Genomic DNA, 72,089 nt, shown 5'->3' with positions numbered 1-72,089 from the left:
TATGTGCATTGTTCCTGAGTGATGATGTTGTGTACTCCTGTTCTGTCTGGGCTCCCATTGCCTTTCCACTGTTTTACTGCACAAGTCTGGTCTTGTTGTCCTTCTATGTTTTTATTGAGTTTTGTGTTTGGCTATTGTTTTTGTGCCAGCATTGGTTCAGGCATCCATGAGTGTATGTGTGATGTTTGTGGATGCCCCCCAGGGAGTGTTATTGTTTGTCAGTGTATTGACTGGACATTGTCGGCACCCTTCTGTATGTTTGACACTGGTGTTGTGTGCTGCAGTGTGAGGTTGGGGGGGATGTGTGAAGGATCCTACTTGTGTTTGACAGTCATGGCGTGTAACAATGGGCCCTGTGTGTTGTGCTGCTGACACACACCTGTCAAGTAGTTGGATAAAGATGTGTGGCTGTTCACGGTTTGACTTCAGAGACTTCCTTTCATTCTTGGGCCTAGACATGGTTTGCCTTGCTGTCTCTTTGAGTTGTTGCACAGAAGTGACTATGGTTTGATTTCACTCACTCTGCCAGCCATGTGTGATTTGATGGGCTAAGGGTGCTGTTCTATGTTCCTTATCTTGCATGTGATATACAAGTGCTTAGTGATTGTCTCCTTGGCCTTCCATTTGTGTGTACCTCACTTTGGCTTTCCTATTTGTTGTCCTCCATTGCTCCTGACATCTGGTAGTGGCTGTGACTGTGTGTCAATGTGGGGTATGTCTGTGTGACCTGACAGGTTGTGTGTCCATTTGAGTGTTTGTTCCTGTGATGTATGTGCACTCATTTTGTGCTTGGACTCAGTTTTGTTGCAATGAGTGTAGTGTAGGTGTGGTGTGAGGGTTGCCCTGGCCCTGTGCTTCTGTGCTGTGTGTTCCTCTGCAGCCCCACCTGCTGAGGATGTCTCCCTAGTTGTTTGGTGTGTGGTGCAGGGTGTGAGTTCACCTGGGTGGTTGTTGTACATGGGGGAGCACAAGAGAGGCACATGGCATGTCCCTTCATGTGTGTGGGGGGGCCTGGTGTGTGGAGGGTGGAGGTGTGGCCCTATGATCTTTGTGCACTGCTCATGCCTGGTGCTGGCCCTGCCTTCTGCATTGTGCGCATATTTTCTGTGTCTTTACTGCTGCGGTGATGTGACAATGCATCAATATCGCGGTTGGTGGGTGACCTGGATGTGGAGATGTGATTTTGTATCAGGTAAGACATGTGCGGGTACACTTGTGGATGTGTTCCTGTCCCCACCAGGGAGTCTGGTGTGGACAGGAACCGTATATCAGTCCTGGAGTTGTGGTTATGTGCGGAGTTGTGTGTTAGCATACCTGCGGCGGCGTCCACGACGGTATGAGTTGCTGGTAGTGTATCAGGTTCAACACTGGGAAGACGTGTAGAGCTGGATCCATTGTGGTCGGGACCGGGTGGAATGGACTGGGACTCTGGTTTTGCGCTCCGCTGTCGTGCTTCCACCATCTCTGGTTGGGCAGTTTCTCCGCTGCAGTGCGACTGGCTGTTTGGGGCATCCTGATTTGTACAGCGGACGGGACGTCATTCCGCTTGGCGTGAGTCTCCATTGGCTCCCACCACCGCGGTGGCGGGTGCACTTTGATGGCGGTTCACGGCGTACCGCGGCGGACGGGAAATGGGCCATGTTTGGTCATACTAATATGGCGGGTGTAAGGACCGCTGCTGGCTTGCGGAAAAGAGCATTTTCCGCCAGCAGCACGGTGGTGCCTCCGCCCGCCATCATAATGGGCATCTATGTTTTTGTGGTTCCTTGATGGCCTTTATACGGTAACTCTACTACCTTCTGGTGTAACACTTTTGGCATCGTGATTCAATGGCACCTCAGTAGCAGGTCATCTGCTGTAAAAACTCTGTTCATCTCATACTCATCTGCAACAGCTGTTCCTTGTCTGTTTCTACCCACTGATTCACATCACAAAGAAACTTCCCCAACACCCCAACCTGGAATGGTGGTGATGGTCTTTTGGAAGACTTCATCATCTTGTGTTATTCGGCTGATCTCGGCTGTGGTGAACACTTTTGGAAATGCACCGTGGCTAATTGTCTGCATATAGTCCTCTACAGCGGGGTCTTTGTCTCTTTGATCAACACTCTGTAGGGTGGGGTGCCTTGGCAGGAAGTCTGCTGGGTTCTTTGCACCTAGTCTGTACTGCTGTAGCTGTACTGCCCTGCTCTCAATGTGATGTAGAGGCTGTTTCTTTGAACAACGTGACAAGTGGCTTGTGATCCATGATCACCTTGAAGTTCCTTCCACTTAGGTACAGATGGAAATGGGTGCAGTCCCAAATTATAGCCAGATAGTCCCTCTCAATTTGGGTGTATCTGGTTTTAGCAGCTGTAAGAGTTCTGGGGACCAGAGGGGGGCAACACAAGCCTGGTGCTTTTTCGTGTGTTGCCACTGCTCTGAAGCCAACTTGACGTACCTCCACTATCTAGTTCTGTGGCTTGGTGGGTGTCAAAGTAGGCCAATTTGGTTTTGGTAAGAAGTGCCTGCTTGATGCTCTCAAACGTTTCCTCTTCCTTATATCCCCACGCCTATTGGACTTGGGACTTTATCAGGGCTCTCAGCGGCTCCGAGAGCTAGGTTTGGCAGGAAATGTCCACAGTAAGTGGCCATACCTTGGATACTACGGATCTGCAGTGCAGTGGCTTGCTGGATGGCTTCAGACTTCTGGTGATCCATTTTCAGTCTGTCTTTCGTGAACATGTATCTGAAGAAAAAGGAGTATTTGTTGCATACAGGGTCAAACCATGATAAATCAGATGCTGCAGGATGGCCCGCAGATGCTGGTGGTGTTCCTCCAGGGTTGCTGAGTAGATGAGTATATCAACACTAATGTTCATTACCCCCTGAAGCCATGGGAGTGTCTCCCATATGGTGTTCTGAAAGACTTCTGCGGCCAATAAAACCCAGAACCTGAGCCTCTTGTATCTCCAGAGGCCTAGATGTGTTGAGAAGATAGTGAGTTACCAACTCTCTGGGTCTGACATCAGTTAGTGGTATTTTGGTCCAGTTTGGAAAAACATTGAGCTCCACTGAGGTCTGCTATGATATCATAAATTGTTGGGGTTATGGGGTTATGTGCCTTTCTCTTTCCTATTTCCACAACCGTATTGCTCCTGATTGCTTGTTTTTTGGGGTATAACCATTGGGTAAACCATTGGGTGGGGCCTGACACCCTTTCAATGACATTGAGAGATTCTAGCTCTTCCAGTTATTTCTCTACCATGGGGCTAGGATAGAAGGGCACCCCTCTGTGCCTGAGTGCTATTGGTTACACTGTTTTGTCTATGAATATTTTGATGCATTTCCCTTTCAGATATCCCAGCCCTTGGAACAGTTGTAAAAATTATTCCAGAATGTGGTCTACCTGCAAGGCTCGACAGTCCACACGAAGAAGGCTAGTTCAAGATCTTCTGCCATGTGGCATCCTAGCAGTGTTTTCTCCCTTTGACTAGTAATGTGAAATCTGACAGGGACTTCTCCTTTACCATGCTGCACTACTACATCAATTGCTCCTACTAATGAGAGCAGTCATTGACCTCCGTGGGTGTAGATTCTTGCTTTGGTGAATATTATTTATGGCTGTAGCTTCAGAGGCTAATATTGCTCCTCACTCGTGACATTCACCAATGCCCCATGTCGATCAGGCCTTTACTTCTGAGCCTGTCACTATTATCTCACACACAGCCTAGGGCCTTTTTCTTACACATGGTTATATGGTGTAGGAGATGGGGAAACCTTCTATCTATCTGCAGTGACAGCCTCTTTGTTGCCATAGGGCCATGTAGTATGGTGGTGTGTGCCTGTGTGGTTCTCCTTTCTCTAGGTGTTGACTGCAGGCCTCTAAGGAGGGTACTTTCTTTCCTGGTGTTCCATGCCCTCTGTCTGCGCCACGGCAGACACTACTGATATAGCTTGTCTTTCCATACCGCATGCAGGTTTTGCTGGGTGTGGGGCAAGACTCCAAAAGGAGGGCTTCCATGCCACAATTTCTACAGCGATGGCTGGAACTCCAGTCCATCGCGTTGGTGAAACATGGAGAAGGTCAGCCTCCCAGGATGTCCACGGGTTGACTTTAATGGCCAGGAGCCTCCCTGCTCCTGCATCTCTGGGACCTGCGTTAGCACTACTTCCATTTCTGCTGTGTGGGACTCTGACAGCGCATGAGAGTGAGTTATGATGAGGATGCTTTCTAGGTAGATACCAGGCTGGTGCAATATGAGGCCTCTTAGTGTGAAGGACCTGCACCCTTGAATGAGTTTCAAACTGACCTCCTTGACCTGGTGGCCTTTGGTGCAGGCGCTTGTCAACTCACATCGTCACATTTAGAAGGCTTCAATGGCCTCCACTTCTTGATGTAGGGCCTGATGCAGTTTAATTCGCTCAAAGTCTGGATTGAGTTGTGGCCCGAAGTGCACAAAGTAGAGATGTGGCGACCTCTTGATGATGCCATTATTGTCTTGTGTAGCCCTGAAGTAATTGTTTAGGTGCCCCACCCAAGTTTTCCATTTGGGTGCCACAGTCGCCGGGTCATAGAGCTCAGTAAATAGCTAGAGAACAGGCAGTGTGAAGTGAATACCTATAGGTGCAGCAGACCTAGCAGCCAGTGCATCGTCTGCCATGGAGGTGATGCGGCAAATGAGGCTGCAGCATTCTGGTCCATTTTGCAGCTACTCCTTTCTGCCCGCCATGCTCTGTTGTGCTACAACTGTTCGTCCTACCTGCCCTGCATGGTCTGTTATGTAGCCCCTGCCTCTTTCCCCTGCCTTCTCTTGTCTGTGTCCAGCCCCTACCTCCCCCTGGTCCTTATGACATGGCCCTGCCCACTCCCTCTTGCCGACCATGGCTGTTGTGCTGCCAGCAACCCTCCGGCTTGCCATGCATGGTATTTTGTGCTGCCGCTGCCCCTTCTTCCTTCCATGTGTAATCAGCTTGCTGCTCCTGAGCCCTTCCCACCTTCCCTTTCTTGTATGTGTGTATGCAATTATATTCTCCCTGTTGCCCTCCATGGTGTGTTGTGCTTCCAGTGCCCATTCCTCCTACTCTGCTTGTTCAGCTTGCTGCTCCTGCCCAGCCCCCTGCCCTCTGTTTTCCATTTGTGGGCCCCATCCCCTCCCACCTGCCTTCCATGGTACTTTGGTGTGCCACTGCCTCCTCCCTCCTGGCCTTCATGGTCTGTTGTGATGCAACTGCCCCTCCTGTCTTTCTGGTATGGTCAGCTTACTACTGTACTCTTTTGTCCATGTGCATGACCCTGTCCACTCCCTATTGCTTTCCATGATCTGTTGTGCTTCACTACCCTCCCTCTTGCCCTGTGTAGTGTGTTGTGCTGCTGCACACCCTGGTGCCAGCCTGGAAGGTCAGTTTGGTGCCCCCGCCCACCTTCCTCCTGCCCTCTATTGTCCAGGTCTATGTCCTTACCTAATTCCTCATTCCCTCATTGGAACAATATACCATGCATGTCAACATTTTGAACTTGGTAAGAGGGAGTTTCATACCTGCCAACCCTCCCAATCAGGTGGGAGACTACCGGTTTCAAGGCTTGTCTGCCTCCTCCCAATTCCTCCATGCAAAAACCCAATTCTTCAGCGGGCTTCAGATAGCAAAGACTGGTCTTGTGTGACTCGAATTATGTACTGCCAGTAACCTCCTCCTGCAAACGAGTGCACAACATTTTTGTCACACTTTCTCTGCCCACAATAGCGATTTCTCTGTGCTCCTGGCAGGTATGGAAAAAAACGATCCTACAGCAGCACACTTGCAAGTCCCATACACACCGATAGATCCGATGTAGGCCGTAATAGAAGTCTATGGAAGAACTACGGTCTACCAATTAATTTTTAAAAGTCTCTCACTTTCCTCTTCTAAAATGTTGGCAGGTATGCTCTGGAAAACAAATATGTGGAACTAATTTTCCCCATTGACTTTCATCAAATAAGAGGAAATTTTAGGCAGGAAATAGATAAAATAAAGTCCCTTAGGGCTTAAAAACATCAGGAGTCTCCTGACTGAACGGGTATGTTGGCATGCATGGTTGTGCTGCCACTGCCTCTCCCTTCTGCCCTCAAAGGTCTGTTGTATTGCAACAGCCTCTCTTTTTTGTCTTGCATCGCTGCTTTGTTGCCCCTGCCCACCTTTCCCCTGCCCTCCATGGTCCGTTGTGTTGCCACTGCCATTCCCGCCTACCCAGCGTGGTCAACTTGCTGCCTCTGTCCCCTCCTCCCTCAATTGTCCATGTCCGTGCCCCTGAACTCCGCCTCCCTACAGTGCTCTAATGAACAACTAGATTGCTAACAGTCTGTATTTATTACAACAGTGTGGCACACCTGAAGTCATCTTGATGTAATCAAAACTGTAATACCTAAAGCATTTTCTTTAGAAATTATAAAAATGAAAAGGGTCTTTTTCCCATAGAAATTATGGTTAGAAACCCATGATTTACTAAAAAATAAAATAAGGACACATTTTCTGAGTTTTCAAATAGTGACAAAGCGCTTATAAATTATGTGCTATATTTATACTTTTTTATCCACTTGATCACTTGAGATTTGTTGCCGTAATGCCACTTGAGGATGTGGCATTACGGCCTGAGGTGCTGACTTTGCGACTGGGGAACTTGGTTTGAGTTTCGATGTCAGATCAACATCCTGTTATTCTGGGCAAATCACTTAATCTCCCCATGCATAAAACCAAAGTGTCCTTGTGTAATGTAACTGATGCTCATGTAAAGCACTCTAATATTTTTGGGTCAAGTCCTTGCTATATAAAGCAGCAAAAATAATTAATAATAATTAGATGTTTTGCACACTTGTATCATTGGGCTTTAATTGGGCTACATTTGGGTGACATTTGTGCAACATTTGGGCTCTTTTTTTCTGGTGGCAATGTTGGAAGGCTTTTTTCTTATGAAGCTCCCTAATTTTATGTCAAGACCGAAGGCTCCTATTATGTTTCTGATCTTGCTTAAATTTAATAGCAACGAAGATAAGCAACAAAACTACACCTCCCAAAATGACCAATGGGAGAGCATTGAATCCAGAACAAGAACCAATCAGTAAACAGTCCCATGTATAATGCTTAGCTTGACTGCGAACAGCCCTCTTTTCTTGCTGCTCGCAGTCAAGATAAGTACATGAGCTTAATATTGTATTCATTGTTATGGTTATATTATTATTGTTTTCTGTTTATTGTGATTTTCTTTGAGATCGCTATCCCTTTTAGCCTTTATTTCATGCTTTTTCCGCTCCTCGCGCTTAATGCTCGTTCCCTGCCGCTCGCGTTCGTTGTCTGTTGCTCTCAACGTGGCGTGAGTCGGCAATTTCCTAACCACTCTCACCTCAGCTGTGGCTTTGTCGGCACTTCTTGCTACCTCTGAGTTGTCCATTTCTAGTTTTGCTGTCTTCCCTGGATGGAGATTCATTTTTCCTCAATATCCTCTTACAGTGACATTGCCTTCTCCGGGTGTGGTTTTTCTTTGTGGGTCCGGTCTCCACGTTGAACTCAAGCCCAGGAGTGGGCCTTTTTCCTCTCTTCCCATATTTACCATTTGGTTGCCTGTTTTGCCTATTTTGCCTGACTGAATATTTGTTGATATGGAGGTTGCTCTCCCTGTTTTGATATGGAAAATGAAGAAGGAGAGGCATTTAAAAATGACTTAAATATTTTTATTAATTCTTCTCTTGAACATTCTGTTGAAACTTCCATGAACATTTTTTCTAAAAATATGGAAAATTCTATTTTAACTCTGATGTCCAAAACTTTGGTCCATTCTGCGGGGGATAGCAGAAAGAGAAAATCGGTACCTTCCAACGCAAAAGACAATGTCCCAGATAATGATGCGTCACAAATGTTGAGTTTCCTCACATAAGGTTAACAACAAAGTTGCTCCCAGGCCTCCTTCTAAGGAGGGGATTTCTATTTCCGTTGGCAAATGCAAAACTAAAATAAAAATTGTGAGGTACCTAAGAAACTTGTGATTTCTCAGATTTTGGGCACAGATGATGATTTAGGTGACGCAGACGATAGGATTGATTTATTTGGTGCCAATGACCCTTCTCTTTCCCCTCCAGTTAAGAAGTCAATAATTGATTCATTTACTTCCCCCCTTCTGGATTTAGAGGGTTCTCCTATGTTTGGCCCATCTTCTATGCGCCATGCTAACTCCAAGGAGTGGTTCCGTGCTTCTCATGTTGGTAACTATATCTCCGCTAGACTTCTTCTTCCTTTGGATAAATCCACCAGATCTAAACTCAAGTCAGAATGTCCTAGACATTCCCTTTCTTCTAATATTACAGTTACGCCGGCTATTGATCAACCCTTGTTAACTTTCTTCTCCAAGTTCAGCATGGGGTTGATAAGGCATGGTCTAATTGCCAGGATAAGTTGTTGTATGTTGTAGAGCCTCTTGCATGGAAATTTGATATAGTGGAATCTGCTCGGTTGGACGGCACGGATTTAGATCGACAAGATATTTGTTTATGGATTCAATGAGCCTTTCGTCTACTTGGCAACGCCAACTCGGCGATTATCCATGAATGCCGTAAAGGTCTCCTTCTAAAGCTAGATCCCAAGTTGGCAAACTTGGCTGCCCTTGATCCTGGGATGAAGGCCAATGGTCTTCTGTTTGGTGATTCTTTTCTAAAGGACTTAAGTAAATATGTCACCACCTTTGCCTCAATTGATAAGGCCCAACAATCATTAAAGAAAGTTTTTTCTCAATGGGTTTTTGGATGGGCCAGCAGAAGCAGGAGACGCTTTGCCGGACGTTCAAACCACAACCAAGGCTCCAGAGGGTCATTTAATTCCAGCTCAAATTACCAAGAATTCAAACCCCAGTTCTGCCCTCAAAGAAGTCGAGGTTTCAGAGGACGTGGACAAAAGAACTACAGGAATAATTCTTAACAAGGTGAGGCTCTCAAATCCTCCTCCTGTAGGGGGTCGCTCAAGGTTGTTCCTTCCAAAATGGCAAACTCAAACTGCAGATCCTTAGGTTCTAAAATCTATCCAAGGTTATCTTATAGAATTTTAAGCTCCAACGTTCCAAACAGTTCTTCCTCCTCCTCTCATTTTCTCAACCAACATGTCAAATCTCATTTCAATATTAATTTAATCCCTTCTACAGAAACAAGCGATTCAAATTGCCCCTCTAAATCATCGGGGTTTCTAAGTTCTATTTTTCTGGTTCACAAGAAAAACAAAAAGATGCATCCTGTCATAAATCTGAAATAGTTCAACCAATTTGTAGTTTATCGTTACTTCAAAATGGAAACCATTTTTCACCTCAGAGACTCTACGTTTACACGACTGGATGGTCAGAATAGATTTACAGGACGCATATCTCACAATTCCGATTCATCATTCTCACAAGAAATTTCTCCAATTTCAATGGCTCAGAGTGACTTATCAATTTTACTCCCTCCCTTTCAGTATCTCTTCGGCACCTTGCTGCTTTACAAAGATGAGGAACCGGTTGTGACTTATCTGAGGTCTCTAGGTGTCAGGTTAATAATTTACTTGGACGATATCCTGCTAATGAATCAGGACAATCAAACACTGTTGTCACATTAACACCTCACTCGTTCACTCCTTTCAGATCTGGGTTTCCTCTTAAATCCCAAACAATCTATACTCATTCCCACTCAGCAAATCGATTTCCTAGGTTTCCTCATAAATTCTTCCACCGCTTCCCTTCATCTACCTCAATCAAAAGTATCGGCAATCAAATCCGAAATTTCTCAGTTGCTTCGAAAGTCCTTGATTTCTCTTAGATCCCTCGCAAGAATTGTAGCTCTGCTGTCTGCCTCCATCCAAGCAATCTTTCCATGGCCTCTTCGCTATATAGCCCTTCAGCACCTAAAGATTCGCCATCTGTGTCAAGGGCTGGCTTATTACCATGATCTGCTTGCCTTAGATCAGGAATCTTGTCTAGAGCTCCAATGGTGGATAGACCATTTAGATGCATGGAATGGCAGAACCATCTTTGCCTAAGTCCCTGATCTTCTGATAGACTCAGATGCAAGTCGGACGGGCTGGGGCACCCTTTGTGGTTCAATCTCGACTGGCAGTACATGGCCTCTCGAGGAGCCGAGATTGCACATAAACTGTTTAGAGATGCTGGCAGGTTCCTTTGCAATCAAGAGTCTCACAAAGGACAGAGTTTGCTGTTCTATCCTCCTTCGCATGGACAATGTTTCTGCGGTTTGTTACATAAGCCACACAGGAGGAACCAAATTCAAACCCCTTGCGAAGTTAGCAAAGAGGCTCTGGGAATTCTGCCTTCTCAACAAGATCTCGGTCAGAGCAGAATATCTCCGAGGCAATCTTAATTCCATCGCGGATTGGCACTCTCGTTATCTACGAGACTCCAGCTATTAGAAGCTGCTTACATCCGTCTTTCAATCTCTGTTTAAAAATTGGGGCCCTTTGCATATGGATCTTTATGCATCTCTTCTCAAAACCCAACTCCCACAGTTTTTCAGTTGGCATCCGGATCCTTTGGCTTTAGCGACAGATGCTTTCCTTCAAGATTGGTCTCTTCATCTCAATTACACCTTTCCTCCATTTATCATGATCAACAGGGTCCTTGCCCAGGTCCCGTGTCAACTAGACTCTCTAGTGATAGTGGTCCCCTTCTGGCGGTCACAGATTTGGTTCCCATCTCTATTAGAATTGGCTGTGGATTTTCCGGTGCTTCTTCCTTCTCTCGACAACCTTTTGTCAGATTCCCTGGGTCATCCGCACAATCTGATTCTAGACAACTCATTGATTCTGTCAGCTTAGGAAATATCAGATCTAACCACTCTGACCTCCACATTTCGCAGGAAGCCTCTCTCTTCATTAGCAGGGCCTGGGTTCCAGGAACAACTAAAGCTTACAAAGCCAGCTCAGGTTAGTCTTCCAGAGCAATTAATCTGTAAAGATCTGCGATTTCCATCAACCACAATACTTTTGAGGGCAAGCCAGTTGGTGAACACCCACTAATATGTTGTCTCCTAAGAGGAGTAAAGTTTTCTAAACCTCCTTTACCAAAGTACTCTAAGTTATGGGACATTAATTTAGTCCTCAAACTTTTTTCTTCTTGGCCAGATAATGCAGCTTTATCCTTAACAATGCTTTCAGCCAAGCTTACTATGCTTTTGTGTTTGGTTTCTATCAAACGTGTCTCTGATGTCAAAGCTATGGATGTTTCTTCTCGTCAATTTACTCCTTCTGGTGTAATGTTTCATATTAATAAGTGAACAAAAACTAATCTGAATTCTGTTTTTTATCCGTATTTTCCTTCTAAACCTAAATTGTGTGCAGGTTAAATGTCTCAAAGTGTACGAACAACGGACCTTTGATCTCAGAATGTCCTCCCAATCCCAGCTTCTCATTTCCTTTTGTAAACCTCACAAACCTGTTTCCTCTGCCACCTTAGCCCGTTGGTTCCGTTGGGTTATGTCCCTTGCCGGCATTGATGTTTCTGTTTTCGGGGCCTATTCAACCAGGGAGGCTCCAGGTTGGAGGACATTCTGAGATTGGCTGACCGGTCCAATGACAAAGTGTTTTGAATGTTTTAGCGCCAACCTGTTAGTACTGCTGCTTCTTTGGTTGTTGATATGCTGTGAACAAGCATAATAGGAGCCTCCGGTCTAGACATAAAATGTAGATTTTCCTAGTAATTTATGAAGGTAAGTCTTAATTTTATTAAAGACACGGAGGCGAGTATTATCCCACCCCAACACTTTTCACATGTATTCTTCTCCCTCCCGACAGCGGCTCCACCTTTACCACCTGCTTCTTCTTACTGATCAGGGTCGTCGTTCTTAGGAGGATTCTGTTCTGCTACGTCCTTTTTCATCGTTCGACAGTGGACCTTCGGCCTTCGTTCCTACTCCAAGGATGACTTTTATGGAACTTTGCCAAGAGATTTCTGTTTTGACTCTAGCCTGTTGTATTGTTCTTTCCATTTTCCCTTTGTTTACTGAACATTTCTAATCTGCTCGCTTAAGAAAAGAGGGCAGTTCGCAGTTAAGCTAAGCGTTATACATGGGACTGTTTAATGATTGGTTCTTTTTCTGGATTTCCATGTTCTCCCATTGGTCAGCTTGTCGCTTGGCCTTTTGGGAGATGTATTTTTGTTGTCTATTTTGGCTGCTATTAAATGTAAGCAAGATCAGAAAGTATAATACTTGCCTCCATGTCTTTAATAAAATTAAGACTTTCCTTCACAAATTACTAGGAAAATCTACATTTCCTCACATCCTGATCAGGGCTACGATTTCGTCTTTAAAATAGCTCTGCGTGTGCACTACATGGAGAATAAGAAACATGAAAGAGAGAACACAATAGATATGTGGGTGCCATGTTTGAATAGCCTATAAACCTCACTACAGTGTCTGGATGCCAAGTTTCTGCATAGCTGGAGAAGCCATCGGATCCTCGTCCTCTTATATCCTCGGCAATAAAATATCACATGATATTCTGTCTCCTCTGAGTTATTACAGGCTGGGCAGCCCAAAACGGGTGCGTCCACCCACTTGCTGGTAAACGCACGCAGAAGGAGCACCCCATGTCATCCAGAGCATGTTCTAGTTTGTATTGATCTTTTACTTCTAGAAACTCTAGGGTAAGTCAGCCATCTGTGCTTGTTTGTGCTCCCTATAACTCCCCATCAAGTCCTTCCTAGAAGTTATGGGGCAAGTTTCTTCTGCATTGGTCCACAAGTTAATCAACTGACAGGGGCTGCCAATGGAAATAAAAACTTTCCTAGTTAGCATGAAGGAAAGCTTCAATTCTATTAAGGACGCAGAAGCGAGGATTATTCATTACTTTCTTCATTCTTTATTCACAGCAAGTTCAAAGGTTAAAGTACAGCAACAATACTAAAACTCCCATGAAACACAGGGAGTAACCATGGCCACCAATAACCCAATCAAGTAACAGCCCGGGAGTCTATATAATACAGATCATGCCGTAGCCCTTCCTCTTCTTCACTGAAAGAAGTTAAGCGCGCTGGACCTCATTCCGTCTTTGAATCCGAACCTAAGAGGATATGGGAATAACGTTAATGCTTCCCACATAGGCATATCATCCACCAAGCATGGCATAACCAGTCAAAAGGCAAAAAACCATTATGATGAGAATAACAATAATAACCACAACATTAGTCTGTTATTATATGTGTTCGGCAGCCATTGTCGAAAAGCATCTTACACAACATGTCTGCTTGTCAGGGAGAAAAAACTATTCATTTGGCACAACAGTACATAACAGTATACTGAAATTTAGTCAGACCCAAAATACTTTCCTGTTAGACACGGAACTCAGTTCACTAATTTCCAGCATTAGTGTAGAGCTAGTTCCCTTATTCTCCAAGGGAGGGTAGCATGGAGATACATGCCGGGGGTAATCCTCGCCTCCACGTCCTTTATAGAATTGAAACTTTCCTTCATGCTACCTAGGACATTTTTTATTCTATGTCAGGACTGGTGGCGAGGATTTTGCATGTTTAAAACGTACTTACCACCAGTGTAGATGCGTCATAGATTGGTTTAAATAAGAACCTTTTGAAAGTGGAGTCTGAATACCAATCTGCCACATTCTTGACATCTTCGAGCCAGCCCCTAGCTGGACAGACTTGGGTCATAGTCCCCCTGGTGGAATGAGCCCCAAATTCAGTGATATCAATGCCGGCATCTACCATGATCAATCTCACCCATCTGGCAATGGTCAGAGAGGACACAGACGTGTAAGGCTTTTTGTTATGTTATGTTAATTTGACTTAATATAGCGCACAAATCAACCATGGGCATCTCAGCGCTGTCGCAGAAATAAGATCAAGGAACAGGAAAGATGTTCAGAATAGATATGCTTTGAGTTGTTTCCTGAATTTACAGTAGTTCGGAAAGGAGCGAACGTGAAGAGGAAGTTTGTTCTAGTACACGGGGCAAGATAGGAAAAAGCCTTTCCACCACTGAGCGTTTGACGAATGCGGGGAACACACAGTAAGGCTTTATCGCGAGATCTTAGATAATGGCAGGGTGTGAATACTTTTATTTTTTTCCGAAGAAGTTGCTTACCTTTATCTTTTAAGGCGTTATATGTAAGGCAGCAAATCTTTAAATAAGAATATTTCTTTACTTGCAGCCAGTGTAGTTCTTTCACCAGAGGGGCCGAGGAAGTGCCAGAAGGGCGATTAACAACAAGCCTGGCTGCAGTATTTTGAATGACCTGAAGTTTTTAAAATAACGTTTCACTAACATCTGCCAAAAGGGCATTGCCATAGTCTAGTCTGCTTATTACTATGGGTTCTATTGGCAGAGGTAGGGAGGTAGGGGAAAATTAAGTGCAAAAGGCGCAAGTTGTAATGACATGTATCAATCGTAGCCAAAATGATGTGCACCTTCATTGTTAAGGCTTGGTCTAGTTTTATCCCCAAATTCTTTACTGTTAGTTTAGACACGGGAGTGACACTCAGTTGGTGAGGCAGTTGATAGAGGAGGCTTTGCCAAACAGCATGAGCTATGTCTTATCTGCACTCAACTGGAGATAGTTCTCATTGATGGCAATCAAGAGTTGCCGTTTTCCTGGGGGGCGGACCTCCATTGTCATATCCTCATATGCCTTCAAGCACCTGACCACACACAGTTTGGGTTTATCTGGAAAAGCTGGATAAGATACCTACCTGGTACATGTCTTCGTCCTTCTGGAGATGTTGAAGGTGACTTCCTTGGCGGTAAAAATTCGAGCTGACAGATCTAGAGCCCTCACATCCGAAGGTCTCTTATAAGGAGTAACATTGCCAGCTTCACTGATAGTTCCTTCCTAGAAAGGTTCTGATTGTCCTGCCACAATCTCGTAAACGCAGGACTTGATTGAAGTCCTACAGGCCCGTGTATCAGGGATCCGGGGGACGGGACATCCTGATACCCTTTAGGAGTTTACTTACCCAGGGGTGTTCACCCACCGGCATATTGTTCAGTGGGACATGGCCCGCTGAGATAGCCGACCTGAAGGAGTTGATGGTGCAGTGTGCCAAACCCACCTTCTCCATGCTGAATTGTACCTCTTGGCAAACAAGGATAGACGTACTGGCACAGCCCATGCAAGCTCCAGGAGAGAAGGGAACCACCCTTGTGAGTGCCAGATCGGAGTGATCAACATCAGAGACAATCAATGATTAATAATGGCAAAAATATCCCATAAAGAGAAATAAATGCAATTTAGCACCTAAACTCTAAATCTGTTCTGATCCTTTCAGCTCTTTCCCTCTGCTTCGCTGTGCTAGTCTGTGTCTCTGTCTCAAGCTGCACCATAGCCCCCACAGAATGCAGCCCCCCCTGTCTCTGGGCCTGGAGAGAGACGAAAAGCAAGGCAAAAAGGAGGCCCTCCTCCCACTTGTAAGCCATATTTCAAGGAAAAGTTCACATGCTCAGTCCTCATAGCTGGTCCAATCAGAAAACTTCAAGACACATCATCTCCCCATGGGCTGCCTGGATACGTCATTAATCAGGCTTGTTCCTGTTCAAATTTCAGTCTTGTGATTTATGTAAAAAAAGTGTATTCTTCTCTCCACGTTTAAACAGGCTACAAAAATATGCAACATTTTGAAGGTCGAAGGAAGCGGTAGGCAGGATTTTTTTTATCAGGGCCCTTTCATTGAAAGTTGCTAGGGAAGGAAGTAGCACATTCCAAACTGTTTCAGTTTAGTCCTCTAAAGCAAACTAAAATCACGTGGTTTTCTACACTGTGAAACACAATTCAGCACATTTCTACTCTTGCAAAAATACATGATGCCATTTTAAAAGTACCAATACATTTTCTAAATTAATGTGCATGCTATAGTGAGATTACATATGGATTAATCACATATAAGCATGGCTGTTCAACTAATTAAGCATGTTTTCACATGAAAGCACCTCCAAACTGAAGCATTATGATCAGACCCTATGTTTTGATCTTGCTTGCGCCACAATCTGCGTGCCATTTTAAAACTCATGTCTGCAGCTTTTGTCATATAATAATGCATACATTTTATAGGTGAAATCTAAGCTCCATCACAAGCACCTGAGAGATGGCCTGGATAAGGAGCTTGCCCACCTCTACAGGAAGGCGTCACTGGTGGGGGGACAAACCTCCTCAGAGGTACATGAGGGTGAATAGTTGCGGGAGCACCGAATGAGCGCCGAAGGTGCGCCAAAGGTAAGCCCGTCTGCGCCCGTCCGCGCCTGGACCGCGCCCAGTGCCAGGGCCCCTGGCCCCCGCAGACCCCAGCCCACCCGCCGGACCTACGACGCCGCCACCCTCATCGCACTCAACGACGGACGAGTCCCGGGATGCTACCGTGCCACCCCGAGACGCCCCCACGGACCCTTCAGCTGCCGCACCTGCAAGTTCACCTGCATCCGGACCCGCCCCACACCAGCACCCGCCAAGCCGAACACCAGCAGCAACCACCTCAAGTGCATCCTGCTCAACACCCGCTCAGTCCACAGACACGCCATCGAACTCTGGAACCTCATCGACACCACTGCTCCTGACGTTGCCTTCCTCACGGAGACCTGGATGAACGCCTCTTCAGCGCCCGACATCGCCATCGCCATCCCAGAGGGCTACAAGATCACCCGGAGGGACCGCACCGCCAACCAGATAGGAGGAGGCATCGCCATCATCCACAGGAACACCATCCGCATCACAACCTACACCGACGACATCCTGACTACCGCCGAACACCTACACTTCCGGATCCACACCGACCCGAAGACCACCCTCAGAGGCACCCTGATCTACCGACCCCCGGGACCACGCACACAATTCAGCGAAGACATCGCCGACTTCGTCAGCCCACATGCCCTCCCCTCCGCTGACTACATCCTCCTGGGGGACCTCAACTTCCACCTGGAGAACAACAACGACCACAACACCACCACCCTGCTCGACAACCTCGCCAACCTCGGACTCAAGCAACTGGTGACCGCCCCCACCCACCTCGCCGGACACACACTCGACGCCGTCTTCTCCTCCAGCAAAGACATTGCCTTCAGCCACGCCACAGGACTCCACTGGACGGACCACAGCTGCGTCCACTTCACCTTCAAAAGAACGACGACCCACCACCACCAGCAACAGGTCGCCCGCAGAAGCTGGAGCAAAGTCACAGCCGACCAGCTCGCCGCTTTCCTGAGCCAGCACCCTCCCGCCAGCTCAGCGAACCCCAGCCAGGCCGCCGACAACCTCACGAAGTGGATCAGCAACTGCGCGGACGAACTCGCCCCACTGAGGACCCCGCCCAGCAGACCCGGCAGCAAGAAGGCCCCATGGTTCACCGACGAACTCAAGAGCTCCAAGAAGAACTGCCGAGCCCTCGAGAAAGCCTGGAGAAGGGAGCCAACTCCGGACAACATGACCACCCTCAAGCTTGCCACCCGGAAGCACCACCAACTGATCCGCGACACCAAGAAAACTGCATTCAAGGACCGGTTGGATAACAACGCACACAACAGCAAGGAACTCTTCAACATCGTGAAAGAGCTCTCCAACCCCAATGCCGGAAACAACGACACCACCCCATCGCAAGAACTCTGCAACTCCCTCGCCTCCTACTTCCACAACAAGATCGCGGACATACACAACAGCTTCAACACCCTACCGACGAACGCCACGTCCAACCCGACCGAACCACCGCCCCCCACCTCCACCCGCCGCGCCTGGACCCCGATCTGCACCGAAGAAACCGTCCGCATGATGAACTCCATCCACTCCGGATCTCCGACCGACCCCTGCCCTCACCACGTCTTCAACAAAGCCGACGCCGTCATCGCACCCCACCTGCGGGACATCATCAACACCTCCTTCACCACCGCCACCTTCCCTGAGAGCTGGAAGCATGCCGAACTCAGCGCTCTACTCAAGAAACCAACAGCGGACCCCACCGAACTCAAGAATTACCGCCCCATCTCGCTGCTCCCGTTCCCAGCCAAAGTCATCGAGAAGACCGTCAACAAGCAACTGGCCGCCTTCCTCGAGACGAACGGATCCCTCGACCCCTCATAGTCTGGCTTCCGAGCCAACCACAGCACCGAGACTGCCCTCATCGCTGCCACCGATGACATCCGAACCCTGATGGACAACGGAGAAACAGCGGCCCTCATCCTACTAGACCTCTCCGCGGCCTTCGACACCGTCTGCCACCGCACCCTAGTGCAGCGCCTCAGCAACGTCGGAATCCAGGAGAAGGCACTGGAATGGATCATCTCCTTCCTCGACGGAAGAACACAGAGAGTCCGTCTACCACCGTACAAGTCAGAGGCCACCAAAGTCATCTGCGGCGTCCCTCAAGGATCCTCGCTGAGCCCAACCCTCTTCAACGTCTACATGAGCCCCCTCGCGGCCATCGCACGCCAACACAACCTCAACATCATCTCCTACGCCGACGATACCCAGCTGATCCTCTCCCTGACCAACAACCCCGCCGCCGCCAGAGCCAACCTTCACGAAGGAATGAAAGAGGTAGCCGAGTGGATGTCGACCAGCCGCCTGAAGCTGAACTCGGACAAGACGGAAGTCCTCATCCTGGGATCCTCGCCCTCCGCCTGGGACGACTCCTGGTGGCCCCCCGCCCTGGGCACCGCACCCAAACCGACAGACCACGCACGCAACCTGGGCTTCATCCTGGACTCCTCCCTCTCCATGACCAAGCAAGTCAACGCCGTCTCCTCGTCATGCTTCAACACCCTGCGCATGCTACGGAAGATCTTCCGGTGGATCCTCACCGAGACCAGGAAGAATGTCACCCAGGCACTAGTCACCAGCCGACTGGACTACGGCAACGCCCTCTACGCCGGAACCACCGCCAAGCTCCAGAAGAGACTCCAACGGATCCAGAACGCCTCAGCCAGACTCATCCTCGACATCCCACGACACAGCCACATCTCCGGACACCTAAGAGACCTGCACTGGCTCCCGGTCAACAAGAGAATCACCTTCCGTCTCCTCACCCACGCACACAAAGCTCTTCACGACCAAGGCCCGAGCTACCTCAACAACCGCATCAACTTCTACGCTCCCAAACGACACCTCCGATCAGCCAGCCACGCCCTCGCCGCCGTCCCCGCATCCAAAGAACGACAACAGGAGCAATGTCCTTCTCCTACCAGGCCGCCAAGACCTGGAACTCCCTCCCTCCCGACCTGCGCCTGACCCAGGACCACCTCGCCTTCAGGAAGAAGCTCAAGACCTGGCTGTTCAGCAGTAGCAGCACCCCCCCCCCCCCCCCCAGCGCCTTGAGACCCTCCGGGTGAGTAGAGCGCTCTATAAATGCCTATGATTGATTGATTGATTGGTCCCTCTGGGACTGTATCTTTAAGGGTGAGAGCACCACTACGCCCTGCAAGTGTTATATAAGGGCAGCCCCCTGGCTGGTGCTCTGAGGTGGTGGTTGAGGTCTTATTTACCTTCAAGGTGACAAGCTTGCCACTCATGCCGCACTCGTGGTGTGTCACCACCAGAAAACCACATTTTTAGACTAAGCCCTTCAGTCGTACTGCCTCTGGAGTACGAGGCCTGGAGGGAAGAGGCAGGAAGTGGGAAGACTGTTCTACCTCCCTCAGCGCTTCGCAGCCGCTGGAGTGCTGACAGAGCTGCTCTGCGGCGAAAGGAATGCATTGGGAAGTGCAAAAGAGCACAATATAACGCACCGACGTGGTAAAAGAGAAACGCTCATCAGTTTGCCTGCCGCTGGGAATGAACCAATTTGCTATCAAGGTATCGCTTAAGATAAAGAACAAATGCTCGCTGTCAACACACTTAATTAAACAATGCTACACCAGAAAGCCCAATGATCCCACTAACTACACAGTCAAGAAGCAATGAAAAGGCACCTTAACTGACGTTGAGCATTGAAGAAGAGAAAGGACTACGGAATGATCTATATTATAAAGACTCTAGGACTATTACTTGATTGCGCTATTATTTGCCATAGTTACTCCCTGTGGTTCATGGGAGTTGTAGTATTTTTGCAGTGTTTTTACTTTTACCTTTGAACTTCCTGTAACTTAAGATTGAAGAAAGTAATGCATATTCCTCGCCTCCAGTCATGACATAGAATACATGATTTACTGTGAATGTCAGGTATTATTCTCATATGGCTGAGGAAGATTGTGTGAATTTATAGAAATATGCTCTAATTGTTGCTTCTAGAGCACCTTCCAGAACCTCTATGACAAAAACATCATTCATGAAATCCCAGCAGAAGGTCAACATTTTTCACAGAGTAAAATCACCTTGGAATACAGCACAATTACTAAAATAAGATACCACCAACACATGATTTATATTGTAATTAAAATCTGTTATCACCAGTTTAACATGCTCCTTTTGTGACATTCAAAACCTGCCATTCACTGCAATGCATTTCATTGGGGTCCATGTCCCAGAGTCCTGTAAGGGGTGCCACAGCATGTTGTCCATGTTGTGGCCAGCCAATCAGCTTTATCAGTAATGAGAACTTTTAATTTTCTAATAACTCTGTGCACATCATGACAAGTACCACCAGATGACTTCAAGTACTGTAGTCACTTGTCATGTTCCACAGACAGCATAAGCAATCTGTGCAATATGATTCCTTTTATGTTGTGAGAAATTGATTGGTGGGGCGTATATTTAGATCAGCTGTATAGCAAAAACATTTTTTGTGTACCAATAATTGGCTCCGTTTGATGAATCTCCATGAAGCGTTCCAAAATGGTGCTACTTTTTTACTAGTTTGTGCGTGGAAAGTTTCGGGATAGTCCATCAAGAGGAGGTTGAGAAAAAGAGGGTTCCAAAAATGCAAAGTTCCCATGCATTTTCCATAGACTTCTTTAGACACGGCTACAGCAAAAACTGCTCAACGGAATGACACCAAATTTGTCAGGAAGCTGGATCTTAGTCTACAGATTGTGCTATTTGTGATTTGGTGTAAATCTTTTCAGTAGTTTTTGAGAAGTTAAGGTTGAAAAATTAATGTATATCTGGATGGTTGGGTCTGCGAGAGTCTCGATCGATTCTTGCAGGAGCAGCAATTTAAAATAGAGATAGGTCAAGGGAGCTTTCTTTCCCATCATCCATCTTGTTCCCGCAGGAGTCAAACTACTGTGGGAGCTAGCGCTCTGATTGGCTGCCAACAACATCAGAAAACGTTTGCTGGCAGCCATACAGGACTCAGGGACTATGCCCCCTGTCCTGAACAAGTTAAAAAAAATATGTAAGGGGCAAGGTAGGGATACCCTGATCACCTAGGCCCCATGGAGGGGACACAGAGGGAACCCTTGTAGGAAACTAGGTTGTTGTTGCAATAGTCCCCCCACTTTTTGGCTGGTATTTGATGCAACTTTGACTGAAGCACACTGGGTTCCTACTAACTAGGTCTCCAGTGCCAGTGTTCTTTCCCTCAAAAAAGACAACTGGTCACTTGATCCCCAAGTGGCCAGGCCTTCAGAACCTCTGTAAGTCCCTAGTAAGTACTACCTTTGGTATCTAGGGCATAGGTACTAAAGAGGGTCCCTAAAAAGTACAGCATATCTTGTGCAACTCTAAGGTACCCCATAGGGAGCAGGGTCAAGACTGATTTGCATATGGCTAGGTCCAAACTGGAATGGCATGATGAGCAAAAAAATGATAGATTTAGGCCTAGATCTCTGTACTGGGGGTGAGTGTTTTGACATTGTTCAGCATTCCGTTCATCATTTGTTCCTTTTTGCAGTTGTCACCATAAGTGGGATGGGTAATCTCAGATGTATCAAGACTGATTTACATATGGCTGGTTCCAAACTGGAATGGACTGGCAAGCAAAAAAGCAACAATGGATTTAGGCCCATATCCCTCTACTGGGGTAAATATTTGAACATTTTTCAGCATTCCTTCCATCATTTTTTTTTTTTTGCATTTGTCACCCTAAGTGGACAGGAATGCACAGATGTGGGTCCCGTGCTCACAGTACCACCGGAGTCAGACTATTCTGGCTGATGAGAGGTGATACCCCAAAACCGGTCATAGGATGGTTACTTCCAGTGCAGGGAGGATCAGGCTCGGCAGTTCGGGATGGACTGTTCCCATGGGGAGCAGGGTCATGACTGATTTGCATATGACTGGTTTCAAAATGGAATGGTGTGGTGAGCAAGAAAACAATGGACTTAAGCCCAGATCTCTGTAGTGGAGGTGAGTGTTTGACATTGTTCAGCATTCTGTGCCATCATTTGCTCTTTTTGAGTTTGACATCTTAAGTGGGACAGGTATGAAGAGATGTGGGTCCCATGCTCACCATGCCACTGGAGTCGAGCTATCCTGGCTGATTGGGGTGATACCCCAAACCAGGTCCTAGGGTGCTTGTTTCTGGTCCAGAGAGGCCCTGGTCTGGCAAACTGGAATTGAGCGGTCAGCACAAAACTATGGATTTAGGCTGAGACTCTGTACTAGGGGTTGAGTGTTTGACATTGTTCAGCATTCCAGCCATCATTTATTCTTTTTGCACTGTAAGGGAGCCAGCACAAAACTCTCACAGACTGCCACTGGATTCTGTGTGACAAGGTGCACTAGAAAGTGAAAACATATCATATCACACTTTTGTGTCACCTCTACAGCAGGCCTTACATCCCTAAGGCAGGGTGCATTACATTACATGTGAGCACATATCTGCATGAGCAGGTATGCCCCTGTGCTTGTCAGTTCCATTACTTCCAATACAAGTGATCAGGGAAGCCATTTAAAAACATATGCGTGTCACTGTTAAAAACGAGTTCCCCATCTAAACGATGGCTTCACTGAAACCAGGCATAATAAATGTCATAGTAATAAACCTAAGCTGATTCCACTGATTGATTTATTAATACATGCACCCGGGGGACACCTTAGAGTGAGCCTGCTCCCACATTTGAGTTTCTGACTGCCCCCCCTTCTCCGGGGTGAGGACCTTTGCTCTCAGGAAGTCAGGAACAAAGCCTGCTCTGGCAGAGGGTGTTTACACCCTTTCCCACAGGATGACCTGTAAATTAGCATTACAAGGTGTGGAGCTTCAAAGAGCCCACCGCCTTTGAAAAGCGAATCTGACCTCCCTCACAGGAGAAAAAGCAGAGCCTTCTGACCGGAGCCCTTTTGGCACCTGGACGGTAGGGAAAATTAGTAGTCAGACAGATGTGTTCACCGTCAGGCTAGTGCCACACCTAAGGTGGCCTACCTGAAGTGGATACAACTTTGTTATGGCAAACCTAGGAACTCTGGGGCAGGGTCATGCCCACTTCCCACAGGAAGTGATCATGTAGGGGTATTAGTGACCCCGGGGGTAAGTAGCCTATTCCCTACTACCCTACGCTCCCCTAACACTGCTAAATCTCTTATTTAGGAGAGCTCCTGGTGCCAGAAATGCAGAACCTTCTGATCTTAAAGAAGAATACAGACACCAAGAGTCGCAAGAACAGAAGATCAGCAACTGACTTGGCACCAACCCTGCAGGCCTGTCAGCTGTCCTTGACAATTGAACCAAAAAACTCCTGTACCCCCTTAGGGTGCTCATCCTTCTTTTATGACCAGTTTCACTGCCCAAAGATCTGCTGCTGCCCCTTCCTTGCACCTTCTGGAGAGCAGGTGAGCGCTGTGTATGACTAACGGATATGTTTAATGATTCAACAGAGAGGCTTCCAGAGAACTTTGTCGGCTGTTACATATTTGCTAAACACTTTATATTCATTCTCAAGTACAGGGCTGGCCAGGAAGCCATTTCTTCATAAATCTCTGTGAATTGCAGGAAAGGCAGTTTGTGAGTCATTTTATGGAAACTGGCAGTGACTTGACATGTGAATTACTGTAAGAAAGATATTTCCAAAGATTTGACTGAAATGTTAAATATTAGTAAATCTTTCAGGGATTCAGTTTCAGGGCTGGCCACATGCCAGGTCAAAGGTTGTTATGACATTTAATTTGTTTTTCACTCAATCTGAACGTTCATATATTTCAGAGTGGCAAAATTACCTGGGACCTAAGGGAGTGCTCAACACTCCACGATCACCTGCTCATTAAAAGCCCTTTTTGAGCAAAATTACACCAAAGGGAGTGAAGTAATGAAGCAGGTGGCCCTAACCAAGCCCTCCACCTTCTCCCAAGTGTGCTGGTCAGTGTGGGTAGCCCCGATCTTCAGTCCTTGGTTCTGGTAGAGTCTAACTTTGACATTCTTGGCCAGGCTCTTTGCAGCCATGAAAACTGTTGCATTGCTGCATGAAAACAGCGATACAACAGTTTTTACTGCACCCTCCTTGCGACACTATGGATGCGCCATATTTAATGTACATGTCGCAAGGGGTGACAGATACGTCAGTATTTCTGACATATCTGACAGCGCAAAACTGATGCATTACTGAAGTTGTGTCAGAAGTGTGATGCAACTCCAGCAATGCGTGGGGGAGGCCTATCTTTAATGTAATGCATCACTTTTACGCCTCCCAAGAAGCAGGCGTAAGGTTTTGATGGAATGGAATTCTAGAAGTGTTGCAGTGATATCTCATAGATTTCACTGCACCACACTTACGAGCCTTTGTTGCGTGGGAACGTCCACACGCCATAGATTAGACCTGACACAGGTATATTGTGGTGCATTTGCCTAGATGCGTCACCTTGTAAATATACTGCAATGTGATGCCTTGTTCATGCCCCCGCAGTGTCACAACAAGTGAAGCAAAAGCGGCGCAAAAGTGTTGCAAGGGGCTCATAAATAAGCCCCCCTGTTCTTTATCTCAAAGTTGCCTTTGTCATGCAGTACTACGATGTGAGTTCATCTAAGGGCCACAGAAAGTTGACTCAGACTGTTTAGAACTATGGATGCTTCACTCCATGACCCTCACCAGATGATAGTGACAACATATATTTCACTGAATAGTATAGTATATTTCACTGAATAGTATTTTGGATCACACTTTGATATGTATTAGATGAGATATGGGGGTTTTGACTCCACCACTGACCATATGGCAAATACATATTATCAATATAGAACTCTAGGGGTAACAGAGAAACTCGGCTTCTTCCTCTTTCACTCTAAATGAGGGGTCATTGGTTTCTACTCAGACCTTGTGGGCACCAATCAACTCTTATGCTCAGGGACAGATGATGAAAGATACCGCACTCACTAAATGAAAATGACAGAGATGCAATGGCTGTAAAGGAGGCACAGCACTTAATTGCGGGATACAATGACCACCTCAAGCCAGAGGCCCTAAAGGAATTGTTTCAGTCAAAACAAACTCAATAGTTCATATAGTAGACAGGCACAAACCATACTCTTCCAGTTAAGGCAAACCACAACACATTACGAAAGAGGAGAGAAAGCTGAAGACCTAATGGCAGCCCAGCTACGATAACAAGAGTCAAAAAGAATAATGCCAGCAATCGTTAAGGGCAGGGGGAAATTGACTACTAACCTGCAGATACAGGGAAAATTGCCTCATTTTATAAAGCGCCCCATAGGTCACTCCTAATAACCCAGAAACTGCTATAAATTATTCCATGTGACCAATCTCTTTGCCTAAACTTAATGATGATCATAGAGGATCAGTAGGTAAAGACACAACATAAGAAGACATTAAACTGGTCATTTATAGTATTTCTACTCGTAAAGCACCTGGAGAAGATGTGCTCCCTTAAGAATTCTATAAACTCAATAAAGACCTAGTAACCCAAAATTGTGTAACATGTATAATGAAATTATATTAAAGAAACAGGATCCATTTGAGATGAATTTATCAGGGTGAGGATCTCCTTCATATCTAAAGATGGCAGAGACCCTCTATAATGTGCCAACTATAGGCCGATATCTCTACTGAAATGTGATATAAAATTCCACACAAAGATACTTGCAAACACATGAGGACCCTCATACCACACATGCATCCGGAGCAATTAGCCTTTCTACCAAACAGATCTCTCACAATCCCCTTAGAACACTTTTGCATCTCCTTTGGTGAACTAGAAATGATATATACAATGAATTGATCATTTCCCTAGATAATGAAAAAGCATGTGATCGCCTTGAATGTTCTAATCTATTCTATATAATGGAGAAAATGGGACTGGGATAACATTTTATCAGCAATGCTCAATGGCTGTATACTAATCACTTATGAACGTCATAGACTCCTTTGCTGTCTTCTTTGGGTATACAGTGAATTGACCCAAATTTGAAGCCTTGCCCATGAACCACAGCATGAATACACAAGTAATTGAAATTATGCTTTTTCAATTGAAGCAATCCATTTGAGAATATCTGGGCTTTTAAATCAAAAGAGACCTTTTGAATGTAGTGAATGACAAGTGACATCACTTCTGGGTAAAGTGAAATAGACCTTAAACAGTGGTCCTCTTCACAGCTATCTCTCTGGGGTAAGCACAAGTTTTAAAAATTAACATTGCACGAAGTTTTAAATATATGTTCAAGATGTTCCCTTTACACATGCCAAAAACCCTATTGCATACTTTGGAAACCACCATGCAGCCTTATCTCTGGAATCTGCAAAAATCAAGCAGTGAAACTCTATGCTTCTACAAAGATGGGAGGATTGAAATGACCACACATGGAATCATAGTGGCTCGCTCATCAGTTGGCCCCGGCAGTCTATCTACTAGCATCACACATGCAAACTCCTATCTGGGTTTAAATAGAAAGACATTTTACAAATGCACATAAGACCTAGGTATTTACAACATGGACCACTGCCGTACAGATCTGCATCACCCTGACACTTCAAACCCCCACTCCACAAACAAGTGTAATGCTATCAACCCCTTCTACAAAGAATCCGGCAGCACATCAATAAGACCAAGCTTACTTCTCCCCTAATGCTTATCTATCCATAGTGTATCCTTCAAGCACCTGTCTCTTCGAAAATTCTCAACTTCCTCCAAGACACCTCCTATGATGTTGATCATGTCTTACCCTCACACTTGATCAAAGCCCTGTATGGAAAGCTCTGTTGACCTACACATCATTCTTTACACAAGTCATCTTCCCAGAAGGCCTCCTGAAAAGACTGACACTTGACCCCGATAACATTGCTAGGTCTATCACTCACCTAACCTTCTGGCACAATACCATGAAAAAGGAGTCTGTGCACAGTTCAAGATGACATCCATGTCAACCATCTCCTGCATGACAGCCAATCCAGCTTCCGATCATTGCTGCAGCCCAGAGGCAGCTACACTACATATCAAAGGCTACTAAGCAATCTTTGGTATCATCAATCACCCGACAGACATCCTTACTTCTCAAATTGGATTAATTGTCCATGCCCTTCACTGGTTCTCCTGCTACCTTTGCCACCAATGCTTTGCTTCCCCATGTTCTTCTTCAGCTCTGTCATTCGTGGAGTCCACCAAGTTCCATACTGTTCCGTTATCTTTAAAATGGTACAAGAAGCCCCTTGGGAACGAGACGCAACAAAAATGCAGTAAGTGTCATGGAAACAAGCAGAAAAGTACTCGCTGGTGTGTGTCACCTTGAAAGAGCAGCTTAGAGAGCCCGCGTTGTGACCGAGCGGCAGCAAACAAAGAGAGATGACCGCGCCAGTTTGACGAAGGTCGTGTCCATGGCAGGATTATCCTGTTGGTAGCCGAGGTCCCCGCCTGGTCAGTAGGCACAACCAGTCTGCGTCAATAGTTTAATTGGAATAAAACAGAAATCCAGGATCAATGTGTAACCCTGACACCTCTCACCTCTTTCAAAGTCATGAGTATGTAAAATAGTCCTGCCGTAATCCCAGCGTGTTGCTCCTCACAATAGAAACAGTCACTTTCTGGCCCCGCAGTAAACTACAGTTTCACACAAAGTCTCTCCTGCTCATCGCCAATTCTGTAGTCTTCTCAACACAAATCACGTTGTGAAACAATGTGGTTTATTCAGCCAAGTAAAACACGTCTGCCTCAAAGGGGCATAGGAGTAACTGACACTCATGGAATGCAGCGCTGTGGCATAGTCACATTCCGTTGTTGCGTTAAACACTCTGCTTAACACATCACTACAAACACCTATTCCAAACTTGGCTCAACAACATGAACCTGGGCAGCTTTGAGCCTGATCATTTAACCAAAGCCAAGGTACTTGGATTCACCCAGTACACAAAACACACCTCCAGGAAGAATTGCAAAAAACAGGCATCCTTTATACCTACTCTCCCTACTGCAGAATCTGAAGCCATTCCTTCTTGAAAGTGACTTTAGAACATCTGTTCAAAGACTCTTTTTCTCACTTCGTAAAGGCAGAAGTTCCCTGCTCCACAGCTTCCCAGTCTCAACACTAGCCTCAGTTAAGGACATCCTAGAAGCCGCAACACACCTTGCCAAGAGCCGAAAGAAATATGGCCATATCACCCCCACCGTGATGGAGTTTTAGTGGCTCCTCTTGCCATCCCACACCATCTTTAAAACCAGTAACATTACCTACACAGCCATCGTGACTGCCTCCTCCACCTATTCGATTGACATGCTCACCACCTTGGGAGACTTTTGACATACTGACCACCAAGACACCATTAGAATGAAGATGAAGAAACACAAGAGTGAAAAAAAAAAGACAGCACTCCTTCTCCTTTTATGCACAAGTATTTGGAAAACACTTTCTGTTTCCAACAGGACTGTCCCAACCATGCTTCACTTTAGGAAAAAGCTGAACCCACACCTTGATACATAACACAATATTGCGATGAAGCCCAGCTAAAATCATTCATTTACTGTTTCTTTGTCTTTGACATAGCGCTCTGCTGCCTTATATATGAATAACACATACATACATACATGCTAATTCATGCCACTATATGTTAGGTTATGTGACCTTGTGTTATGTTTTGCCATGCTATGGCTTGCTAGGCTATAATGTGATCAAGGCTGCCTCTCTCTGAAACACCAGACAAGAAAGAAAAGCAGGCAATGTAAATTGTCATATTTTTTGCATGCACTAAACATAAATATGTTTTGCTTTATTCCATGCATTAATTCTGATGGCAATTCTTGTAAAGAGCTCAGTAGGATGGAAGACAAGCCAAAAACAGAAAATTGTCCATGTGTGCAGCAAAATATCATTATGACTCTAAGGTGTATAGGTTCAGTGCCACCTTGCAGTTAAACCTATACTTGGCAAAAGTCTATCCCTGAATGTCCCATAGGTTTTAAATGATCAACACAGCAAAAACATATTCTGTTGCGTCAGCGTGTGTTAGGGGCAGCCAATGCTGCATCATGGCCAAGAGCACTAGCTGAGGGTCAGCCTTTCCAGGAGCAGCACAAACCTTCCAAGCAAAGAGGACAGACAGCAGGAACAGCACAGGAAGCCCAGTAAAGGTTTCTCTGGCCCATGAATCAGATGCAAGCACATAGATCACCATAATTATCAACACAGACAAGTGGTAAAGTTTTCTGGCTCTTGTTATGTTATCCAAGGTAATTTCAAATGACATAATGTCATTTCATGCTATTCTGTACAGTTTTATGTTATGTTTCTGTTAGATGTAAGTGTTGCTTTCGATACCGTGTCAAACGCAAAGCTGGGCTTACAAGGTACGTACCTCTCATGCATGACATCTTTTTGAGTGATCGAACCTTCCAGGTTTCCTCTGGGAATGCTACTCGCCTCAGGGGTTCCCCTGGGCTCAGTCTATCTATGTCCACCCTCGGTTGGATTTGGTTGAAAGTTTTGGCCTGACTTTACTTTCCTATGCGGACAACACACAAATATTTTATTCTTTGTCGTCTGCTCAGGATTTTAATTCTGAGGCCCTAAACTCCTGCCTTAACCACGTAGCCATAGGGATGAAAAACAATTAATTAAACTTTGATAGCAAAAAACGGAGGTTTTGGTGCTGGGAAAAAAAATCAGACGTTATGGGGCCCTCAGCATTGACCTGGAAACCTGGGTATCCTCCCTTCCCAAAAGTTGAAGAATCTTGGCCACGAAGTCACAAGTTGTGAAATTGGCTGCAACCTTTTTTGCCGTGTTGAAATGGCTGCAAAAAATCCTCTGGCTTCTTCCATTTTCAGCCCAAAAGACAATTGTTTAGGCTCTCATCCTGTCTAGATTAGACCATGGCAATGTTCTTTATTTAGGAATTGACAAAGCTTCTATCAGAAGGATGCAAGTGGTCCAAAGCTCGGCAGCCAGGCTGCTTTACACGCTTCCCAAAACTACATCAGCCTCCTCTCCGTTGAGAGAGCTGCACTGGTTGAGGGTTGAGAAGAGGATTACATTCAAGGCTCTCTGCTTTGTGCACAGAGCCAGATCAGGAGCTGGCCCTCAAAATCTTCACAGTATGATGAGACTCCATCAACTGGCTCAATCCCTACGGTCTAGTGATTTTGAATGTTTGGTTCCGAGAGTGAAACGGACCCGTATGGGAGGGGTGTTCTTTTGCCTATATGCTGGTCACGTATGGGGGAGTGATTCTGTTTAGGACTAAAGAGGCTGGGATCCAAGACAAATTATAACAAAGAAAATACCTCTCAGACCACACCGGAGATCCTCTAACGTCATCTCCGTGGGTGTTCTTTTATCCGCGGTTTGATTTTGTCTCCAAACTATGTGTGGTAGATTGCATGAGAGAGTACGATCGGAGAATGGATGGTCTTTGTACCCAGGGTGTAATGGGACTTCTATTATTGCTCCTTTCTTAAGCATAGAGGATATTTCTTCCTCTACTACATTGTGTTGGTCTAGAGGGAGTGGTATGTCTTTGGGGAAAAAAGATTGAGTAGGTGTCTCTACAAAGTCTATCATGAAGCCCTTGACAGTGTTCAGAACTCACGGGTCTTGAGTGATTAACTTCCAAATCTGATAGAACAATCTGAGCCTGCCTCCCACCTATTGGGGGAAAGAAGGAGTAGAAAGAAGAGGTAAAGTACTCACTCTGGGACTTGATGCTGTTAGTTGATCCACGAGATCTGAAACCTCTGTTACGGGGGCTTCTCACTCTCTGGGGGTAGAATTGAGGATTGGAGGATTGGTAGCCTCTTCCGTAGCCACGAAATCTTGAGAAGTGCCTTTGGTTGAAGTGGCCAGAAGGAAGAAAGACCCCTTCTTTCGGCCCGTTCAAAAAGGTTAGGGTTGAAGACTCTCTTCATGTTCTGTTGTGCCTTATCCAGGGCTGTAAACGTGGACACATACTTCCCCAATGACTTAATAAGATATTCTCCGAAGAGTAACCCTTTGGGGTTCTTAGAGGGTTCTCTGTCGGCCATATCACTCAGCTTTGGGATGATTTTAGTTAGTACGACCCTGCTTCTTTCAGTGTTGAGGCTGGCATTGACATTGCCCAGGAGTATCAACGCTCTCTGGCTCCAACCCCTGACTAAATCCGTGTCTAGGGGTGTGCCACTATTGTGGCTTTCCTCAGCAGAGTCAATGATCCTGGCAAGGGGACCAAAGACATCAAGGTCTTGGCATCCTTTGAGGGATGTTTCCATTCCTTTTCTATGATATCTGCCGAGCTTAAAGAGGAATTTGATTAACTCTGGGTCTAGGTTAGGGGTTTGACATGTTTTGTCTTCTATTGAGGGTCTAGAACATTCAGCTTTGAGAACACTACATGTGTCGCTTTCCAAAAGATTCCTTATCTATGTCTTAATAAATTTGGCTACATGTTCCTGTGGCCACCACTCCGAGCTTCTCAGATGTTTTAATATTAAGAGGGGAGAACATTTCCTCTCCCAAAGGGTTGAGAATGCTGTCTTTAAAGGTGGATGGGAAATCCTCCTCGTTTGCTTGGGTGTAAAATTCTTGGTCGTCATCCTCGTCCAAGTCAAGGACATATTCATTAAGAATATCTGAAGCCTCATCATCTAGAAAAATATTATCTCCCGTTTCATTTTGAGCAGCAAGATGTTTTGTACCGCTAGAGACACCCAGATTTTTTGTGCCGTTAAGGACACCATGATAGGTCGTGCCGCTAAGGACACCCAGGGAGTTCAAGGCGCGGGTACCTCCATTAGTTCTTGAAGTGCTAAGACATCCTGAGTTAGATGAGGTGCTAGGACCTCCCTGTGAGAAGTTGGCCTGGTATATGCTGTCCACTAATTAAAGTGGGCACCTTGCACCAGTCCAAACAACCCTTTTTGATGATTAGGTTAAAGACAACCTTTATAGAAAGCTATCCTAGGGGTAGCTGTGGAGAGCAGCTGTGGAGAGCTGCCTTCAGGCTAAGTCTCGAAGGAATGGAAAGCTGCTTGTTTTACCCTTTTAAAGTTAGCATTTACCGCAAGGTTATAATGCACTTAAATATATATGGTTGGCTGCATCACAGACAACCCCGGAAAATAGGTTCCGAAGGCTGCAGAGGGGCTCTGCTCATGCAGGGGCACCCTCTCTCATAAAACCCAGCACCCTGCCTTCAGGATTGATAAGGCCTGCGATAGGGGTAACTGATAGGTTTATATGTGTAGTGATTTAGAATAGATACAGTGAATCTATATCTAAGTAAGGGGTGCATGCACCACCTTACACAGGCTGCAGTAGCAGACCTGTGGTGTCAGTTTGAATGGTCTCTCAGGGGTGGCACAATATGTGCTGCAGCCCCTGGGAGGCCTCTGGGGTACCTGTGCCCTGGGTACAGGGTGTACCATATACTAGGGACTGATAAGGGTACCCCAGTATCCAATCTGGAGTGTACCGACAGTACATGCAATCATTTTAGAGGAGAAAGCAGCTAGATTGGGGTCCTGGACAGCAAGATCCCAGTCAGTCTTTGTCGAAAACAGTGATACGTCAGCGAAAGGAGGGGGTAACCATAAGAAGCAGATCCTAATCTCCTACACAACCCCTTCCAAACGTAGTGACATTAAACTAACCTTGACCAGTTGAGTCTTCATGTACTAAGTGGAAATATCTTGAGAGTCCATCTGCATTGGCATGGTTACTCCCAGGTCAATGTTCCACTGTATAGTCCATCCCCTGTAGGGAAATGGACCACCTCAAAAGTTTGGGGTTTTCACCCTTCATCTGTTTTAGCCATAAGAGGGGCTTATGGTCTGTCTGAACAATGAAGTGAGTGCCAAACAAGTATGGCCTCAGCTTCTTCAAGGCCCAAACCACAGCAAAGGCTTCCCTCTCAATAGCTAACCAACGTTTCGCTCTGGGGGTCAGCCTTCTGCTAATAAAAGCTACTGGCTGATCCTGGCCCTCTTCATTCAGTTGTGATAACACAGCCCCTACCTCCAACTCAGATGCATCAGTTTGAACAATGAATTGTTTGGAATAGTAAAGACTTTGCAGAATGGGAGCAGTGCACAAGGCCTGCTTCAGGTCATCAAATGCCTTTTGACAGCTAACTGTCCACTGAACTTTCTTCAGCATTCTTTTGGAAGTTAAGTCATTCAAAGGGGTCACTATGGATCCACAACCTTTGACAATCCTCCTATTAGTACCCAGTCAGGCCCAAGAAAGCTCTGATCAGAGTCTGGGTAGTTGGAGCAACCCAGTCCATGATGGTCTGGATTTTGCCCTGCAATGGTTGAAACTGACCTCCACCCACAAGGTGGCCTAGGTATACAACCTGACTCTGCCCTATCTGGCACTTGGAGGCCTTGATAGTGAGGCCTGCTTTCTGCAGGGCCTCCAAAACATTTCTCAGGTGGACCAGGTGATCCTCCCAGGTGGAGCTAAAGACAGCAATATCATCTAGAAAAGCTGCACTGTAGGCTTCCAGGCCTGTAAGAACTTTGTTCACCAACCTTTAAAAAGTGGCAGTTGCATTCTTCAAGCCAAAGGGTATCACCACAAATTGCTAGTGCCCACTAGGGGTTGAGAATGCTGTTTTTGGATTTGCATCCTCAGCTAATCTGGTTTGCCAGTAGCCAGCTGTCAGGTCAAACTCAGAAACTTGGCTGAGGCCAAAGTATCTATAAGTTCATCTGCCCTGGGTATTGGATGGGCATCAGTCCTAGTGACTGCATTGAGATCCATGTAGTCAACACAGAACCTCATTTCTCTCTTACCATTCTGGCTGTGAGGTTTTGGTGCCAAGACTACTGGACTAGCCCAAGGGCTATCTGAAGGCTCAATTACTCCCAGGTCCAACATTTTCTGGACTTCAGTCCTGATGCAGTCCCTGACATGGTCAGGTTCCCTGTACATCTTATTTTGAACAGGCAGACTGTCACCTGTGTCCACTTCATGAGTGCACCAGGTAGTCTGACTTGGAGTCAGTAAGAACATATGTCTGAACAGATTCAGGACTCTCCTGCAATCAGTTTGCTGCTGATCAGTAAGGCTGCCTGCCAAGGCTTCCCCATCTGCTGAACCATCACAGAGTTCTGTGAGAGCAAGTCAGGGAGTGGATCACTCTCTTCTTCATGTCCCTCATCAGTAGCCATGCGCAAGCCCATGTCTGTCCTGTCAACATATGGGTTGAGCCTGTTCACATGGAGCACCCTATGTGGGGGTCCTGGGAGTTGCAAGGTCCACCAGGTAGGTAACCTCTCCCTTCTGCTCAATGATTATATGAGGGCCACTCCACTTGTCTTGGAGGGCTGCTGAGGCCACAGGATCCAACACCCATACTTTCTGTCCTGGCTGATAAACAGTCAACATATCCTTATGGTCATGCCAGGCCTTTTGCAATTCCTGGCTAGCCTCAAGGATGCCTTCTTCATGTACTCAGCCATCCGGGAGCGGAGACCAAGTACATAGTCCACAATATCCTTTTTAGGGGGTTTGAGAGGTAACTCCCATCCCTTCTTCACTATACATAAAAGACCCCTAACTGGATATCCAAACAGAAGTTCAAAAGGGCTGTAGCCAACCCCCTTCTGAGGAACCTCTCTGTAGGTAAAGAGAAGGCAGGGCAAAAGTATGTCCCATGTACGCCTGAGCTTTTCAGGGAGACCTTTAATCATGCCCTTGAGGGTTTTATTGAATCTCTCAACTAACCCATTGCATCGTGAGTGATAAGGGGTGGTAAATTTGTAATTTACTCCACACTCCTTCCACATAGCAGTCAAGTAACCAGACATAAAGTTTGCATCTCTGTCTGATACTACCTCCTCAGGAAAACCCACTCTGGAAAATATTCCCTGAAGTGCTCTAGCCACAACAGGAGCTGTGGTAGTCCTAAGTAGAATTGCTTCTGGATACCTAGTGGCATGGTCCACCACCACTAGAATGAATCTGTGCCCAGATGCAGTTTGAGGATCCATAGGACCAACAATGTCAATCTCAATCCTCTGAAAAGGACCCCCCACCACAGATAGTGGTATCAGGGGGGCCTTGTAGTACCACCTGCCTTGCCACTGGCTTGGCAAGTGATACATGAGCGACAAAACTCCCTTGTGTCCTCTGACATATGTGGCCAATGAAAGTGAGGGACAAGCCTGTCCCAAGTTTTGTTTTGGCCTAAGTGACCTGCTAATGGGATATCATGTGCCAGTGTCAATAGGAAGCCCCTAAACTTCAGAGGTACAACCAACCTCCTGGTAGCAGACTGGTAGAGACTGATCTGCACTCTGAGGGAGGGGGGAAGACACTGCCTTACCCCTACTGCTCCTTCTCTTGGAAGGCACCTGGTCCATTATTCCAGGATCCAGGGCCTGTTCAGTGGAAGGCATTTTTGCCTCTGACCTAGTCATGGCAAACACATCTGCAGGGATGCCCAACATTTCTGCATGTGTCCTGAGTTCCACCTCAGCCCAAGCTGAAGTTTCCAAATCACTGCATTCAACAGGGAGGTCTGCACTTCCCACAACCTTCTTAGGGCCAGTTACCCCTCCCCAGGTGAAATTCACAACTGCCAAGGAATGGTCTGTCCTGACATTGCTTGCATTGGTCACTTGGTACATCTCACCAAGTATGACTTATTCAGGGGCCACAAGATCTTTTGTCACCATTGTGACACTTGCACCTGTGTCCCTGAATGCCATGACCTTCTTAACATTGATCAAAGGCTGCTGTCTGTCTTTGTCCAGATTACTGGGACTGACAAATAAGGAGGCAATATCCATGCCTTCATCACAGACTAACAGAGCCTGAGTTGGAACTCTTGCTAGGCCAGAATCCATCTCAGATCTCAGGTTCAACCCTACTACATCCTTATTCTGTGTGCCACCATTTTGAGCTGCACTAGGGGGAACAGTTGTCTCAGGGGCAGTGGTGGCTGGAGTGGATTCCTTGGATTTTGAACAATCATTTGTCCAATGGGTCTTCTGTTCACAGATATGGCACCAAGGTTTCTTTTTGCCTTTACCCTTGTTATTTACTCCCCCCCAGATGAAGACTTTTGGGGCCCTTGTGAAGACTTCTGGTCTTTACCCTTCTCCCCACCCTTATCTGAGGTTTTAGAATCAGGCTTCTTAGAGTCACCACCTTGGTTCTGAGCTTTCTGCTTCACCCTGGTTCTGACCCATTTGTCTGCCTTCTTTCCCAATTCTTGGGGAGAGGTCAGATCAGAGTCTACCAGGTACTGATGCAACAACTGATTTTGACAATTAAGGATCTGCTCCCTCATAATTAAATTGAACAATACTTTAAAATCACACACTTTACTGCCAAGTAACCAGCCTTCCAGAGCCTTAGTAGCGCAATCTACAAAGTCAACCCAGTCCTGAGTTAGTGCCTTCTGGGTGTCTCTGAACTTAATCCTGTATTGCTCAGTGGTTTAGCCAAACCCATCAATGAGAGTACTCTTCAAGACTGTGTATTTATCAGCATCCTCTTCTCTTACAGTGAGGAGCTTATCTCTACCTTTTTCTGCAAAGGATAGCCACAAGATAGCTGCCCACTGCTCTTGAGGGACCCTATGCACTTTACAGACCCTCTCTAGTGCAGTTATCCATTTGTGGATGTCATCCCCACTCTGATAGGGAGGGACTGTCTTGTTCAGGTTCCTATGATCAGGATTATAAACTCTAGTTCTAGGGACACTGTTGCTACCATGGGACTCTAGTCCCAACCTTCTGGAAGCTCTCTGGAGCGCTAGGGATTCCCTGTCCAAGGCCAATTCTTCCCTCTTGAGTCTGAGTTTGGTTCTCTCATACTCAAGTAATTGACACTTATTCTCATAAGAGGTGTCCCTTTTATGAGAAGCAGAAGTCCCTACAGAAGTGCCTGAATGAGTAGATTCCACAGAGGCAGATCTTGATCTTCAAGGAAAACTTTGTACCCTTCCTGGGGGAGGAGGGGGGAGAGAGGGCCACTGGGGCCTTCTCCTCTACCTAAAGGCAAAGTTGGATTTCCCAGGTTAGAATCATCTTGATCCTCCTGGCCAGCATTTGAGTCCAGATCAAAGAAGTGTTCACTTCCTGCTCTATCCTCATCCACGGCCCCAGCCTCTCTACCTACCTCATCAGACCTTGGAGTCTTTCTGAGGTCATCTAGAATTAACAATTCTATGAGGCGTTGAGTACTGGGTCCTCTCCCTGTCCTCAGCTTCCTTGATGCACACATATTCTCAATTCTTGGAATGAGAGCTGGTCATACCTAGTTGGCAGAGAGCCACTGGCTTCTCCTTTAGAGGACATACTAGTGTTATGTGGTGTAGGCACCTACCTAACCTAGCGGGAACTAAACTCTCTTGAGCTGGAGAAAGGGTGTGCTAGACCCTTAGATGCCCAACTCCAAGTTCAGTAGAACTTACTTATTCTAGTCTTGATATTATTATATGCACCTAATACCTTTAGTGGTTTTCAGTTAACCACTCAATGAGATTTATCTGGTAAAACAATAGCAAGCTTGAATCCCAAACGCTGCACACCAATGTGAGAAGTTGGCCTGGTATATACTGTCCACTAATTAAAGTGGGCACCTTGCACCAGTCCAAACAACCCTTATTGATGATTAGCTTAAAGATAACCTTTATAGAAACCTCTCCTAGTGGTAGCTGTAGGGAGCAGCCTTCAGGCTAAGTCTGGAAGGAATGTAAAGCAGCTTGTTATACCAGATCAGAACCTCCTGAATGACCAAATGAAAGGAGAACCACACAAGAGATATATAAAATATATGTATTTATTCCTAAACACACTCTACTAACCTCTTTATGAGATTAGAGCACAAGATACACCATAGTGAATCACTAGAACGACAGTAAATAGCACAATACACAGCGGGCTCCAGGGGTAGACCGAACCATATACTAAAATAATGGTATAACAATCACGACTTCACTAGACACAGTGCCTAGAGCTCGTAGAATTGCTGGGACCCCAAGGAAACACCCAAAGTAGTGACACAGGGGACCCATGGAGGATGGGTGCAGTGTGAGAACACAGACGCGAGCTCCGTACAACTCTATAGGAAAGTCGCAGTTGGAAAATTACAGTTTAAGGACACTTCGGAGAGGACTTCAAGCACCCCCTTTGGAACATAGAAGATTCTAAGGCCAGTACCCTTGCGAGTACCAAGGTACCCATGTTACCTATCCCAGAGGAGGCTGGTGCATAGCGGTCTAGTGGTGTCGAAACCCCTCGTCGTTTTCAATGGAGTGATGCGAAGAAGTGCTGCTGCTGGGAAGATGAAAAGTGTCCGGTGGAATCCAGGCCTGGATCCAAGTTGAGGAGAACCTGAAAGCAGAGGGGACACAGTCTGGGTCACTTCAGGGTGACCAGGGGCTCGGTAGACGAATGCCCACCGATGTCGGGTGCTTCAGGTGAGAAGATTGGATGCTTGACTCTGCAGCCACGGGGGCCAGAAGACGTCGACGATGACCAAAGTCCGGAGGTGAGCTGTCCCACAGGGCTGACTTTTACCTTACCTGCAACTTTGCTTGTGTTTTTGCTGGTTCTGTCGCGATTTATAGAATTATGATGTACGTTAGATTGCAATTCATTTTAATAGCGTTTTTTGCACACTCCTTAACGAAATTAAATTGGGGAAATTTGTTTTTTACTTCCTTCATTGCGCAGTGAGAGCACTCCCTCACTTCCGGCGGCACAGAGCTAGGCGCCATTTTGTTTTGTAGGCGCTCTAGTCTCCAGCCCACCGGCATTATATCAATGCACGCTGCGTGTTCGCGCAGCAGATGAGCGCAGCGGGCGCGTCGCTGGCGCGCCAAAGGCGCGCCTAAGGCAAGCCCGTCTGCGCCCGTCAGCGGCACGTCTGGGGCCGGTGCCAGTCATGCTGCCCGATTTGGGGTCAGGGTCTCTCGCCGCCCGTCTTACTCTAGTGAGTGTCTCAAACAGCTCCGTGGTTCGTGCTGTAACTCCCTGACCTCTCCCAACCTCCACGGGTTCCGTGACTTCGTCTGTGGGGCTTGTGGTTTTCGGCTGGAGTTGGGTGCTACTGATGCCTTTAAAACAGCCAGTGCCTCTGTTTTTTCGGCGGCGTTGCTGAACGTACGCTCTTTGAAAAAGCATCACACGGAGGTGTTCGAGCTCCTTGACAACAATTCTCTGGACTTTCTCTTCGTAACGGAGACATGGCTCGACAACTCCTCTGATCCGATTGTCTCCATGGCTATCCCTGCGGGGTATAAAATCAGCAGGTTAGACCGGATAACAGGGAGAGGTGGGGGGCTGGCTGTTATCTTTAAAGAGAGGTGGGAGCTGGCCAAGTGTTCTCTTAGCACGTGGGGCGGCTATGAAGTCTTGAATTTCACTATTTGCTGCTCTGCCCATTTTTCTCTGGGCGGATCGCTGATCTATCGCCCGCCGGGAGCGGCTCACACCTTCCTTCAGGCCTGTGTGGAGGCGATCTCTTCGAGAGCCTTGCAGTTCTCTCACTATCTGCTTTTAGGCGACCTCAATATCCATCTCGACCTGAAGAATTCAAGGGACACATGTGAGCTCCTGGATATCTGCCAGTCTGCACTTCTCTCACAATGGGTCGATCAGCCGACTCACCTGGGGGGTCACACTCTCGATCCTATTTTTTCCAACTTCCCTCTCTCCATTAAAGTCCCACTTCCGGTCCCTTGGTCTGATCATTATTTAATTGGTTTCTCTTGGGTAGTATCCTCTCCCAGAACCAGACCCGTCGTCGGCCACAAACCGGCTCTTTTTCTTCACTCCTGCAGAGAGCGAGGTTGCTCTCACACGTCGCTGCCTCCCATCTTCCAAGGAAACTAGAAACAAAGTATGAACCGACGCTGAGCTATTTTTTTGTGGTATTTTGAGGCTCCGCCGAGGTCGTGCCACGTTCCTTTTACCTCTTGATTCGCCCCATCGTCCCTTTGGTTTAAACAGGAAGTTCCTTGGTGGTTATGGGTTACGTGATTCACGTTACAGTCGGCACTCCTGCGCTGGGATAAAGTTTACATGCTTTTTCCGGAGATTTTCCTCACGGACCGGCTTTTGAATACCTTCACTTCGGATCAGCTCCTGTTCTTCAACACGCTTGTGTTTGTTTGGATGAAATATCTGTCAGCCTTTGGCTATTACGGTTGAAGATTTGTGTGTTTGGATTCCCCTTCCTGGTTCTGGTTCGGCGTTTGTGGACCGACAACAGAGTGCTCTGCAGCCTAGCCAGCTTATGTTCGAGGAAGCAACCTTGGAGATCCGAAACCAACGACAACGAGCCGGTGATATTATCCCTACCTGTGGCGCTTTCCAGGGGGCTGGCGAGTCCTGAATTGCAGTCCTTCCCCTCCCGCTGTCGCTGTGGGATTACCGGCGACCGCTGTGTGGAGGCTTCGCTGGACTACGGTGACCAGGCTCCCTTGCAACAACTTCCGGAGGCGGACACCCTGCATTTCGCGCCCGTAGGCGCTTTAAAAATAACTCTGCCCCCCGCATCGCGGGACCGCGCGCGGGCGTAGCCGGGCTAAGCCCGGGCAAAGGGCGGGCCCTCTTAGGCCCTCAGAGGCCCGAGGAGACTGGACTGGGCCAGAGACGCTGCCCGTTACGTTGTGTAAGCATCGGACATCGTAAGCATATTAGCGGTATTATTCATCATTATATGGACAGCTATTTGACATTGTGACATGTCGATGTGGGCAGGCTTGACATAATAGTCATTGGTGTTCCCAATTCATTGATATAAATGGAATTTACTGCCTAATATAAGTATTAGTATAGCAATTGGTTATATATACCTAAACGTTCGTTATAATTTCTTTGCGTTTAATTATCCCGATCATATTGACAAGATGTCACGTGGAACTAGAAGCAGCAAAACTGTGACAGGTAGTTCCAAACTTACTGGAACCTTAGATGACTTCATAGTACGCACCAACACATTAATAGATCAGGGTATTGTTCTTATGGAAAGGAGGGTTTCCCAAGATCTTGCCTTAGCTAAAAGGTCTTCCATGGGTCATATTGCCACAGTTCGAACTCCAACACGAACCCCCGAGAATACCCCAACCAATCCTAATATACTACACATTAATGCAGAAGTCCACGGTATTTCCAGTGTAAACACTGATATTGAAGACTGTAGCATTACAGATTCACAGGGGTTGACAATCATAGAAAACACCCTGGTAGCCCCCCAACCAGACGATCAGACAAATGACAATAATATCCCAAGAAAGGGGATAAAGGAGGGAGCAATCCCTAAAAAAAGCACAACTAAGCGATCCTATAAAAAGTATCCCGCCACTAAAACTACCAAGGCTGCAAAGAACAAAAGAAATAATAGATCCAATGCAAGCACGATAAGGGAAATACAGGGTCAAGATATAGGGGAAGGAGGGGTTGTCCTTAAGACATTACCTATGAATATTGTAGATGACAGTTTTTTGGATAAATCCCTGGCTGATATTCTTTCTGTCAATTTATCAGCGGATAGTACAGGTTTAAACATAGGGAACGAAGACTCCCTTACATTTACCCTGACCAAAATATTTAAGGAATTGCTTATTCCTATAGAAGAAAAATTAGATGGGATAGAAAAACAACTTATTGAACTGAGGAAAGAGGTAAAAGATGACCATGCCAGTAAGAAAATCAAGATAACGCAGATACCAGCCCCCATTAGTAATGTTCAGATATCACAAAAACAGGTCAATGATGTAGTAGAAGAAATGAATCCAGTCCCTAAGGGCCCTAACATCAATTCTATCATTACTGATGTAGGGGAGAAAAATGCAAAGTCCATTACGTCACGTGGAATAACAGCTGAAAAAACGGCTCCTTGTAGCACATCTAGACACACTGATAACAGCACTCATATAGAAAAGCGCAGGAATGTTAATCTACCCCCTGAAGCATGCGATTATGTAGTTATTTTAACTGGGGTTCCGGAACTAGAACCGTTAGTCCTAGAACCATATGAGGCGCTTAAAAACAAAGCCACACATTGGTTGAATATTAACCATCCATTACCACCAACAGTAAGAAGCAATATCCTAATGGTAGAGAGGGTCCCTTGGGTAGGAAACAATAGGAAAAAAATACAAGGGGACTGTGTGATTGTATCATTTGAAGACCCTCGATCAGTAGGACACATCTGCTTGGGAGTCCCAAAAAATAACGGTTCATTGATTGTAGCAAGACCCCTGGTCTATTTTTATCCGCCAATGAAACACGAAGATAATGCATGGAGTTGGTTAAGGGATACAAAACAAAATAGAGGTGAAAACGGGTATGAGTTACTTGGAGATCGAAATCCCAAGGGGAGAGAAAGGGAGGGGGAGGATGGCTGGACCACAATTCAACGAAGGGCCAGGAGACCCCAACACGTCAACTCTCATTATTATGGAGAATGGACGGGTCCACAGTTTGTACAACCCTTAATCCCCTATTTCAACAGGTTTAGCGGACTAGAGACTGTTGACTGACTCCCAGTAAATGGGGAAGGACATAAATCTCAACCCTGTCAATTAGTCCCTCCCGCTACATTACCTGTGTCCCCGATAAGTTTCCTTGGGACATCTGACTTTCGAAATCACTCGCCCCAATTATTATCAACTGGTATACAGAGGGGATATACCACATCTAAAAAAAAAACTATGGTAATCCAAGAACAAACACCCAAAGTGGAACCAATAAATCATCATGAGGCAAACGATTATGATAGTAATAACTTAGGAAAATCGAGGACACCAAGAAATTCCTTACTAGGTATTAATCGTAGCTCAAACCAAGGTCCCTCTATGGCCAAGATTGTGTCATGGAATGTTGCAGGAGTGGGTTCAAAAATAAGTGACCCTGAGTGGAACCTTTACATGAACACCTTTGAAATTTGTGCCCTACAAGAAACTTGGGCTACGACATCCATGTACAGGGTTGGATATAGAACCTACCAGCTGGAGGCAGTCCCATCAGCAAGAGGCCGTCCATCAGGAGGGCTAATAATTTGGGTTAGTGTGTCGATCAATTTAGTCATACAGCAATTAAGAATTGATTCTCTAGACATACTTGGCTTGAAAATGGCTACCGATGATAATCGGACGATATATCTCTTTAATGTATATAATAGACCATGTCCATCACACAAGGAGTCACCATGTATTGGTAAATTAGAATCAGTACTGGATACATTGGACACAGAAGCAAGTATGATCATATGCGGGGACATGAACTGCAACTTTGAACCCATTGTTGGAATGAACAATTTATATGAGGATGAAGACAATGCTAATGGAATACCATCCTTAAACAGTAATGGGTCAGTTATAGGAACCACTTTAGCTTTTCAAATTACAAGGGAACTGGTAAGCCATGGATTGAGGGCATGCAATGGGCGTTTTCCCTCTGACAGCCCCAAGGCACCGACCTTCACGAGACGTCATTGCCAAAGTATAATTGACTATGTTATCGTTTCCATGGACCTATGGCCACATATAAAAGATCTGATGGTCAAAGATAGATTTGATAGTGACCATCATTCCTTGGAAGTTAGTTTTTTAAAGAGCTTAATAATGGAACCAGAAGCCGAAGAGGTAGGACACCAACCGGTCCCAGATAACGTTATATTAAGTAACAATCGTAGGTCAGTTAAATGGGCTTACATCTTGGGACAAGAAGACTTAGTGGCAAACATTTATAATTGTTTCACTAAAGTATTCGATACCTACAATTCCTCTGATAGTGAATCTGGACAATTTCTTAAATTGCATAAGGAGTTCTTTAAAGAACTATTAGAATTTATGACCAAAAGACCAAACAAAGGATCGGGTGCTGTAAAATTGCAGCCTATAGGCAAACCTTGGTTTAATAAGGAATGCAGAAAAGCAAAAACAGCCCTGATAGAGTCGGTAAAAACCAAAAATTCCTTGGCAATTAAAGAAAATAGAAAACTATATAATAAGGTGTTGACCAATGCAAAGTGTACATGGGACGAGGAACTGTGGTCATGTATGCTGATGGCAGCTAAAATGAAGGACCAAAAGCTATTTTGGGAAACAGTGGCTAAGGGTAATCAAAGGGAGAAGGGCTCAAGAGAGGTCTTCCTTGATGAAGCAACCTGGATAGATCATTTTACGAATCTGTACGCCGACCAGGGGGCTGTAGGTATAGTACAGGAAGATCATCCTCTGTTATTTGATGAGGCTGATTTGTTACATATAGTTTTTGACCTAGAGGAAACAGAATTAGCTATTAATTCTGTCAAATCTGGGAAAGCCCCGGGGCTGGACAAAGTACCAGGTGACCTGTTCAAGCATGAACTTGACGTCTGGGTTCCTTATCTTAATTATTTGTGTAATACTGTTGCTGCTGGGGAGCCAATTCCGGACACATGGAACGGGGCGGAAATTATTACCATTTTTAAAAAGGGAGATAGAAGCAATCCTGCTAACTATCGCCCAATAAGTCTTTTAGATATTACTCAAAAAATCTATGCTAGGCATATTTTAAACCGTATAAATTCCTGGTTGGAAGAAGAGCAAATTTTAACAAAATATCAAGCAGGTTTCAGAGCAAAAACGGGAACCACTGACCAAGTTCTAAGGCTCTGTTGCTTGTATTGGAAATATGTTACTCTTCGCAAAGGCCATTTATATGTGGCATTCGTAGATTTACGAGCTGCATTTGACCTCATACCGAGAGAACTTCTGTGGGCATCACTGAAATCTCAGGGGCTCCCGTTAGGCCTACTAAAATTGGTTATTGGATTACACAAGGACAACTTTGCAAAGGTTAGGTGGGGTCCTACTGGGGAACTTACAAAAGCTATCCCTATAAAAAGAGGAGTACGCCAGGGGTGTGTACTGGCGCCAACCCTATTCTCCCTGTTTGTGAACGACATACCATCATACATGGAGTGTAGTGATAACGATGCACCAAGATTAGGGGGCGAACGGGTCTCTTCACTTTTATTTGCAGATGACACCATCCTCATTTCCCAAACACCACGGGGCCTTCAAAATTTATTAAATAGATTTCAGTCATATTGCTCCTCGAAGGGCCTAGAAATCAATACTAAAAAAACGAAATATATGGCACTGAGTCCTCACAGGAATTTTAAGAAAAATCTAATGTTAAACGGCCAGAAGCTTGATTATGTGCAGAATTTTATATATTTGGGTGTCTCTATGGACTCTTCTTTAGCATGGAGGCCGCAATTAGAAAAGAATAAGATTATTTTTAAACAAAATTGTCTACCAATCCTCAAAAGACATAAAGAATGCGCGAATAAGGCTGTGACCCCTGCCCTAGAGATATTTAGGTACAAAGTACAATCAGCGGTACTATACGGGGCGAAATTATGGGGTCCTGCATGTAGAAATACATTTGAATGTCTCGAGAACAAGTTCCTTAGGGGGTTGTTAAAAATATCTACAAATACCCCACTAACACCACTTTTATTGGATCTAAACCTGAAACGAACAGATCAACATGCAATATTAAGACCGTTATTGCTGTGGGTTAGACTGTGGACGACCACAGAACTAGTAAATTACAAGGAAGGCTTGAAAGAAGTTATGGATCTTGATAGTTGTAACAAAGTTTATTGGCTCAAGCATGTAAAAAAATGGTTAGGCATGATTGGACTAGCCCATTTCTGGAATAACCCTGAGGCTATGAACCCGTGTTCCAAGAAAATTGTTAAACTATCTTATTGGTCACATGTGAGCCATGAGTCAGTATACACTAGAATCCATGGACCATTAACAGAAAGCTTTTTATTGTTTAAGGATGTAGCATCTTTTGAACCCTTTCTAGATGAGATCCACCCACCTTTATCAAAAACTCTGTATCTCAAATTTAGATATGGCATTCTTAGAACAAAGGTCCTTGAAAAAAGCTGGGCGAAAACAGGAAGTGACCTTTGCACTTCTTGTACTTATGGTATAAAGGAAAATGATTTACACATACTTCTATTTTGCTCAAGCTATGCAATTCCAAGGAAAAAGTGGATAGTACCACTCTGCCATAGAATAGGTTCTAGATCCTATAAGGAGGTTGGTAGAATTTTAAAAACACAAGTCAGGTGATAGTCTTTGGAGTCAGTAGATTTCTTCTGGCTGCTAACTTTATTAGAATAAAGTTGGGTCTACTTTTTTAAGGAAAAAGGGCGAAAAGAATGAGACAATATATCACTACAAAGTTCTAAAATGAGATTATGGTATTAGAACATGTAATTGTTGTTTTATTACCCAACCTGGAGGATGTTGTTGATGCTTTTTTTCATGAATTTAAAAAATATATATAAAATGTACTAGCGGTTTGTGATTTAATACTTTTTTAGATTATTTTTAAAAAAAATTATATTTATTATTAATCATATTTTTTAATATTTAAAATTTCCACCCAGGTGAAATGTGATTGATAATGTATTATGGAATAATGAAATTGACACTCGGTAGCATCAGATATTATGAATAGGTGGCTTACTGTATCCCATTGCCATTTTGTCTTGAGTTGGTAATTGTCAAATGTAAGAAATGTTTTTTTTGTTCTTTTATGATGCAAATGCGTCGAAATAAAGATTAAATGAAATGAATTGGTTTCTCTTGGGTAGTATCCTCTCCCAGAACCAGACCCGTCGTCGGCCACAAACCGGCGTTCAAGAAGGTTGACCCTGTCCTCTACGCAAGGACGCTGGAGGACAATAGGCCAACCTTGCCACAAGACCTGGATCGGTGTCTTGGTGCCTTCTCTAACTGGCTCCAGGACTCCTTGGCATTAATAGCCACACCGACCTCAGCTAGACTGACTAGGGACTCGCCCTCTAAACCATGGTTCACGGAGGACCTCCGTTATCTCAAACAGGGCTGCAAGAAATTGGAGCGCTCTTGGCGTCTCAGCAACTATTGCCCAGTAGCTAAGGCGAAGCTCAGGCAGGGCCAGAAAAACTACTATAAAGCTATTTCATCGGCAAAAAAGGCCTTCTTTACCACCCGGATTGACCAGGCCCAGAACAACTCCAAGGAGATTTTTTCAATCGTCCAGAGCTTTATGTCCCCTGTAGCACAGAGCAGCATTCTACCGGTGACAGTCGATTGGTGCGAGACGCTTTCCACATTCTTCCGGGATAAGATTCTAAAGATACAGGGCAGCTTTTTTCGCCCGGCTGTTGCTGATGGGCCCTCAGTCTCTCTGGACTCATCGGCCACCGTTCCTGGTGTATTGCCTTCCAAGTATTCCCTGTCTAATTTTTCCCCGGTGGATTTGTCCTGCACTTTAAGAATCCTTCAAGGCCTGAAGTCCGGTTCTCCGGACGATCCGTGCGCGGCAAGACTTCTGGCCTCTGTGGCAGAGACGGTAAATGGGGAAGTCAACTATATCATTAACCTGTCCTTGCAGGAGGCCAGGGTCCCTTGCTGTTGGAAGCAGGCCAAAGTCCTCCCTCTGCTGAAGAAACCTACCCTCGACCCCTCGACTCCGGGGAACTACAGGCCTATCTCTCTTCTCCCTAGCCTGTCGAAGGTATGTGAGAAAATAGTGAATAGGCAGTTGTCGGAGTTTGTTGATATGGCGGGTCTTCTTCACCCAGCTCAATCTGGCTTCCGCCCTTCCTTTAGCACGGAAGCTGCTCTGGTTGAAGTCTCGGAGGCAATTCGGGAGTGTCTCGACGCCGGCGGGAAGGCAGCTCTTGTGTTGCTCGACCTGTCGGCGGCCTTTGACACTGTCCCTCACTCACTGCTGTTGCGTAGATTGTCTGAGATTGGGGTGTCCAGCCTAGCTTGGGGTTGGATTAAGTCCTTCTTGGATGACCGGCTCCAGCAAGTCTGGATACCTCCGCTGGTCTCGTCACCTCTTCAAGTGAGCACGGGGGTTCCTCAGGGGTCCTCCCTCAGCCCCCTTTTGTTTAATATCTATCTCACTCCCCTGGTGGCTCTAGCGGAGGGGTTGGGGGCTAAGGTCATTGCTTATGCAGATGACACACAACTTCTGTTTACCTGGGAGAAGCAGGGGGCCTCGGTTGACCTTGTGCAGAGGTGTCTTTCCTCGGTTTTCAAGTGGCTGGCAGCTGCCCAATTAAAGTGTAACGAGGATAAATCCGAGGTTCTAATGTTTGGTGACTTCCCCCTAGGGTTTAGAGAATCTATCTGGCCTCCAGAATTCCCTCTGCCTGCCTCCACTAGTCAGACCGTTAAGAACCTGGGGGTCTACTTTGATTGTAATCTCTCTTTTGTTAGTCAAGTTAAGCGTCTGACAGGTTGTTGTTTCGGTCTCCTTAGAATGCTGAGAAGATTCCTTCCCCTTCTCCCTCAAGCAGCTAGGGAATCGGTGGTTCGGGCATTGATCCTGGCCCGTCTTGACTATGCCAATGCTCTTTATGCCGGGATTCCAGCTTATGCCTTTAAAAAGCTTCAGGTGACCCAGAATGCAGCGGTCCGCATTTTGGGTTGCCTGGCTCCCAGGCAGAGCATCCACGATTATCGCCGCTCCCTCCATTGGCTACCGGTCAAGGCACGTGTCACATTTAAAGCTCTCACTATAGCCCATCGCGCTCTGCATGGGCAAGGCCCAGGCTATTTGCAGAAACATTTCTCGTTTTACGTGCCGGGGAGATCATTACGCTCCTCATCCCTTAGGCTGATGAAGATTCCTGGATTCCAGCGACACCGGCTAGGGGGCGCCTCTCTGGTTGTGTTCGCAGGACGCGCTTGGAATGCACTCCCCCTGTCGCTTCGCATGGTTGACGACCTTGGCGACTTTAAGAAATTGCTGAAGACACTTCTCTTTTCCTAAGGTCTGGTTATAGTTTGTCTCCTCTTGGGCCGCGCCGGGACACTCCTCGGAGTAGCTGTGCGCGTAATAAATGCAGTTAACATAACAAAGGATGTCAAGTGCTGGGGGGTCAGTGTCCGAATCGAACACCAACAAGCCTTGGCAACAGCAACCCAAGTGGACAGAGGAAACAGGTTACGGTGAGAACCAGCAAGGTCCCGGGGACTCTCCAAGCAATGGAGAGTCAGGGCACGTCTGGAGCAACTAGGAAAGTCAAGGGAAAGTCAAAGTTACCTTCATAGGGACCCACAGGCCAATAGACCAGGGACCGCGAAGGGACCTTGAGCTGAATCACGAAATACCAGCCCACGGAACACTCGTGGAGTGGAGGCCGGAAATCTTCAGTGGAAATACTGTTCAGGGTCAGGACTATATGTAGCCCAAAGCACAGCCTCAGGGATTGCCAAAAAGCATATGCTGCTGCAAAAGTACACAGTGTACATGAGTTCGGGCTGCACGGTCCCCACGAGGGATACTGGTCTCAGAATGGAGCAGATCGACCTCAGAGACCTCGGGAACCCACCTCCTGTGTTGCAGAAATCTTCAGAGTCCTCAGGAGCTCAGGAGATGCAAACTGGTCAGATGCTTTTGGGTGCCTGCTGCTGCAGGGGAGTAACTCCTTTACTCCAAGGGATATTCTTCTGTAGTCCAGAGAAGTGTAGACCGTTGAAGTACTTGGTTTCTGCTTGCAGAGTTTAGTCCAAGTAAAATCTAAAGTCCTGTAGTGAGGGTTCCTACTTTATACCAAAGGACGGAGTTGGACAAACTCTGGGGACCCACCTATGGGAGGGTCAGGACAGAGGGGTGGCTACACCCATGTCCTTTGTCCAGGTTCGTGCCAGAGCAGGAGCAAATGGCTCCTGCAACCGGTTTGAGCTGGACTATGCACAGGGATAGCAAATGTGCCCCCAATGCAGACTTTCAGGCACTCATAGAGTGCACCCACCCAGCCCCAATATACTAAATCCTGTCTGGGAGGTGGTCGCACCTCCCTGTGACAGGAAACCTATTGTCAAGCCTTCCCCTGCTCGAGCTCAGCTCAGCAGCAGGAGGGCAGACGCATGTCTGTGGCTGGCAGCATCCATTTTGTGATGCCCAGGTCGAGAATGCTGGTACTGGGTGTACCGGTGTTTCACATAAGTCCCTCTAGAAGGGTGGAATCATTGCATACATTAGATATTTTAATTTTCCTATTACTGGGCCAATTGTTCTGTATGCTAGATCTTCTATGCCCTACTCTACTTATCTAAATACTGGGACCTATCTACTGCATCTCCTCAATATTGGTTTAGTGTACTGTCCTCAGAGGTTAAATTGGTTCTAGTCTAGGCCATCTTAATTGCACTTATACTATCTGTCTTTTAACACAGTTTTTTCAGGTGGTCACTCTTGGCCTCTGAAAAGTATGTGCTGACGCGTTTCGACCTTCGTGGTGGGACCAGGAGCTATTTGGTAGAAGGTCTTCCTCAGGGCTGGGGAAACTTTGGTAGGACACTGAAATGATATAATGCAAAGCGAAAGGATGTTATGTAGTGTAAGTTAAAAGCTCTGTACTGTGTTGAATCTTGTTGTGTTCCTAAAAAAATATATATACATACCAAAACTATTGATGGAGCAAGGTTTCATATAAAAAGAAGCTTGCTCGTATGCAATCCTCTCGAATAACGTAACATTGTAACCAACCTGTCTGTGAATACTAATTTTGCATCACATTTTACATAACGTATCTAGGGGAAGCTTTTCTATGTGCTTTACCAATAAGTAACCAGAGTGTCCTAAATTGGCCGCAAAAAAACCAGCGGGAATTCTTCTGTGCATGCGTTTACTACATCTACGTAGTATGACGTCTTCTGTCGCTTGGGGGAAAGCTTTACAACTGCGCAATAGCTTTTAGTATGGCTGCTCGAAACCTTCGCACTAAAGCACATGCTACACTGAAACTAACTTATGCAAGTTTTACTAAGCTATTAATGCAAAAGATTATTAAGTAAATGGGGTTAGAGTAGAAGTAGGTGGTATACAGTAAATTCATTTAATTTTGTATTCTAACGTGTTCTTCTCTGACTTTATTAATAGCTCATATTTGGGCCTCAGAGGGTGACCACGTCTTTGATTCCTTGTGGCAACTACGCATTCGCCCCATCTGCTTGTCCTGAGACCAATGAAGTCATTGGGTGACTGCCAAACCCTAAGCCCAAAAAGGACATGGGAAGAACAACTTCGGACCCTACAAGAGGAAGAAGATGAAACATTGTATTACAGATTTATTGATCTACATATGAAATGCTTGTGGGAATAAAGCTTGTGGGTATTAAAATTAAGGGGCGGGGAGCTAGACAATAGAACTAAAGAAAATGATTGCACTTAGTATGGTGTGATGTCCTCACCTCACTGCTTGGCCCAATCAAATTGCGGGTGAACATGGAATTGAAACATTTGGGGGTGGATCATTCATTTGAATTGTTAGACACACTTGACCCACAAGATGCTGATGCTATGCTGAGATGCTGCCCGATTTTGCTGGAATCTGCCTGAAGAATCCAATACTAGGGACATTTGCGGAACACCGGGGAGGCACATCTAGGAAGGGGTCCGGACAAGCCTGAGCCGGAGAGAGTAGCACCACAGAGGGGTTTAACGCTGGTGTTACACTAGAAGAGGTCACCTTCCCGGTCCTGAGTCAGTCCTGTATCCTTGACACTCTGATGTCAGGGTCCTCACACCATTCTAGGTAAATATAATTGTGGGGTTAATGCTCTGTATTTGCTCTCTATTCCTTATCTCCTTAGGTACTGTCATTGCAAGAATTTAATTAATGCAAGTTGATTATAAACTAACTGTACTATTTTTCCTGATGGAGAATTCTGGTATATCTATGTGTATTCTGATTTGACTCACAAAATTATTAATTCAGATAAACTTTTAAAACTCCTTCTGAGTCTGTGGTTCTTTGAATAAAAGATAAATGTATTATTGTATTTCCTCTGTAGGACCGTACACCGAACCAATATTGAGGAGATGCAGTAGATAGGTCCCGGTATTTGGATAAGTAGAGTAGGGCAAAGAAGATCTAACATACGGAACAATTGGCCCAGTAATAGGACAATTAAAATATCTAATATATGCAATGTCCAAGATATGCATGTAATGTCTAGTGAGTGTCATGTCTAGAATGCATAAATTCATTTTTTATGTGTGTTGTTTCTTAAATATAGTAGATCAATCTTTTGATTCACATTCTAGTTTGTCTTTAACAATTCATCAAGTGTTTATGTTTCTTCATGTAAATATGTCAATGTGTTACTGTATTGTTCCTTTTTAGTGACATAATGCTTGAAATAGCCAAGTTATACGGCATATAAGTAAACTTTTGCCTATATTGGCCCCAAAGCTCTGGAATGAATTGCCGCTTGCTTTGAGAAGGTCAGGTGTGCTTCACTGTCCGCTTTTCAGAAACGGCTGAAGGCCTGGTTGTTTTAGATGCACACTCTGGCTGCACTCTAGCTGGCTTCACGCGCCGGTAAATGCCGTGTGGGTAGCTGTTGCGCTATACAAGCTTAAATAATAATAATATATTGTCAAGATTATTCCTCCCTCTGTAAGGTCAGCACATGCTCCCCATAAAAAATGACCATGAAGAAGATAAGTGGTAAGACATGGACATGACATCTGCCAAATAGAACATGCATGTTGACAGCGGAATTAAATAGTGTCTTCATCACCGAAGATCATCGTTTTCAGGGCCAAAGTGAACTCTCTTCTTTCTTATTGTTATTACTTCATAGAAGGGAGTGTAATAAATTCTAAAAACAGATAAAAAATAAAAAGGATGAAGTGACTGTTTAAGATTAGAAACAAAATCCCAGAGCAGTAACATGACGTCCTATGGGCCATATTGTTCCCAGTTGCAGACTGATGCTGACTCCCTCAAATATCCTTTTACTCGACAGTTCGCCCCCCTGGAGGAACTATTGATATTTAAAACCAACTTATGGGCGGAAATCAAGAGGAGCTGGTCTCTTTGTTTCATGAATAACTTAGCCGGTCAATATAACCTCAGCTGAGTTTGGGATAATTCCACCACCACCAATTGTGCTTTTAAAATTTGATTTATTTGAAAGCAGAACTGGTTAATCAGAAGCCTGATATTCCTAAACAGTTGGTGCTCAGTGTGAGCAGAGAGTTCAGTCTTAGATTTTCCTTCCCGGCTCCATTCAAATATCTAAGCGTTATGTATGCTTCACCTAGGTACATGAGGCTTAGATATTTCCCTATCTCTTCTTTCACCCCTTGGCTCTCAAGCTCCTCTCTATTTTCCTTTCTTTTTGCATTATTAAGACAGGTAGGGAATGCACAGAATTATATAGGCAAAACGCAATTTGGTTTAGCGATGCAAACCCTGTAGCAGAACTACTAATGTGTTCCTGTTTAAAAAAAATGTAGTAAGACATGTTGAAATAAAAATTTAAAAAAACGGCAAAAAAATAAAATATAAGCATTTTCTAATAAGCAAAAAACGTGTGGTTCACACTACCCTGTGCACATTTACACAAGTGTGTGAACGTGCTTTTGTTTTGTGTTCAGTTAGACATGAACTCAGCTGCTTATGTGGTTTGCAGAAAGAATCTTATCTACTCTCCTTCTGTCACATCCTGCTTGGGAGTGTTTAGGAAGAGCTGCAACAAAGATTCAATAATGCACAGCTTTGAAAGAATGCTGACCTGTTAACTTTACCATTAGTTCATCCCACTAATGAACTATGTATTAATATTGCAAAGTGTCTGGCTGCAGTACTTAAGCAACGATTATTTGTACAACGAGTTGTGACAAAATGACTCAGTGAAAATACTGAAATTCAAACACTTATCTGCTGCATTTTCTGAAAACACTTGAAGGAGTCTTTTCATCAACGTATCCGTGTTACAGCATGAAAAGCACCTTGGCCGTGAACACTTCTCTTGAATAAATCTTTGCGCAATCCATATAAGGAAGGGACCTCCGTTTCCCAGTAATGGCACAGGATATGTGTGGTGGGAATGTGGCCACACATCCCTGCCTTTGAGTGAGGGCTGAGAGAGTATAAAACACCCAGGTGTCCACAGAGAGACATCTTCTGGCTCTCCCAGAGTGACCGAGAACGCCTCCTGCTTCACCTGAGAGTGCCCAGAGACAGCCAGATCGCTCATCTAGAAGGCCAAGCTGCTGCTTCATCTGACGGTGACCAAAGACTGCCAGGGTATTGTATTATGTAGTAATTGCATGTATATAGCGCTTACTACCCCAGACGAGGCGCGGATGCGCTTTACACCTGGCAGCATGCTGCCCCGGAACCAAAGGCTAGTGGTTAGACAAGTGTCAGTGGTTCTTGTTCGCTCCTGGGATGAATCTAGGGTGCTGAAGCAAACCCTTCAAGGCATTCTTTCCAGTTTCTTTGTGGTAGATTAAATTAATAAAAGGAGTCTCTGTGCGCTCATTATTGGGGCGGGGCGGGCGGGTGCTTGCTGGGGTTAGTAGATGAGCTTGGGGTGTTTGGGTATTGTCAGGTGGCAGGGGTGTGAGTTTCAAAGAAGGAGAGATTGTGAGCTTTGATATTAGCTGTGGTCAATATTTTGAAATACAATCTTTGAGATTACGCCTGTTTGACAGAAAGAAAACAACAAGACCCATTGAGACGTTCGACACAGTCAGTTTTTCTGCCGGATTTAGAAATATAGAGGATGCTTTTTGAGTCAGATTGCAATTTGAAGATGCAAGACTATAAAAAGAAGATGCATAATTTGCATATGAACATAGTAGAATTATTGGGTACTTTTGGTAACCATTAGGATCAAGCAAACAGTCTGTCCACTGTAAGGCTACCAGCAAGGTCAGATGATCGGCTAATGTATTGGAAGCAAGAGGTAATGGCAGGACACCTACACCGGGAAACACCAGGGGCTTAGAGTCTGCTGAAGGAAGGAGTAACCTCAAGATCATAGCAATGTGAGATAAATCTTTGGGTAACTAATGCACACAGAAAGAAGGAGATACTCTAAATGCTGGAGTGGATGTGTTGTGATGTTCTTCCTCAAGTTTGGCTCACAGTATTAATCACAAAGGCACTGAGAGATCCATTTTAGATGCCCCTGGTTGTGGCGTGGCACAAGATGAAGTGTACTGCCTGAATGGTTTGAGGGTGAAAAGACAGACACTAAAGTGAAGAGGATGGTGACTGGGCTCCTTTTAGAAATTAAAGTCCTTTTAGAGTTTGTTAGTGAGGGGACGCTGCTGAAACTTCCTGAAGCACTGCCCTTTGGTAGGTGGTGGGGGTGAGACTACAGTCTATTTGTGAAGGTGAAGGAGACCCTCAGCCTTTTGTCTTTCTTGATCTCAGCCAAATGCAAAAACCCACATCTCTTAGTGCATACTCCAGGACTGTGACAGTCTTTATTATACAAAGTCTGTAGACCTGGTAGGAAAGGTCATTTACATTCTATCACAGGTGAAGCTGCTTTGTCAGTTATAAATTAGATTCACGTTGTGCAACAAAGAGAAGAAAACAATATAGAGCATGTTATGTTATATTGATTTGTATAGCTCATTAATCACGCGTATCCAGGCAGGTGTGTAGGTTTGTGGTCCCCAAGGTGCTTATGTGTTTAGCCTCTTGTGGAACTCAAGCAGTGAGGAGGAGTCTGATGTGTTGAGGCTGTTTGTTGTCTTGGGTGTGATGTGGGAGAAACAGCAAGCTCCAGTTTTGCTTTTGAGGATGCAGGGACAGTTGGAAATGAGAGTCAGTTGGCAGGGTATGCCCAGACGTTGGTCCCTTGCTCACTATGCCACTGGATTCAAGCTAGCCTGTATAATGAAGAGTGTTACTCACAAACCGGTCCCAGGAGGCTTGTTTCCGGTTCAGGGAAGACCTGGCTTGGCAGTTCAGGCTGGACTGTTCCCATGAGGCACAGGGTCAAGACTGATTTGCATATGGCTGGGTCTGAACTGAGGTGGCAAAGTGAGCTAAAGAATGATGATGGATTCAACCCAGATCTGTGACTGGGGGTGAGTGTCTGAAAAGTTTTAGTGTTCCATCCATCATCTCCTTGTGTTTGCTTTGGAAATGAGAGTGAGGCAGGGCATAGGTGACTGGGGAGTTGGTGAAAGTATATGCGGCTGTTCAGGAATTCTAGTCCTGTGCTGTGTCTGCCTTTGAAAGTGTGCACAAGATGTTTGAATTGGCTCCACTCAGTGAAGCTTCCTGAGGTGTGGTTTAATGTGGGTGCAGCTTGGGAGCTCACGTATGAGTCCTGCAGTGGTGTTCTGGATGGTCTGGAGTCTGTAGGAAGTGTTTTGAGAGTCTGACATAGAGAGTGTTGCAGTAATCCAGCAAGCTGGTGATGAGTGCTTGCATGATGGTCCATCTGGTGTTCTGAGGCAACCAGGAGCCCCCACGGACCCCCTGCCCACCACACATCTACCACAGAACCGCTGCCGCCATAGCACCTGAACTATGCCAGACCATTAACACCTCCTTCAAATCCGTAATTTTCCCTGATGACTGGAAGCCGGCAGTGGTCAAACCCCTCCTCAAGAAACCCTCGGCTGACTTGACGGACCTGAAAAACTACCAGCTCAATTCTCTCCTTCCCTTCGCAGCCAAAGTCATCGAGGGATTCGTCAACGCCCAGCTGACCACCTTCATCGAAGAGAACACCATCCTCAACTCCTCCCAATCCGGATTCCGCAGCAACCACAGCAACGAGACCGCCCTCCTCGCCACCACTGATGACATCTGCATGCTACTCGAACAAGGCCACACAGCGGCCCTCATCCTAATAGACCTCTCTGCAGCGTTCGACACCGTCTCCCACCACACTCTTGCCGCCAGACTCCACGACAATGGCATGTGGGGAACCGCCCTCGACTGGATCCGCTCCTTTCTCACCGGCAAAACCCAAAGGATCAGATTCCCACCCTTCCTCTCCGAACCCACAGAGAACAACTGCGGAGTACCCCAAGGATCCTCGCTCAGCCCCACGATCTTTAACATCTAAATGGCCCTCCTCGCCACCATTTTTAAACAGCATGGGCTCAGCATAGTATCCTATGCCGACGAAACCCACCTCATCCTCTCCCACACGAAGAACCACGAAGACACCAGACTCAGCTTCCAGGAAGGAATGAAAGATGTCGCAGCCTGGATGAGCAACAGCTGCCTTAAGCTCAATTCGGAGAAGACAGAGGTCCTTGTCCTTGGATCCTCCTCCACTGCCTGGGACAATACATGGTGGCCTTCCACCCTCGGAAACCCATCCACTCCATCAGACCACGCCCAAAACCATAGCATCATTCTAGACTACTCCCTCACCATGACCCGCCAGATCAACACGTTGCCTCCACCTGCTTCAACTCCCTCCGCATCCTCCACAAGAGTTTCAGGTGGATCCCCCCCAAATACAAAAAGACCGTCTCTTAAGCACTCATAACCAGCAGACTGGACTAAGGTAATGATCTCTGCGCCGGAATCAACAAAACCCTGCAACACAAGCTCCAAACCATCTAGAACACCACAGCCAGACTCGTCCTCGGAACCCCACGACATGAGAACATGACCCAGCACCTACGAGACCTCCACTGGCTCCCATCGAAAAGAGAATAACCTTCAAGCTACTCACCTATGCCTACAAATCCCTCCACAACATCGGACCCAAATACCTCAATGAAAGAGTCGCCTTCCACGTACCCAAAAGGAACCTCCGCTCTGCCGACCTCACCCTGGCAGAGACTCCACGCATCTGCAGAACCAGAGTAGGTGGAAGAGCCTTCTCCTACATGGCAACAAAGACCTAGAACGAGCTCCCAGTCAACATCAGACGCTCCCCCACTCTGCACACCTTCAGGAAGAGCCTCAAGACCTGCCTCTTTGGCTGACCCGGAGCTGCACCCCCTCTCTCCCCCCACAGCGCCTTGAGACCCTCACGGGTGAGCAGCTCGCTTGAAAAACCCCTGATTGATTGACTTGAAGATTTTTCAAAGCAAGCGTAGGATGTGGAAGCAGGAGGTATGCTCCGTGTTGACATGTTGAGCATGTAGTCTAGGATAATCCCTACATTTCTTGCGTGGACTGTGGGTGTTGTTCCTAGCTCCAACAGCCACCAGGTGGAGTCCCATGGTGAGGTCTTCTTGCCAAAGGCCAGCACTTCTTTCTTGTCGGAGTTGAGCTGCAAGCAGTTGGTTCGCATCCAGTCTGCTCCTATGGTCATGCAGTTGGTGAAGTTGGTTCTGGCGGTGGTTGTTTTCTCCGTCATGGGAAGGATGAGTTTGGTGTCATTGGTGTGGGAGATGATGGTGATGTCTTGTGAGCTGATGATGTTGGCCAGTAATGTCATACATGTTGAAAAGGGTGGGGCTGAGGGACAATCTCAGTGGGACTCTGCATCTCAATTTCTTGGTCTCTTATGTGAAGGGTGGCAGCCTGACCCTTTGGTTTCTTCTGGTAAGGAAGGAAAAGATTCATTTGAGAGCGGATCCTTGTATGCCAAGGAGTCTTTTGTTGAGGGTGTTATGGGAGACAGAGTCCTAGGCCAAAGAGTGGTCGAGCAGGATGTGGGCTGCGGTTTCTCCTCGGTCCAGGATGATTCAAATGTCTTTGGTGGTCCGATTTGTGCTGTCTTGGTGCTGCGGTTCTTTCTGAATCTTTATTGAGTGTTGTCTAGAAGAAGGTGAAGTTTGAGGTGGGTTGCGAGTTTCTTGTTGAAGGCCTTCTCAATCACTTTGGCTGGATAGGGAAGCAGGGAGTTGGGTCGGAATTTGCTCAGTTGATTCGGGTTGACTGTGTGCTCCTTGAGGAGGACGTTGATTCCTGCAAGTTTCCATTCATCCGGGAAAGTGGGGTTTTTGATGGAGATGTTGATGATGTGGGTCAGGATGGTGCTGATTGGTGATTTCCCCAGCTTGTAGATGTGGTGCGGGCATGGGTCCATTGGGGCAAATGTGGGGTTTGTCCGCACAATTTCTGGTGAGGGTTATCCATTTGGTAAGGTAGCCATCTTGGGTGGTGGTGGGTAGGTTAGCAATGAGTTCTCTGCATAGTTGCTGCAGATGTTTGCAAATTTGCTATGGGAGTTAATAATGAGATGTTCCAAAGACATTAACCGATTTAAAAAAACACTACAGACCTTCATCCTGCCTGGTGCAAAGGTTAAGAGAGCAATATAAGAAGAGTTAGATGACAGGAGCGCCCAACCACTCATTGTGTTCTAATGTGCCATATTCTGAGTACAAGTTGGTGTCTCTGGTGAGCAAGGCATGGAGACTGCTTTAGTGGCTTTGATTAACACAGTCTGACTGAAAAAAGAGAGGCTCGACAAGAATTGGGTTAGAAGATATAATGTCACCCAGGACAAAAGGCAGGAGGATACAAGGAATTAAGTGGGGCTGGTGGGGAACAGTGAAACTGTGCGAGCATGTGGATGTCCCTGTGATGAGCACAGATTCATCAAAATGCATGTGGATAGAACACCATCCCTTCTTTAACGACAATACAAACTTAGAATTCTTTAACCCTAAATGCAAGAAACTGATTCAGCACCTACAAGTCATCAGAGCTATAAGAACAATATGAATAGTGAACAGACTCCATCAAAGGTTTTCCTAAAAAGGTTTTTTTTATTCACAATGTTCTTATTCTTTTTAAAAACTTTTCTTCTCTGAATTTCAATGTAGCCAATGCGCTTCGTCCCTAAGCAGAGACTTCCTCAGTGCTTGTTAAGGTAATTGCACTCATGTAGACTAGAAATTTCAAGAATCTAAGGGGCATATCATCAAGGCGGCGCTATGAAATTATCGCCGCTTTTGCGTCCGTTTTCGGGCGAAAAGCGGCGATAATTTCATAGCCTTATCAGCAAAGACACGCTATCGCGTGTTTTGCTGACTTAGCGCCCGTTACAACAACGTCCAGCTTTGCATCGCTAATGAGATGCAAAGTGAGCGTAACACAGAGATAGTTCTAGGAAAATGTCGCTAAGCGACATTACTCCTATTATCAACCTGCACGCTAACCTGTGCAGCGATGATGAAAGGAGCGCTAACCGCGCTCATCGCAGGTTTCTTTACACCTGCTTTTCCTTTGACTAAACAATGTTAGACAATGGGTGGTGGATTATAGGGCTGAGACCACCCAGCCGTATCAACAAGGTAACCGCTGTGCCTGTGCGTTTATCGCTGGATTTCCAGCGATAATCACACCTTTTTGCAACTATTGCTGGTTTGTTTATCGCAATCGAGATAAGTGTCGCTGATAGCACGCTATCTCGGCGATATCAACCAGCGATAGCCGGCAATAATGATCCTAGCGCTAAGTGCGCTTAGCGATAATTATCGCCGGTTGTTGCTGATATGCCGCTTAGTGTCTCAAAGTAATGGCCAATAAATGTGGAGAAATGTGATAGCTCTACCAGAGTAACAGATCTATTGTTTCACTTGTGCAGGGTGCCAATTGTATTGCAGCACATCGTCTTGGCGTGTGAAATGTCAAGATCCAATCACTAGCAATGTCTCCATCTTATTAAATTTAACCTAGTCTTGGCCTCAAGACCTGTGTGTATCAGAGCTCACATATGGCGTAATGTGGCAGGAACCCGAATTCAAAGAGAAATAAAAGAAGATTGAAAAGATTGTGATAAAAAGATTTGATGGAGTCTGTGCACTATATCAGTTAAATTGTTCTTATATATCTTATGATGACTGATGGATGCTGAAACATTTTCTTGCAATTAATCTATGGAGTTTTAGTCCTGTGTGAAAGATTAAGTGACTGGTCTTCCAGATCCGTGCACCACTCTCTTTGGGGCATATTATCAAGCCAGGCGATAAATTTATCGCCGCTTTAGCGGCAGAAAACTGCCGCTAAAACGGCAATAATGGGCTTGATAATATGCCCTATGGAATTCCAATTGAAGCCCATGTTAGACGTCCTTCACATTTAACATGGACTTCAATTGGAATTCCATAGAGCATATTATCAAGCCCATTATCGCCGTTTTAGAGGCAGTTTTCTGCCGCTAAAGCGGCGATAATTCTATTGCCTGGCTTGATAATATGCCCCTTTGTACTTGGATAATTCATTAGATGATAGTGATAAGTGTGATTGTAGTTGCCTCAGAATCTTCTTGAACATTCTGTAACCCTTTTTATCAACTGCATTTCCCAAAGTCTATTATTGTAAATATTAAAAAACACTTGTGGAAAATACTCCACCCTATTCCAACAAACATGTAACGAGGGCCTATGTTGTTGTTATAACATATATTACTGTTTTTCAAGTAGTCCATGGCCCTCATTTCAAATTTAGGGCTAAAACAGAAAAACAGAAATAAAATAGCCTACTGAAAAAATCCTATTTAAAAAAATGTGTTTCACCAAACACGTGGTTGGGGGTTTTAGAGGACTTGCTGGGGGCTTTGACCAGGCAAAAGCCCTTCACCGGCTTTGGTAGTATTATTGCCTTGATATTCGTAATGTGCATTCCTTTTCAGCAAATGAGCAAAGCAGATTTAAAATCAATCTTTGAAATAGATTTTCCTCATCAATATTCCAGCTCTGGCAGTGCTTCAGATTTAGGCTGCGTAGATTAATATGAACCTTTTATGAAGCCAAACCTTTTGTCAACCAAAAATTCATTTTCCATAGCCTACGCATCTCAACTATATCCAGAGTCAACATCAGTGACCACCACCTCTTCTGCGTTTCATGGGATTGACACACATCTCCTCTCTTCCAGTAAAGCCCTTACTCCGGGCTCTAGCGCCGGATGCACCTGGTCCAGATACTTACCTCTTACCTGGAACCGGGACGGAAGTATAACCGGTTAAGAGGTGAGATGCCTCTTCTCCCATCCCTTTCCTCCACCTATTCATGTCCAGTAGTACAACTAACACACATATTCTCTATTACAGTGAAGCCCTAACTTGTACTCCACCGTGCTCCCCATTTCGGACCCCTCCGATTGGCTAATGAATACTTACTGTCAATAGTCAACCGGGAAGGAGGTACAACCGGCAGAGAGGTGAGATACTTTCCTCATCTCGCTTTCTCCACTCCACGCACCAAAGATGTCGACAAAATCCTTATCCTCTGTCTCCTCATTTGTCATTACACTTAAATCTTGATCTCCTTCCCATTGCCATAAAGGTAGGATTTTGCTACTTGGATCGGTGATTTCACCTCACGGCTTCACTGATCAGCTTAAATTGCGACTGGTCGCCACGGGTCGTGATCCCAGTTCACTTGTGGACCTGTCCTTACTCTCACTCTGTGCTCACGAGCGCTCTCTCCTCTACACTGATATGTTCAGCTCTTTCCCCACCTCGCTATCCTGAGTTCCCTTTTCTCACTAATCCTCTTCCCTTCTCCCTCTCCCTCTCCACAGTCCTTCTGCAATCTATTTCTTATTTTTCTCTCTAACTTATCACAGCACCGGTTTTGTGTCACAGATCTATGCAATGCACAGTAACAATGTGTTATTTTCACTCATGGTCACGATGACTGTATGACCATTCACCGGGTACCCGCACCTGACATGTAGTTGCATATTCTGGTGTAAACATAAACTATGATGTCACTTAGGGTGCTCACTCGCTAACACTGGTCGCCTTGTACAGTATTATCATGTGTTTACTGTCGGGTCATATTGACTTAGACATTGTTCTATTACATATCCTTTCAGCCCTGAAGAAGTCTCGGGGTACTTCCCCAGACGAAACATGTGTTGGCTGGGCAATCGTTCAGAATTAAAGAAGAACACAAAAGCTCCTGATTGTTTAATGTGATTTCTACTACAGGTTTGCACAGTGAATGTCCACTTGTGTTAACGTATGACACAGAGTAAATACTAAACTGCTAAATATAGATTTGTGCACAGGCCCTTAGTAATCCTTCATGAGGAGACAAGCTTGTGTCAATCAAACGTACACTGTCATTTCATATTAACCAGATGCCCATTTTTAATCATTACAGAATAGCCTGCGAGTCCAGCTGCTGCTTCTCCTGAGGGCGATCACGTCTTTCAGGTCACACCGTCTAAGAGACACCCGCTTGTGCTTCACCTGAGAGACACTCACAGCGCCTAGCACCAGAGTCTGCTGACTTTAAGCGCTTACAGAAAGGTCCATCATGAGCACTATTCACTTCTTCGCTGAAGAGGGCTGCCAGGGCGCATCTTCTGTGGCTGTCCAACAAGACCTATCAGATTTGTCATCAGTTGGATTCCTGAAGCGGGCCAAGTCAATGAGAGTGAGTGGAAACCCCTGCGTCGTCTTTAAAGAGAAGGACTTCAAGGGGGAGTTTGAGCTCTTCCGGGAGGGGGATCACGATTCTCTGGGAGAATTTAACAAAGAGATCTCCTCAGTGCGCATTGTGAAGGGGGGGCTGGGAGATCCAGAAATCACCGTCTATGAGCACATCAATTATAGAGGCAAAGAAAACACCCTAAAATCGCCTACCCCAAACCTGGATCCTTATGAAATGAATAACATGATCTCTTCTCACAAAGTTAAGAAGGGAGCCTGGCGTATCTACGCGGACGAAGACTACGAGGGCGCCTGCATCGTGACCCTGGCTGGAGACGACCTGCCCGACTATCGCAGCATCTGCTTTAACGACAAAGCCAGCTCCCTGAAGCCTTACAAAGTGTGATAAGAGTTTCGGGGACATGCCCTGATTGGCCAGCTCCCTCGTGTCTGCCATTCACTTTACTTCACATGTTCCACATGGCAATCATCAGAATTTCTTCTCCATTGATTCCAGAATTTTAACTGAGCTGTTTTCAAAATCTCTCTCCTCATCTCTCTATTCACCTGAACAGCTGGACAAGGTGTATACGCTTCTGCCTCACCTGTTTCAATCATCTGCATGAAATAAAGCAGCATTCACAAAAATCCACCTCTCATGTTGTCTGTGTGGTCTGTAGACCTGTCTGCTGAACTGCAGCCCACTGCAGAAAGACTTGTGGTTTACTGTACACTGAAACTGTGCTGTCTCCATCTAGTGCTACAACCTAACTTGGGGGTGAAACGGGGAAGGCTGGTATCAAAATGTAGCTACAGCTGCGTCCTCAAATAAAAGGCGCTTTCTTAGTATGGCCATTAGTGAGTTCCCTGAAAAAATACAATGATCATTAACAGTCTAATGTAGGTTGTATGCACTTCTGTGTTGTATGTGAGAGGTCTGTGGACTAATGAGGGATGGAAGTAGAATAGACACACATGCATGCACACACACATACACACACACACACACAACACATGCACACACAAACACAAACAAGTGACGCACAAATGACAAATACACATCCAATCCAAACCTAACACAAATGCACACCCTTTATTTACTAGGTGATGACATGGCTGCACGGCTCCCTTTTTTCTCCCTCCGCCTCCTCTTTACCTTACACATTTTGTCCAATCCCACCAACAGGCTCACTGATTGTGGTTGCATTACATCCACAGAACATCCACAGAACATCAACACACAAAGAACTAGTACATATGAAGTTCATACACTTATTACCTGGACTGTCAAACCCACACAACCTCTTCACAATTCTTAGGGACAAAGCCTTTGAATGTACTCACTGCACAGAGCTCCAGATCAGGGCACACAGTCAACTCACAGGAACCTTTATACACACACACCAAGCTCTCCCTTTTTAAGTAGCGCTAAGGCCCACATGCTACCACTGTCAGACTACACCCTCCTAATGAACTCATCACATGCAGCGCAGGTGTGCAGGGCCTGGGACTTGAGCCCTAAAGACATTGGGTATATTTACATGAAAATAGCTCAGAGTAGTGCCGCAAGCAATTTCACTGCCCTGAGCTGTATCATTTTGAAAACACAGGGATGCGCTGTATGAACAAGAATATGGCACATCCCTGTGCTCACCCCTGCACCGGTGATAAGAAAGCTGCCTGCACCAATGCAGGCCCCCTTTCAGCATGGCGAAGGGGTGCCTGCATTGCAGGATGATTGTATTTGTGCAGGAAGGGACACCTACCGGCACAAAAACAATCATTCCTGGTGCTTTGCTCCTTCTATGTGTGCTGCAGAATGCAGCACCCGTAGAAAGAGCAAACAACGAGGACAAATGGAGTATTTCTCCTGGTTGCGCCACTCTAATGCCTCCTTTTGAAAGGAGTTTGTCTTTGGCCCTGCCTCAGATTTACAGATCCTTGTAAATCTGGAGCAGTGTCATAAAGCCATGGGTGTGACGTGGAAACCCACAACAACACCTATTGCACGCCCCTTTGCCGAAGAAAACTGCTTTGCAGAGGGTTATATTTACAAGGCTGTGTTACTCCACGCTAAGTGGCTTAGCGAGGCCTTGTAAATATGGGCTAGCAAAGAGCACCACCGGAGCGTCACAAAAGTGACTTTCCAGAGACACTAGGGGCTTGTAAATAGGCTCCATTGTGTCATCAAGAAACTCGAGGCGCTACTTGAAATAACAACAGCTCACAATGTCAACCAAGGAAACTTCTCCGCGAGCCTGAGCCTGGCCATAATCCCCAAAATCCAAAAGACACGAAGTGGGGGCAGCTCCTTTTCTCATTGCATAGCCAGGCTCTGGAAGACCCTTCCCCTGCAGTTCAGAGACCCACCATCTTACCTTTCGAAAGCACCTGAAAACCTGGCTGTTCCAGAACATCAACCTGTCAGCGCACTCCTCTGCACGCTCGGCTGCTAGCGCTGGGATGCCTTAGGGTAGCTATGCACTTAAGAAATGTTAACTAATAATAATAATAATTACTTTCACAGATCTCACTGTACATTTTAACTAGACCTGGGCAACATTTCTATTACACACGAGTAATCAGAGTACGACATTTCTGAAATTATATGATTGCACCAGCTTGAGGAACTAAGAGTCATTTGGGGCACAAATTCTTCCACAGGAGCACAGGAGCAATGAACTCACTGAGAGGGAGTGGATGCTGACTTCTGCTGTTTGTGTACTGTAGCATTTAGTACTATTTTGTTACTGCAAAATGTACTCTTTAGCCCATTTCGCATGCAAGAGTGCATCTTGCACTACAAAAATAGCTCTAAATGCTGGATTATGCTTCTCACAGAAAATACTCATTGTTATGAGTGACTGGGAGGTAATTACACATAGTTATGCTAGAGAGGATTATGCAAGTTACAACCACCCCTAATTTTAACATGCACACCTAACTGACACTCATATGCATAGAGGTTTCGAGAGAGAGGCAACTCTAAATCATTACTACCAGTTGTAGCCACACGATGTTGCACTTAGGGCCTGAGTTAGTTGTTGGCGTGCACACCGCCAGCCTGCGGCGGCGCCGTTAGGGAAAATGCTGACAACCAGGCGGCATCTCGGCTGCCATTTTATGATATCACTGCAAGGCAGGCGGTGTGCCTGCGGCGCAGTTATGGCGGCAGACTGCTGCGACTCTTCTTAAGAGCCGCAGCCAATTTCAGCCATGCTAAAATGCATCTGGGTGGTCTGGTGCACTGTTTCCCTGTAGCACGGTCTGCAGGAGCAACAGAGCGCGCAACCGTGCAGATGGCATGGGGGCATACATAGGTGTCATCCTGATGGCGGTGCCCATGTTGGCACCACCACCATTGACTGCCGCCCTCCCCACCGCTACCGCCATGGGAGCTCAGATCTGGCCGTGGAGGCTATCTTGAGTTGGTCAGATGGTGGTCTCAGAGCCTGCATCTTAATCAGCCCATCGGACTGCCAGGTATGTGGGCAGTTGGACCGCCAGGTATGCAGGTGGTCAGAGCACCAAGTATGTGGGTGGTCAGACTGCCAAAAAGTGATGGCGGGCCCAGGACCACCAACAACTAAATCAGGCCCTTAGTCTCAGCCCACTCTTATTGTTATTGTCCTTTGCTTTTTGAAAAGATGCTTTCTTTTTTCTTCACTATCAAAATTCTTCTTCCCTTGGTTTGGCTCTCCCATGAAAGACAAAGAGCACTATTAGAGTTGTCACTTTCCAAAAGCAACAGTAGAAGTTTGTCTTTATTACTTTCTCAAGACTTGAAGCAGATGTCGAGCCTGAAACCTTTTCTGGGACACCACTCTCAGAGCCTGCACGGCCAGCTGCAAACAGATGGGATCAGGTGGAGAGCCATGCTCTGTTCAGGTGGACAACTTCCTCCCAGTGATGACAAACACTCAAGTGAAATAAAATTAAAATAATGCATAGACATGCCAGCACACATGGTTAAATCATGTGTCACACCGTATCTTCACACAGTCAAATGTTAAAGAGCTGATATTTCAGTGACCACAAAGTGAGCTGGACACTCCTGTATAGAGTGGGCTTGCAGCAGATTGTATGACATAATTTCGAAAGACAAAAATTCGACCTACAAAAATATCGCAACAAAAATATCGTGGTCAAGAATATCGACATCCTATCTACAACATGGTAAGTACAAAAATATCGATAATTTAATATCGATGTCAAAAATATCGTAATTCAAAAATATCGGTTTTTTTTTAGTTTAAAAATATATGTAAAATAAACCAAATAATACTTATAAATCAAAGAAACATAATTAAATATATTGTATAATATGTAAAATTTATAATAAATATATATAATTAAATGAAACTTTAATTAAACATATATATAATATATAATATATACACTTACTTAATAATTACTTTTAATAATAATTTCTATAACATATAAATTATTAAATATTTATTTAAATTACCAATACATCTATACACATAAAACAATAACATTAATAAATATTAAATAATTACATATAGCAAATAATAATCAATAATTTTAATTTGAATAATTTTTATTATTAATTATATATTACAATAGCTAAAATATTACAAAACATATTTAATATCAGACACAATAAAACTACTAGTCCAACTTCAACAAAAACAACAGTAAGGAAAATGTTGGATAGCGTAGGGGTAAAAATATCTATTCCAACTCCCGAGAGTGCAACAGTAGGGAAAACATTGGATAGCGTAGGAGTAAAAATTACTATTCCAACTCCAAAGAGTGCAACAGTAGGGAAAGTGTTGGATAGCGTAGGGGTAAAAATTACTATTCCAACTCCAGAGAGTGCAATAGTAGGGAAAATGTTGGATAGCGTAATGGTAAAAATTACTATTCCCACTCCAGAGAGTGCAATAGTAGGGAAAGTGTTGGATAGCGTAAGGGTAAAAATTACTATTCCCACTCCAGACAGTGCAACAGTAGGGAAAACGTTGGATAGCGTAGGGGTACAAATAACTATTCCAACTCCAAAGAGTGCAACAGTAGGGAAAACGTTGGATAGCATAGGGGTAAAAATTACTATTCCAACTCCAGAGAGTGCAATAGTAGGGAAAGTGTTGGATAGCGTAAGCGTAAAATTTACTATTCCCACTCCAGAGAGTGCAATAGTAGGGAAAGTGTTGGATAGCGTAAGGGTAACATTTACTATTCCCACTCCAGAGAGTGCAACAGTATAGAAAACGTTGGATAGCATAGGGGTAAAAATAACTATTCCAACTCCAAAGAGTGCAACAGTAGGGAAAACATTGGATAGCGTAGGGGTAAAAATTACTATTCCAACTCCAGAGAGTGCAATAGTAGGGAAAGTGTTGGATAGCGTAAGGGTCAAATTTACTATTCCCACTCCAGAGAATGCAATAGTAGGGAAAGTGTTGGATAGCGTAAGGGTAAAAATTACTATTCCAACTCCAGAGAGTGCAACAGTAGGGAAAACGTTGGATAGCGTAGGGGTAAAAATTACTATTCCCACTCCAGAGAGTGCAATAGTAGGGAAAGTGTTGGATAGCGTAAGGGTAAAAATTACTATTCCCACTCCAGACAGTGCAACAGTAGAGAAAAGGTTGGATAGCGTAGGGGTAAAAATTACTATTCCAACTCCAAAGAGTGCAACAGTAGGGAAAGCGCTGGATAGCGTAGGGGTAAAAATTACTATTCCAACTCCAGAGAGTGCAACAGTAGGGAAAGCGCTGGATAGCGTAGGGGTAAAAATTACTATTCCCACTCCAGATAGTAAAACAGTTGGGAAAGCACTAGATAGCATAGTGATTCTATTAACATTATAACCAATTTAATAATTTCTTATTAAAAAATTGCATGTTAACAATGTTTTAAAAAAAAAAATATTATTAAATACCAATTATGTAAAATAAATATTTAAATAAATAAATTTTAATTACATCCCACACTATTCCCCCTTTAACACACAACACACTACACATAAAAATTCACATAATTAATTTAATTATGAATTAATCACTTAATAAAATTAAATCACCAATTAATTACTAATTAACAATTAATTAATTAACTATAACAATAAAGAAATATTATTAATAAACTAATTATAATTTATATAATTAACAAAATAATAAAGTAATTTTACAATTAATAATTAATTAAAAATTAATTAATCTATTAATCACATTAATTACCAATTATTAATTGATTACAAATTAATTAATCATAAATACCAATGAAACAATACATATTAATTCATTAATTATAATTACATTACTTCCCACCCTATTCCCCTATAAACCCACAACCCACTACACATTAAAATTCACATAATTAATTTAATTATCAATTAATCACTTAATAAAATTAAATCATCAATTAATTACTAATTAACAATTAATTAATTAACAATAAATAAATATTAATAATAAACTAATTATAATGTATATAATTAACCAATTAATAAAATAATTGTACAATTAATAATTAATTAACAATTAATTAATCAATTAATTACCAATTATTAATTAATTACCAATTAATTAATCATAAATACCAATTAAACAATACATATTAATTCATTAATTATAATTAAATTACTTCCCACCCTATTCCCCTATAAACCCACAACCCGCTCTGATACTAAAACGCTAAATTAAATGTAAAATAATTATAAATCTCTAAACATTTATTTTTAAATGTATTAAAATACATTACAATAATCTTTAACATACAAATAAAATACATATTAAATGACATTACACTAAATAAATATCGATATTATTGACATCGAAATTTTTACTTACGATATTACTTACATCGATATTAATTACTTCGATATTATTTACTTCGATATTACTTACCTTGGGATCGATATTCTGTCCATCGATATTCTTGACTTCGATATTCTGTACCTACGATATTAAAAACACGATATTATTGTAGGTCGAAATTTAAAACTCGATATTTTGGCTAACCACCCTTGCAGCTTGGGTGTGGAGGCTTCACACAGTGCACATCCATTACCAGTATCACAAGCTCCCCGGATGTGTCTTCAAAAACGCTTGTGTGTCTGCTTTTGGGCAGGCGCGGAGGGGGTTCAAATAAAAATAAAACTAATGGTCATTAAACACACTTCCAACCCATCTACAAGTATTTCCAAAGTTCTGGGGGCAGATTTACTATGATTTTGCATCACGGTTGCATTGTTTTTGTGATGTAAATTCATTTTTGGTATATATCAAGAAACGCAAAGCCACTTTGCTTGCCTTTCCGTGGTTTGGTAAAGTACCAAACTGCATAGTGCTGCCTTGTGTTACCTTTCATTGTGAAGCATTCCATGGGTGGAGCATGGATATTTCCATGCGTTCACCCATACATTTTGGCACATTCACAGATTTACAAAAGCTAGTAAAACTCACAATGCGTCAAATGCCATGCCTTCCACAGTTTATTTATTTATTTATTTTATGAGTTTTATATAGCGCTGGCCAGACCCGGAGGTATCTGAGCGCTTTACAAGAGTATCAACAGAGGTACAATAAATTACACAAAGTTACACAATAAAAACAGGGGGTAAGGACATGAGAATACTCGAGGATGGCAAACGAAGATGCTAGGTGAGGGAACAAAAAGCAGTGTGATAGCAGTAAAAGCGGCAGAGAATAGGAGACAAGAACAATCTATGGGGCAGGGGAAGGAAGAGGGGAACAGAAAGAAAGGGAAAGGAAGGCAGATAAGGACAGGAAAGTGAGAGGGAAACAAAATGAGAGAGGGAAAGGAAGGCAGATAAGGACAGGAAAGTGAAAGTGAAACAAAGCGAGATAGGGAAACAGAGATAGTAACGAGTTCGACAGCAAGGAGTAGGTCAGAGGCACAGGGGAGATGATAGAAAGGTCGCCCGGCTGGGACAAAGGAAGAGGTCAGAGATCGCTAAGATGGCGGATCAGGTATGAGCGAGTAAAAGAAGCAAGTCACAAAATGGCAGAGAGCACAAGGGCCCAAGTCCGAAAGTCAAAGCGAAAAACATTCCCAGAAACCCCAAGAGCAAATTTAGCAGTGGGCTACCCGAGGGGGAAAAGGGCCAGAAAGTCAGGAGGGAGAAAGGCAGTCGGCTCCAAAGTCACGGCCACACCGTCCATGAGCAACGGCTCGGGGCACCGGGGGCAACTGATGGAGCGCGGGTTACCAGCTCTGGTCACACATACACCTAATACTCACCTGGGCCCAAACCACATTCATACAATAAGCTAGTAAAACCCCGCTGGCATCAATTTTGTGTAATACCTGTAACTTTGCTATTCACCTTTACCAAGTCTTACCAACTCTATAAATATTTCCTGTCCTCAATGGATCTGATTGCTGAGTTAGTTTAAGGTAGAATGGCATTTACCTCTTTACTCTGAATAACCACAGACTCAAGAAATTTTGAAAACCTTTATCTAAATTAATTTGTGAGTCAAAATTCAATTACAGTAACCACCTTCAATTTCAAGAGGCAAAGTACACAAAATAATTCATAGCAGAGCTAAAATGATCAATGATGACAGTACCTAAAAAGGGAGGAGGGAAAAAGGAAGCAGGCATAAAAGACAGATTTTGCTGATTATATTTACCTATGGTCAAAGATGAACCCAACTCCATAATAGGGGACCAGATAGAATCTTCAAGACAGGTATAAGATCGGGCAGATTCGGATCTGGAAGGGTAACTTCTTCTAATGTACAACACCAGCGTTGCACCCCTCTCTGGCACTACTCTCCTTGGG

General features: G+C 45.0%; 1 protein-coding gene across 1 annotated transcript; it reads left to right on the top strand.

The window, feature by feature from the left end:
* Positions 1-54,142: 54,142 nt before the first annotated feature.
* LOC146863377 (epidermal differentiation-specific protein-like) lies at positions 54,143-63,962 on the top strand. The gene is made up of 2 exons (XM_085643363.1): positions 54,143-54,282; positions 63,039-63,962. The coding sequence occupies exon 2, from the start codon at positions 63,195-63,197 to the stop codon at positions 63,714-63,716; it is 522 nt and encodes a 173-aa protein (XP_085499489.1). The 5' UTR covers positions 54,143-54,282; positions 63,039-63,194; the 3' UTR covers positions 63,717-63,962.
* The last annotated feature ends 8,127 nt before the right edge of the window (positions 63,963-72,089 follow it).

This window comes from Triturus cristatus, chromosome 2_2 (assembly GCF_964204655.1).
Source record: "Triturus cristatus chromosome 2_2, aTriCri1.1, whole genome shotgun sequence".
Taxonomy (NCBI): Eukaryota; Metazoa; Chordata; class Amphibia; order Caudata; family Salamandridae; genus Triturus; species Triturus cristatus.
This window is presented reverse-complemented; position numbering and strand designations above follow the sequence as displayed.

Bases quoted from the DNA above. Each gene is read 5' to 3' on its own strand.
- LOC146863377 (XM_085643363.1), top strand. From the start codon at position 63,195: ATGAGCACTATTCACTTCTTCGCTGAAGAGGGCTGCCAGGGCGCATCT.